Source organism: Doryrhamphus excisus, chromosome 5 (genome assembly GCF_030265055.1).
Source record: "Doryrhamphus excisus isolate RoL2022-K1 chromosome 5, RoL_Dexc_1.0, whole genome shotgun sequence".
Lineage (NCBI taxonomy): Eukaryota > Metazoa > Chordata > Actinopteri > Syngnathiformes > Syngnathidae > Doryrhamphus > Doryrhamphus excisus.
This window is the reverse complement of record NC_080470.1, coordinates 7,821,505-7,882,452: the sequence shown is the minus strand read 5'-3', so window position 1 is coordinate 7,882,452 and position 60,948 is coordinate 7,821,505. Positions and strand designations below refer to the sequence as shown.

Here is a 60,948-nt window from a genome sequence, read left to right as displayed (position 1 = left end):
GAGAGGCGGGGTACACCCTGGACTGGTCGCCAGCCAATAACAGGGCACATATAGACAAACAACCATTCACACTCACATTCATATCTATGGACAATTTGGAGTCGCCAATTAACCGAGCATGTTTTTGAAATGTGGGGGGAAACCAGAGTACCCGGAGAAAACACACACATGCATGGGGAGAACATGCAAACTCCACACAGAGATGGCCGAGGGTGAAATTGTGGACGAGACTCCTTTTCAAGACTCCTTTTCCTGCCCAAAAAATGTCAACAACTTTCCTGTGTGTACAGATCCTTAGACTTTGAAAACTCTGAATCATTTACATAGAAAATGTGGGTAGAATTCTTGCATTGTATGGATTTTTTTTGCCAGGGGTCACAACAGCAAATTGATCACAAGAATGGTTTTTGCTTAGTTGTTACACCAGATGCCCTTTCTGGTGCAACCATGCCCTCTGCCATACAAGGCAGATGCTTGTATGATTCCACCACAGTGAGATATTGCAATTGCATGATTTTTTATTTCTTTAATAACTATACTGGCTGATGTTTGGGTTCTTAACATTTACCACTTTGTGCTAGTGGATACTTTGCTTTTCATTGATTATAATGAGATGTGATTAGCAGCATGTTTTGGCTGCTTTCCCAGCTTGTGTTTACAACATAGTTCAACAAAATTCGGGTCAACACATATATTGTATAGCTAAGTTGATTTGTGTTGACATTTGTGGCTACTGTCCCAGGAATGTTCCTATTTGAATGAATGTTCGTGGTTACATAAGATTACCAAACTATAACAGTAACTGCAGCCTTACAATATCATGAAGGACATCCGGTGTTTGCTATATTTTACCTTCTCTTATTTGTAATAATTCAATACTTATACTATGCTGAAGGAAACAAAGAAAGAAGACTAAAAGGGCATCTGATGTCGACATTTTCCAAGCCACCCCTTACTCCCCAGGCTGCTGTGATTGAATTTCTGTCAGTGTACACCGCTGTGGGTGGAGACACCATCTTGTTATGTTAAACTGAAGAGTTCTGCTGTTAGGTACCACACTGTGCTACTTCTTCATCTTCAAAAATATTGGGATCCTTAACATTTCACAATGTGCAAAGGATTGGCAACACTTCCTGCAACATGCCTGAAAAGGTAAGATTAAGCAACAGCTAATTCAGGCTAATAAAAAGCTTAAATCGAAATTCAATTTGAAGACATTAATAATTTGTTTCTTCTTTGCATTATATTAACTTTAATGTAGAAAAGGGAAAATATGCTGTTTTGCTTTGTTTCACAATTTCAAACAAAATACAAATGTTTTATGTGTGAATCGATTCTTTTCCTTTCTGCAGTGCCAAAGACATCAAGCACAAATTAAGCATTTTGCTTCAGAAACAAGATTCTCAAGAAGCAGCTCAAAAGCAGAACACTCAAAAGAATGAAGTAACTGCAAAAAGGTCAGAAGAACTTTCTTTTTTTTTGGTTGTGTTTCAAGTGTCGGACTATGATATTGATGCTTGTACAGTAGGTGGGCATGTTGAGGGAAATCTAATAATGGACGTCCGATCTTTCCAGTGAGGGCAACATACAGACATTAAAGACTGTGTGAACTGCTGTGATACTGTAGTTTTCAGACAACCCCTTCAGTACCGGTCATTTTAGACAATTGTAACCAGGAGTGCTCACACGTTTTCAGGCTGCAAGCTACTTTTAAAATGACCATTAGACACTTCATGTATTACGTCCAGTTAGTATTTGCTGTCAAACAATGCCAATATACAAGAACTGAAAATGTTTATCAAAAAGACAATGCAGCCGAAGTCAAGGCAACATATTAAAAACCTTTCAGAAATGGGCACATTTTCCAATTAATCACGAAATAACATAAGTTTAATAATAATAATAAAAATAATAAGTTTAAGAAAGGCAAGTATATAAAACATGCATTTCTGTAGTGGAGTTCAGGACATGAGGCAGTCAGAAAATCAGGACAAAAACCAGAATAACCTTTAGTTAGTTTATCCATAATCTCAATAATAAAGATGAAAGGTGATGATAATAAAGACGTGTGTGTGTGTGTGTGTATCTTAAAACATCTGTTTACCACTTAATCTTTGCGGGGGGATCAGGAGGGGAGCTTAATGTCATCTGACATCTACAAAGTGATTTACGCGATTGAACCAAACCATAATTGCAATCGACCCGTAGCTCACGATCTATATAATGATCACCCCTGATATTTTTTTTTTCAAAGCACACAGAATATTGTGTTCCAATTAGGAAAGTACTTGTTACATCAACTCATCATATGTATGAAAGACACCTGTCAGATCAGATTAGTTGATATTCAAACCTCTCTATCACCGTAGGCAAGACAAAAGAGATGTCAAACAACCCCAAGGACAAGATTGTAGACCTGTAAAAGACTGCAAAGGGCTACAAGAGGCTGGGTGAGAATAAGACTAATTATATTAGTATATAAGTAAGTATATTATGAGTTATAAGTAAGTATATTACTAAGAATAAGTATATTTTAAAATATACCTGTACATACAAGATAACAGTCAATTGCTGTTGCTCTGGGAAAAATAGTCACGGTATCAAATACTTACTTTCCACACTATCGCCATTTTGGATTTTTCAAACTTCTTTTTCTGCATTTCAGGGTGCCCACTGCTGCTGAGGTGGAAGAATGGAAGGAATCGTTCGTCCATGTGATGGACAGTGAAAGTGAGTGTGTGTTACACATAGAAAAAAATATGTACTGTAATTTCTCAATATGAAAGAATATAAAAATCCTGAAAATTACCTTTAACAATAACTGTCAAACTGATTAAAACGCCAACTCTGTGTTATTGGTGACAAAGTATATATTACTATCAACATTCAAGTTTTTCTTGTTATATTGCTTCTATTGGTTGCCAATAAATAACTTTAAATTTTAACTCAAATCTAATGTTGCAATGTTGCGGGCCAATGTGACAGGACTATGCATTATGACATCATATTCATAAATCACATAACATAAAAAAATCGCTCAGCCAAATGATAACAAAAAAGGTCCAATGGATCCAGTGAGGTTACCTGTACAGTGTTTTTTTTTCCCTTGACATGCTGCAAAAACGGCTTGTCGGAATGTCCCCTTAGCTCAATTGGGAACAAACATGGCATTGATCATGTGGAACGTCCGACTGTTTCAGGGGAAGACATTTTGCCAGCATTTTGCTGTGACGCCTGGGGCTTGTTCCTATCGCATTAAACAAATAAAAGATTTAAAAATATATCAGTATATGTCTTGAAAAGCCGTAAGTTATCAGAAAAACTTGCATCCATTACAACATTTATTATATAACATAATTGTTGCTTAAAGTCGTCATTCTGGTTAGACAATGTGGTCCTGCCTTGATCCAAAAACTCTTAACATATAGCCCAAGCTCTACATATATTCTCATGCTCTCCTTATCTGCTACGTGTCTCAGTGCATGACTGGATGGCCCCTCTGGGCTTTGTGACCAATGCTAAACAGCTCGTGTGCGTGTGTGTGTGTGTTGAGGAGCATTGCTCTTTTGGGAACCAGTTGAGATCTGTCTGACCTGCTCTTCCATGACCTCGTCCACTGAACCGGATGTCATGATGTTTTTCAGAAGTCTGACTTGAAGTTTTTTCATAAATGTTTATGTAATAATTTCCTGTGTTACAGTTACAGTGAACCGAGTCTTCAATTTATGTTTCATAATTTTTGAATCATGATGAATCTGATTCAAACTAAATTACAAGTTGAGAGCCATCATTACTGTCGTGGTTCACAAACTTGCTCAAGATGAATTCCTTGGTGATTGCCCCTAGTCCGAGCATTGACTAATGATCTGAATAGGGTGTAGTCCATCTGTCACCCAGCGTCACCTGGGATAGGCACCAGCAGGCTTCATATAGTTGATGGATGAACGAGTGTGACGGGTGTAACATCTGTGAAATGGGGGATCCAGAGTGTTCCTGGTTTCTCTCCTTAAGTCAGCTGGAATGATGAGGTCCTAGTGAGGACAAGCAGTATAGAAAATAGATATAACAATAGATCTTATAATGTACCTCAGAATTTTATCTTTAGAATATGAAATATATACAAATTTCCCCACTGAGGGACGAATAAAGGCATATCTTGACAATGGCCAATTGGAAAAAAAGAGCAGACCAAGAATTGCCCCCTGGTCACACTTTGAACACCTAAATTTCACGCAAACATTTGTTTTTAGTAAAGTGCACTGTACAGTTCCTCACTACATATACAGTTGCAAAATTACTCAAAACTTCATTTTATCACTTTTTTCATGAATTAAATAATTGATAAACTATTGCTGTTTGGTAGTTGACTATGGCTTATTATTTATTATTCAAAAAATATTGAAGGTCAAGTTATACATGGTATTCGGGTCACTAGATGTCAGTAATGTTACATTCACAAGACATAATATTGCATTTGATCATCTTCACATGGTATAGTCAGCCATGGCATGTCCGACATGACATAATGAAAAAGGTTCTGCTCCCATTTTGTGTGGAAGTGGTAAGTTTTTGGCTTCTTACTTTGTCCTTCTTCCCATCTCCTTCTCTTGTTAAATTATTTCCAGAATTGGACATTCATCTACTTGTTTTTTTTAGAAAGAATGTACATGTATTTTGAAATCTGATGATCTGTAACCGTGATTGACATTTAAATGGGATATGTTTTATTTCTTTGTTAGTTGGTCAAGCAGTGTTTACCCACTTCTTGAGGTCAGAGTTCAGCCAAGAAAACATGGACTTCTGGGTTGCTTGTGAGGACTTCAAGAACACCTCAACTTGCAAGCTGGTGAAGAAAGCAAAGTTAATCTACCAGCAATATGTTGCTGTAGACGCTCCAAATGAGGTGTTTTACAATTACAAAACATAATTTGTGATTTAAACCAATACAGATATCATTCAGTCTTCAATCATTTCGTCTTGTTGTGTCTCATCAAGGTAAACCTAGATGCTGTGACCAGACAGGAAACAAGGCTGATGGTTGAGACTGGATCTCTGTCTTGTTTTGACGAGGCTCAGAAGAGGATATACCTTTTGATGGAGAAAGACTCCTACAGACGCTTCCTAAAATCCAAACTGATTCAGGATTTGTCTCAAGGCCCCGATTCTGCAACACGGAAGAACCTAAATAGTGACTGCCACTCCACTGATATCAGGAAAGGATGAGCTGGTGGTGCCTAGACAGGAACACACATGTAAGAACATTTCAGAAACTTTCGAAAAGGATGATACAAAGACATGCATTTCATGTTCATGTTAAAACAATCCGATGGCTTTCAAGGTGACTTTTCAACCTAAAATTAACTTACACTGAAATACGCCACAGCTTTACAGTTACACAGGTAGAAGCAGAGCTTACTGTACTTCACAGCAGTTACTGATAGTTTGTTTACTTTCTATGTTCATGTACAGGTTAGGATAAAAATAATAGTGTTATAGTGAAGTTAATAGTGTAAAATTGGCAGTGTGTTGCCCAGTGTGGTGCCTGTGTGACAATTTGTTTACTTTCCATTTTTATGACGCAGTTCTGGTATTGTGCTCTTATTTTCATGCACCTGCTGCTAATTGTTATTTTGTTCAGTTGGCGTTTGTCTTGCTTTGTCAGAGCATTTCAGTTGTATGCCATGTGTGTGTTTGTTACTGCTCTTTGCAGCCATAAGCTTTGTCCTGTGCTGCTGGTTCTAAAAAATAAAACAAATTTACCTGCACTTGGGTCCTGCTTTCTGTGTCATGGGGTTGCTGCCACTGAATTACATCAAGCCTAGATGTGACAGGCAGTAAATACAATAGTAAGTACAGGAGTAAAATATGAAAATAAAACTAGATGATGTGATGCCAGCAGACATTGCATGTGGAGGCTGAAATGCTGAAGTGAAACGTGAAGGCTTTGAAATAAAAATTTAAAAGACAAAATGGGTAGTTTGTGCTCAAATCAAGAATCGAATCAACCATTTGTGGTTGTGGATCCGAGCACTCCGATGTAATGTTTTTTTTCATAACAGTACAACTTAAAGTGGTTTGATATCTTGGGACTTGATCTTAGGATATCATTACTGTACTTAAATATGAATACTGCATCAAAACATTCTGCTTGGGAATGATATTTGTGGTGATGGGCATTTCCTTTTGCGTGTAGAAGATGTCGCTGTCCAGTGCTGAAATTTCTAGATGAGCAGGAACAGGCAATTCTTGACTCAGATTTTCTGGCCTCTTGACCTTCACATGGACATAAGAGCTCCTCAAAGCAGAAGATGATCTCAAGCTGAAACCAATGTGGGTTGATGATCCAAAAACACCAGTAAAGAGGACATGAAGGTAGTTGGTGTGAGAGAGACAGATGCAGAAGACAGGGTTGGATGGAAGCAATTGATTTGTAATGAAAGGCAATAACTGCAACTTACCTGAAAGAAGAAGCACTGCTGTCAAGAACCCAAGACGCACGTTAATAATAAATACACACGCTAGAACAAGGCAGATGGCGTCAAGACAGTTGAACACAGGGTTACATGGGTCAAATGAGGGAGGCCTGCTATCTACCCGAGCACCAAAAGATGGCCCAAGTGGCAATTGATGGCAGCCTGCACAAGCCACGGTGAGGCTGAAAGTAAAATGGAAATCTCATGAGTGCTAAACGTGCATAGTGAAGTGGCATGAACAAGCTAAGAAGCATGTAGAACTCACCCACAAAAGCACAATTGTAATTACACCAGGTGACTGCTGCACATACAGCCACCCCAAACGCCATCACAAACCAACCAGAGAGGAGAGGAACTAACGCACAGGGGCAATAAAAAGCTTTAGTTTAAATGCCCTCACCTAATCAGCAAATGGTGAGCAAACAGGTGCACTCCAACAGGCAGGCAGGGCAGACACTGATTATTGCACATTGTGCATCTTATTTTGCCTGAAGCCATATTAGAAATGCTTGATCAGCCTCAGACTCCCAGACTAAGCAGAGCTTCATTCAACATTAACCTGCTTATCAGTGAATGTTCTCTCCTGCCTCCCTCACATCAAGCAGCTGTAAGGCCTGCTAATGCAATCCTGACAGGATCTGGCCATTTAATGTGATCATCCATGCGAGGAAGCACGTAGACACAGGCACATAGAGGACCACCTGTCTGCTGCACACGTGCGGCATCACAGGAAACACAACACTTTTACATTGCTGGGGCTGCTTGACTTACATCATTTTTATCCCTCATTACTCCATAACCCAAATTTCGTACTGCAGGACTAAAAAAAAAGACAATCCCGAATGATCCCGCATTGTTAGCTGCTTTGTGCTAGCAGTATTTCCACTATCTAGAATGCAGAAAAAAGGGATTGTTTTTTTTTCCAGGTCTCAGGATTATGGCTAATGGGCAAAAATCTTAAAAAAGTGAGAGAAAAGAAGAGTTTGCTTATCCCGTGAGCAGTATAAATATTAGTAAAAGACATTTAAAAAAATGCTAATTTCCCCACTGAGGGACAAATAAAGGTATATCTTATCTTATCTCTTAAAAATAAAGTAACTATATAAAAATGAAGAAAATATTGAAAATATAAATACATTAAGGTAAATATGATGTTTAAGATCAGTGAAAAAATAATGAATATGGGAATACAGAATACAGATTAAGCAATACCATATTATTTTATTATTATATTTTCAGCAACACCACATTGTTGAGGACAGCAGCTGTAAGTGAAAACAATTATTTCACATGTTGATAATCTAATAATGCTTTAAAATATTAAACTCTTACACTCTGGGTCCCAACAGTCAAAGCAACCAAAAGAAATACCAAACCCCAAGGATAAAGTCAAGCTGCTCCCAGGAGCTGGGATCAAGATAAAGATCAAATGATAACTCTTACCTGTGAGTGTGTATCCCAGCACTTTTCTGGAAGTCAGAATGTGAAGGAGTGAAATCTTCTTGTGTAGGGCAACTGCTTTTCGCCTTCTCAAGATTGTATTTTTATTGTACCACTGCTTCGGTGAATCACACTGCTAAATAAATCAACAATAATGAATCTGTAATTGGAAACCACTATGCGAGTCTTGATTAAGACAAATGGGTACCTGGAGGAGCATGGCCCTGTTCTTTCCAGGATCATTCACAGGACTCCCTTCATTAGATATCATAATTGGCCAACAAATTACCATTGTTGATGCATAGTATCCATGGCTTACAGTGTTCCAAGTTTTGCCATTTCATTTTTATGTATGCACTCCTATAAATTAATTACTTGTTTTTGGTAGGTAGGCGCAAGACTTGCTGTGTTTATGAAATGAAAGCATTATTTTATTAAATTTTCATGTCCTGCCCTCTGAGAAGCGAGTTTGAGACTAAATCTGACATGTAAAATACGTCAAACTCAATATTCACAAATGTCACTAAACCTCTTTGGGGCCTAAAGGCCACTGAGCCTTTCCAGCTATTTCTAGGAAATAGCAACGGATGTGAGCTTGAAAGCCTCTGACTGTGTTTGTGTTGGCAGACTCTCCCTCTGCCACATCTGTTTCCGTTCTGTTTTTCAGACATTTTCACATTCCAAACAAATGTATTTATCATAAGGCCAAATTTGTAAGAAAGAAAAAGTATTGTGATATGCTAACATAATCTTACTTTTCTTTACCTTTATTAACATGGGACCACAAAAAGCCATTATTTTATTGGACCATAATAATCTCCCATAGGGGATAGATTGTTTTCCAATTAGTTTTTTCCATTGGTTACTGAGTCTCAGCTGGGTCACCACATCATGTAAAGTTAGCAGTGATACCATATTAGGACAAAAGCCTTCAACAACCTGTTTTTAATTACTGTGGTTCAAAGACGTCATCAACATTGTGTCCTATGAAAGCTATGTGGGAAGACGAGGGGATATTCTATTGTTAAACTCTGATGCACTTCACCAGGCTAAGATGCTGTGTGAAAGTTTAACAACATGTTTTTGTTTTGTTCCGGGCATGCCCAGCCAGGACAAGGCCCTTGGGCAGACTTAGGACATGCTGGAGGGAGAGCTGGCCTGGGAACGCCTCGGGGTCCTCCCCGAGGTAGCTGGGGACTGAGAAGTCTGGACTTCCCTCCTGAGACTGCTGCCCCCGCGACCCAGACCCGGATAAGCGGAAGACAATGGAATGGAATTGACACGCTACACTGAGTGAGGGACAGGAAATCCAACAGCCCACAGTTATGCGTCTCTGTCAAAAAATACAGTGCAGCCCAGCTTCTTGACATTGAGGGGCTGATGAATGCGGCCATGTAAGTAGGAATTTTGGATAAGAACTGAAGATGGGTCGTGGATGGATCTTCCAGCTTGACAATGACCAAAACACACAGACAATGCAACAAAGGGGTGGCTCAAGAAAGAAGCACATCCCGGACTGGCCTGGGGAGTTTCCCGACCTTAATGCCATAGAAAATCTGTGGAATGATCTGAGATTTTACGATACTATCAAGAAACCTTTAGGATTTGGAGAGCATTTGTAAAAAAGTGTGGATCACAATTCTCAGAGTTGTGTGTAACCCTGGTAACCAGTTAAAACATAAGACAAGTAAACAAATCCAAAAAATCATTAGAGGAGTATGTAGTGGATATACTGTATTTTTATGTGGTCAAGACAAGACATACATGCAAGATTGTGTTGCATATTCAGCACTGTTCAATCTCTTTATTTATGGCAACAGACTGGCCAATCTATGCCACAATGCGCTCTGCACAAATGACTAAGTGCTGAATATGTAGATGATAATATTATTAATATTGGTATGACATATATGCTTTCATAAAATAAAACAAAACAAAGTACATAGCATCACACTTTATGAAGTCGCATTGCATGCAAACATGAAATCCACCATTGTTCCCATCAATACTCACTTGCATGTGTACTTAAAATATATATGTTGTATGTTGAATATATGAGTATGTTGCTGAATTACTCAGTAATGTTAAATGCATTGGATATATCAGTGAAATTATGATTAATTACCAGTTAATGATACTTGCAGAACAGAAACACCCTATTTTTCATGTGCCAGGTTTTCTAATAGCTTTGTATAGACCTTTTGCTCCACATGTTCTATTCTGTGAGTCACTCCTACGTGATCTCCCATCTTAGCAACTTGCAGTTCAGCGGCCGAGGAGAATGACCACTGAGCCAACTCGTCATCATTGCTCTCACAGAATGGCTCTCAGCAGAGCCTAAATAGAAAGTTGGTGAGAGTCTTTAAATTGGTGTGTGTTGTGAGAGATGAGAAACCAGAAAGTGAGCATTATATTTTTCACTGTTCATATGATACATTGTAATTTGCAGGGACACATTTTATTTTTTTTTAACATGTCAATACCACAATAACAAACAACATGATTATTTTTGTTTACTCCAGGAGTGTCCAAAATGTATTATGAAACGAGAATTTTTTTTTGCAGTAACATGGATAATAATATAATCTATAATATAATAATATGCTTTGAAACCAGTAACACGCAGCTAACAAGCAGCCGTGCATCGTCTTATGCTAGGAGTCCACTGTGCCAGTTGGTGCCAGTTTGCGGCAATGCAATTTGCTGTGGTGCCTTGTGTCACCAACAAGGTGCCTAGTGGCTCAAACTGCCTCCCAACTGGCTCGTTGTCCACTAAGTGGAACCAAATGTCGCAAACAACCCGCCTATTGGAATCCAGTGGATGGAATGGTGCGTGCCAAGTTGCGCCAATGATGCTAGGAGTCCACTGGGTCGGCGCTAGTTGGTGCCAGTTGGTGCCAGTTGGTGCCAGAGATTATGTGATTGGCGCGTAGTGGCTAGCTGTGGCGCCAAATTAACGGCAACATGGCACCATGCCGGGCGAACATTAATTTGGTGCCACAGCGAGCCACTACGGGCCAATCACATAATCTTTGGCGCGAACTGGCGCGAACTGGCGCGAACTGGCACCAACTGGCGCCGGCCCAGTGGACTCCGAGCATTAGAATAACTCCATAGTTTTGTTTTAACCTGTTTCCTAAATTAGAAATGGCCCCGAATCCTTTGATTTTTCAGGATGCAACCCTCAGTGGAACAAATTTGGACGCCCCTGGTTTACACTCATATATATTAACATTGCTCAAGAGGGATAATTAAGTTTTCAGACTTTTAAGGACAAAAGTATTGGGACCCCCACCCTTGCAGCAAGAACTGCTATTGTCGTTCTTCCCTGTTTTGTGGTTTTGAAAAATTCTTCTACAATCTCACCCAAAAATGCTTTTTTGGATATGGCCTTTGTACACTGGGACATATCATGCAGGAGTAAAATTAAAAAGTAAAATCAAAATGAATTAGTATTTTTTTTTCTATGCAGCCTTTTGTGGGGAAAAAAAAGGTTTGGGCTTACTGTAAAGTGTCATATTGGCTTATTGATTGTCCCAAGACTTTTGTCCAAATAGTGTATTTTGTTTGTAAATCACTGATACAATGCATGCAAAATATAAACGTTTATATATGTTTTCTGAAGCAAGTAAATGAATTTAAGTCTCTTGGCATGTAATTTGCTTATCTTTCCTTTTTCATTTTTCTATACTCTATAACTTTGATAAAGGAAGTGAAAGGATCCTTCCTCCTTTGGAGTAAAAGCAGATTTAGTCAGCCGACCCGTTTAACTTTTCAACATGGAAGTTTACAGACATCAGCTTTGTCCAAATTAATTATTTGCCAAAGTCGTTTTGTACTACAGGGAACAAAATTTGGTGATGTTTCAAATACATTCTGAGCAGCTCAAAAGATTGGGATTCATGTTTGTTTTGAGTGGAGAGGTGGATGTCTTATTTCCAATACAGACACTCCGCTACTTACAAACATACCACTGTGTTAAAATGTTTCTGCGTTCAGTGTAGCATGACGTTGTGTTTAGTGTGATAAAATTAGCCCATCCATCATGGCTAATGGCAGGATTAAGGTGGATTATAATGGTGGCGGTGTTAAAATGCCAACAACCTTCTGGAACGTAACTAGTTTGTAAGTACGGGAGCGTCTGTAAAGTATTTTCCTTATAATTAGTTCCGTTAATGTTTAAGTAAGTTGTATTTATATGACATGTGATTTATTTTAAATTACAGTGGGACCTCGGTTAGCGTGTGTTTTTCAATTCATGTTGCAAATTGACACATTGTTCTGCATACATTTTTTAGTTAGCCTACAATATGGCTCATGTCTTGTTGTTATTAATACACTGCGTCACGGCAAAATATACTCATTAGCAGCCTATTAGCATGCAAACAAAACGGAAACTGGAACTGAAAGTCATCGCTCAGTTGCCCATCTATGATATCATCAGCGTCTGATTCTGGAATTCTTTGCAAACTAACAGTTAAGTGGACTACCATTATTAGTACATTTGGGTTTGACCTTCTGGAACGGATTAATGACGCTAACCGTGGTTCCACTGTATTAATGAATCCCATTTTTCCAAAAACCTCACCTCCTAACCGAGCTGCTCAGTCTCCTGCTCACGTTTAGTTGACCAGGAGTTCCTGGTACTGCTCAGATCTCAGGAAGCGACCAAAGGAGTCCTTTTCCATCAGTGAGTAGATCCTCTTTTGGGCGAGGTCAAAGGTTTGAGGTGAGAGATCCACCAAATTCCTTAAAGTCACATCCTTGGTGGAGTGGTCAATGTTTACCTAAGGCAACAGAACATATTATATGTCGTCACCTGTTTGTCACCTATTTAGATTTTAGAGTCAGAGATGAATCCGAAGGAAGTCATGTCAGTTACCTGTGATAAGTAACTGATTCTGAACAAAAGATGGAGGTATTCTAGCACATATTTAGTCAGTGAAACGTACACACATAAATGCATATTTCAAAACTCAAAAATCTTTGAAATCACTAATCAACTGATCACATGCTCTGTTTCCTTGACATTCCTTGAAAAATCCAAGATCCTGACCTCTTTGGGTCCCTCAAACTGGATGTAGTCTTCATAGATCATTTTGGCCTTGGTCGCCATTTTCAGCGGGTCCTTGGTCTTCTTGAAATCCTCACAGGCCATCCAGAACTCAATATTCTCATCACTGAACTCAGACTGCAGGAAGCTACGGAAAGCTGCAAGACCATCTAATGGAAAGATGGAAATAAACATTAATATATTCGTACGAGAGATTTACTTCATGTACTAGAATCATTTTCTGTTTTCATGATTTCATCTGGCCCTGACAGTGTGTGCTGAGAAAAAAATATGTCCTTTGGACAAATGTAATTGAGGTATTGCTGTAGCAAAATAAGCCTAAAGCTCTTGGGCTTTTATCTGCCATCTAAATGGGTGGCCTGGGTTAAAATAGCTTTGATTTGCAATCAGGCTGAAGTACAGGGACACACACAGATAAGTATACACACACATTCACTGATGATAAGCAACACAAAAATGTTTTGAGTATGCAATTTATTGCAAACAAGCATTAAACTGGCTGTTCATCAGATGATCAAAAATTTGATATCATAGCTCCAAAATAACCCCTAAAATAGAAATACAATTTTCAAAAAAGAACTCCAGACAGTAGATGCTTGCCGTGATTGGAGTAACATTCCCACTAGTCTCCTGGAAACATTGGCATCAAGCATGCCCAAACAAGTTTTTGAGGTGATTAACAAGAACCGCAAAGCTACTCCTTACTGAGTCCTTCTTTGAAAAACGTGTTCCTATTTTAGGAGGGTTTGGGTTTTTTAATGGTATAGTTCCAACAGTTGTATTCTTTCAAATAACCATTCCAGTTACAGTCTGGTAGACAGACACCAGCCTGCAAGAACGCATTGTTTTTTTTTTGGTTGGGAATGGTTAGTGTTCCATCATGGATGCTTTAAACAGTGATTCTCAACTTGTGGGCCCACTGCCATTTTTAGTGGGTCTCTGCCAAAAACAATCGGTACTATTCGCTTGCTATGTCACCACGACTAGCGTGCCATGTTTATGGGCGACTGGGTTGAGCTTGGGGGTGGATTGTTGTACTATACATAAATAAATAAAATATTTGAGAAATTTACATTGAAAATGTTACAAAATTTGTGTCGCCTCTTGTCATAGAAGGCTGATATTGGGTCCCACAGCCCAACAAGTTGAGAACCACTTCTTTCAAATAATGATTGTGTTATTATTTTGGTATAATGCATATAGTAGTAGTAGAGTCACTACAAAAAATTTCACATTTACAATGTCTGTGATATAACTTGTATTAACATATTTTGTGTGTATGTGTTGTCAATAACTTGAAAAGAGACTAAATGGGACTGAAATATCAAATAAAGTAGACCTACAATTGTTGTTCAGGACTTGGTCAAGACTCTCACGCCACTCAGCAGCTTCCTCACGTGAAGGCCTGCATACAGAATACTTCATGTTAACCAAACTGCTAACAATCACCTGCACACTGAATCTTTGCTTATCTCAAAGTAACAAATACAAATGAAGCGTTGATTGTGGGCCGAAGAAACTAAGCTCTTATGTTGTGCCATGCATTTGTATAAGTGTTGTGTACATGGACAGACCAAATAACCCTTTTAGATATATAAATATGGAAATTCCACGCTCAAATTTTAAAATTGAAGAAGCCTTTTGGATGAAAGAAGAGATGTCTTAAATGTCCATCCCCAAAGTCTCATTGAACTGCAAGAGTGGCCACGAATGAGTCGTTTTGCTGTTTGTCAAGCAACCAACCTATTTATTTATTTTTTAAAATTTGCTCATGATGCAAATATTAACAGTAGGTTAAAAAATATATCAGTGTTGGCTTCTCAAAAAATATGGTTGATGTTTTCTAACATGACAATTCAGTACAGTGGCGATCGATTACAACAATAAACATAATCAAACACAGAGATCCTGTTGTTGCTGCTGCAAATCCCATCTTCAGAGCCTTGCTAAATCAGACCATTCAACCATTTAATCTGCCTGGAAACCAGCTGCTACCAGTTGATTACATCTGGTCCTGTACTGTACAGTTTCAGTCACTTGGTCAGGAGTTTACATACACTTATCATGGGAATTAATTTTCCATCAATTGTCAATTTTACTTCAATGATTTGTTTTTTTGCTTAACGCTTATATCATATGACAACATGTTATTTTGTGAAGGTAGTGCAGTTTATTTTTGTGGTCTTAATTTGTTGATTGCCTGTTTCTGCTGTTTCTTCCTGTTTTGTCTTTGCGTTGCAGGCAACATGCGTTGCAGCTGGGTTTGGGGCAGGCGGGGCAGGTGGATGCAATCAGTAATTAGTGGCATTCATAAGCCCTGCATCCGCACCGTGACGCTTCTTCACTTCTGTGCCTTGTTTTCCCCTCAATTTGCATGTTGTTGATTATTATTCACAATTATTCCAGTTTTTCTTTCAAACTTTTCTTTTGTAACTTGATATTTAGCATAATAAGCATACAAGGGTAAATGAACAGAAATACAAATGTAAGGCATTCAGAAGACTCATTCAAAGATGCTGTGAATGATGTGTATTATTCTAAACTGGTCACTAAGTGTCAGTAATATTACTTTGATGTTAAGTGAGACACACAAGCACCCGACTTGATCGCCAGAACTCCAGTCTTTGTTGTTATTTCGTGTTTGACTTATCTCAACAGGCACAATATTCCCTCATAAAAATCCCAAACATTAAAACAATGTTAACAACTAATGTTGCAGCCGTAAGTCAAGCTAAAACTCAACTCAACCCTGATGTCTTTTCCTGTCTGCTCCCCACTCCTCTCCGCGAGGGAATGCATTTATAGCAACACACACAAGCTGAGGTCTTATTTACGGCATACTTACTCTTATTATTTCTACTATATTGGGTAACAGGAGCGACTATAGGGGTTTTAGTTCATGTCTAAAATATATAAAATATTAAAAAGGCTCTCTAAAGGTTTTCTATGCTCTAAGCACCAAAATATTTGAGCTAGTAACACTCTATTCCAGTAGTTTATGAGGAACGAACCTACCCAGCCCGAACCATAACTCAGTAAGTCGTGTATTTTGTGTACCTTATTGTTAAAGTGAGACAATATTTGATTTATGAATAAGGAATCCTACATTGTGGGACTTCACTTATCACTGTTGGGTTTGAAACTAGTGAACCACAATAAATGAGGGATTGTGGTGTCATCAGTCTATCTTGGAAAAAGAACTGTTGGACTCAATCATTAAGGTATTAAGACAGAAGTATGTCTTGAATTTTATATTGATGAAAATTGTTTTGTGTGATAGCTCAAATTCAACAATGAAAAGGCACTCAAACAGTATTTTTTTAAAAGTCTATTAATGTATCCTGAAAAGGTTGTATGGCATATCAAATAAGACGCATTTAGGAAATGCAACATTCAACATTATTTGTTTTCTAGAGCATATTCTTCCAATCAGTGTATACGACAAGGCTTTAAATGAAACACAGGGAAACATATTGGAGAAAATACTAAAATCATCAACAAAAAAGCCTAATTTCTGCTAATGCTAAGAATTTTTACTTTTTTATTGTGACTATTTGTTATTCATACTAAGTGAATCAAAGCCATGTTAAGCATAACAATTCAGTGCAGATCGCCTTATTTCCAGCAGCATCTAAGGTACTATTGCTGTAAGGTGGAAAGGTTTTTCAAATGTTTTTTCCATCATGTTGTTGCAAGCTATTTTCCCACAAATTATACAATTACATACAATTCCCTCCCCGTCTTCCAGGAGAGACTTACTTCTGCAACTTCTCCGGCTTCTTCTCACTCTTCTCCGGATAGGGAATGATGAGATCAATGGCATTTTCCGGCTTTTGCAGTAAAACTCCCAATTTTGACTTGATCTCTTTTGCCCTGCAAGACACAAAGCAGAGCGGGGAGAGAATAGCTTGTGTGACTCCTTTCACTCTTTCTACAACCCTAAAAACATGACATATATCATGCACTTCTTGTACATGATTACTTTTACATTGGGATTTGGAAATCTATGACATACCAGGGGATAAACAAGGAATTGGAAAAATCTTTTTCTACATAGAAGTTAACTATAAAATCTATTTCTAACTTGAATAGTTTAAAAATTGTCCCTGTCAACAATCTTAGCAATACTATACAGTATAGTGGTTTAATCAATGCAATCTGATGAAAGCATTTTCAGAGATCAATAACTAAAATGAATGTGTACTAATCAAAAATCTTGATTATACTAACTATATTTTATGTTTTTAATGAAACGCAAAGCCAGACAAATAAACAAGATTATATAAAGATTAGGGCTCACCTTACAAGGCAGGTTTGGGGCAGGGCAGCTAAACCTTTACACATTTTGCAGAAACCTCAGACGCAGTGCTTAAAAAAGCTGTTTTAATATTTACTATTTAAGTCCAAAGAGAGTCTGCGAGAGTTCCTCTTGCTTTCTGACCCTGGTTTTCAACACAGGGGGGGTTTTATGCAGACATGCTCTGGGCTGCTGGCCAAAAGTTAAGCCAATCAGACTGGAATGTGTGCAGCACAGGCGGCCGGAGAGTCTGGTTGAAGGAGAGCAAGTGTTTTACATGTGAACTTCTTTTTATGTAGCTTGAGAGTGTGAGGGAGACTTTATTGCAGCATCCCCATCCTTAATTCACAGGAGCAAGCCATCCAAACTCCTTATCAAAGATGTAATCATCAAAACAATATTGCATGTGTTTCTGTAAACTGTCTACTTGCATGTAAACCATGTCTGTTATGTTTTGTAAGACCATTACTCATCACCCACACACTCAGCATCAAAAAGTCTTTGGTAAATATTTGTCTCCACCGCATGATGTATGACAACTTGAACAACTGTGGCTTTTTAACTAAGATGTTGTTCTAATTGTAGATTGGAGGGATTCAGATTAAGTTACCAAAGCACATATGCAGTATTCAAAATACGTAAGAAATTGTGGTTACATAACTCAATATTAAAAACTATCGTGTTGCTGGGAAAATTTCCTGCTTCTCAGCATGCTTTGCTGTACTGCTTTGTAAAAAGTTGAAAATATGACGTGTTAAATGTTATGTAATGTATGTAACTCTAATCACTATTAGTGCACAACAATAACTTACCATATCTCACACAATGAAGAATTTCATGCTCTTTCGCCTTCCTTCTTTGTGCTCTGCGCTCTGAGATGTTCAAGTGCACCCTTAAATTGTCCCCACTTTGGGAACTTAGACATTACATAACAAAGTAGAAATTAAATTCACCTTGCTTGTGTATAACCCCCCCCCCCACCCTTTCTGCTCACTTAAGACTAATGTGTGGCTTTAACAAAAAAAGACAAAAAAAGCCAAAAGCTCATTCACTTCAAAGAGCCGGCTCTCCGAGTCGTTCGTGACTGACACCTCCCTAACTTACAGCAGACAACAGGCTGAGAACTGACCTTTCCCCAGCTGTCACCCGGGTAACCTCTTCACCAGAGGAAAAAGTATTGTCTGATATTGACCAATACAAAGTATAACCATGCATATGTCTAACTGCAGGATGGCCCATATGTTTCCATACATAGGAAAATGTATAATGTACAAGTTTATGTTTCAGATCAGATCCTGAGATCTCTCTATTGATTTATATTTTTGGGGGCAGTTGAAGACCGTGGTGTATCAGGTAAAGACACCAAACATCTCAAAGAATGTATCACCAACACCATTACAAGCCCATTACAAGAGTATAGGAAGACTAAGAAAATGGCAGTTTAAACAGAAGGGTTTGAGAACGGTCTGTAGAGTTCCTGATACAGTATGTAGTAACAGCAACAGCGAATGCTCGGTCCCCCAACATTTGGCACCTGGTTCTAGTTATGGGGGTCAGGAGAGAGACAGCGGTGGGGGGGAGGTGACGTCAGAGAGATAAGAGGGGGGTTTAAGGTTATTGAGGGCTTTGTAGATGACGAGGAGGAGTTTGTACTGTAGCCTGTGGAGCTGTTGAAGATAAGTAGAGCTTTGGTTTCTGGAAGGGGAAGGCTATTGTGGTAGTCAAGTCTGGGTGTTAAAGTGTGAAAGTATTTCTGTGGGGAAGTGCAAAGACAATATTAGACGATATTATGGAGATGAAAGAACAAAGTCTTTGAGATGATATTGATTGAAAGAGGGTGGACTACATTCTGATACCAAGGTTGTGTCTCTTTTAAGATAAAAATGTCTGATAGGTGTTGAACAAGGTTTTATTAAAAATATATTTCATTATTATACATAGTTTAGTGGTGTATGTTGGATCTGCACCAAACTTGAGAAAACAGTTGAAAACGACATTGTAAATATCTTTTCACTGATATAACTACAATTTCCTATGTGATACTCTATGCTGATACTAGAAATAGGAGGAAGAAACTGAAGCTGTTTTACGGGCACAGTTTAATGCTAACACATTCAAGAGATTCGGTGGGATGCTTTTGTATGAAATGCCCCTTTTAATTACTACAAATTTCAGAAATCACACAAAACGTCTATGATGCCTTCTTATCAAGATGGCTTCAGTGAACTGAAGGTGACTGAACACAAGGTCGGGTGACTAAGAAGTGTCCAGTTTCTCAGCGCTTGTAGCACACTAATGTAAGAGGAAATTAAATGCCTCTTCCCACAGCACCATAAATTGTTTTCATTAAAATGTTTATTTGCACAGGCTTTTCAGATGAAACTGTTTTCTAACACAGGGGAAGAGAAGCTCTACAACTCCTGTTTTGGACATAAATATGGCAGATTCGTGACAAAAATAATTGCAAATAATGAAGTATTCGTTTGCATTCTTGCCTTAGAGAAATAAATGACATTCCATTATTCCAAGGGAACATTTTCCATCAGAGGTCAGTATGAAATACAAGTGTTTCCTGGCTACTGCTTGATGGAAAAGGTATTATTCTTCCTCAAGCTCTTGCTGTGGGGCTGTCTTGTTTACACAACTCTGCTGTATTGTGCGGACATTGGGTGTGGTGCCTTTGTAATGACAGGTCAGGATGTTAGTCCCCCTATTAAAGAAAGGGGACCAGAGGGTGTGTTCCAACTACATTGAACCTCTTTTCATATGATTCGGTTTTTGCATAAAGGTTTTGACCAACTTTTCCTTTCTTTCACATAGACATAGACTTTCTTTATTGTCATTGCACAATAACACAGCAGTGAAATTGCCAACGAAATGTCGTTGCCTGGCTCCCGTGTAATAATAAATAATAAATAATAATGTGGAGAATAAATAGATTACATCAAATATGAACAATGTGCTACTTCCAGTATTGCTTGTTTATTCAACTGCCTTGGATCACACATCCAACTCCTTCTTCTTTCTCTTTGGGCTTTTCATCTCCTCAGTCAATCTCCTCCATCCAACCCCGTCTTCTGCATCTGTCTCTCTCCCACCAACTGCCCCCATGTCCTCCTTCACTATATCCATAAACCTCCTCTTTGGTCTTCCTCTACGCCTCCTCCCTGGCGGCTCTAAACAAAGCATCCTTCTACCAATATATTCACTATCTCTCCTCTGGACATGTCCCAACCATCTCAATCTGGTCACTCTGACTTTATTTTCAAAGCCTCTAACATGTAATGTCTCTCTGATGTACTCGTTCCTGATCCTATCCATCCTGGTCACTCCCAATGAGAACCTCAGCATCCTCATCTCTTCTATCTTCAGTTCTGCTTCCTGTCTTTTCCTTTGTGGCACTATCTCTAGACCAGGGGTGGGCAAACTTTTTGACTCGTGGGCCACGTTGAGTTAACAAAATTGTCCCGGGGACAACATATATTTAATAGAACATACGTATATTTACTACACAAACATACACTATGTTTAACGCTTATAATTTGCCTTGACTGCACGGCGAACGGGTGGTTCAATTCCACCCTCGGCCATCTCTGTGTGGAGTTTGCATGTTCTCCCCGTGCATGTGTGGGTTTTCTCCGGGTACTCCGGTTTCCTCCCACATTCCAAAAACATGCTAGGTTAATTGGCGACTCCAAATTGTCCGTAGGTATGAATGTGAGTGTGAATGGTTGTTTGTCTATATGTGCCCTGTGATTGGCTGGCAACCAGTCCAGGGTGTAAACCGCCTCTCGCCCGAAGACAGCTGGGATAGGCTCCAGCACCCCCGTGAGGATAAGCAGTAGAAAATGAATAAAGCAATGAATTAATTTGCCTTGATTATTTGTCTAATTCTGTAAATGTGTCATATGATCTGCTGTATGTTCTCATGTCCCTTTTTTCATGAGCACTTTAAACATCAGACCAAACTACGAAATTGAATTTTATAGTTTTGTTGTTTTTTTTTTTCTGAATAAGACTTGCAAGTCATGTTGCCAGCTTGTATGATCCATGTTGAAATACTGGCGGGCCGGATTCAAATGCTTGGTGGGCCGCTTGTGGCCCCCGGTCCGTAGTTTGCCCACCCCTGCTCTAGACCAAACAACGTGGCCGGTCTCACACATCACACATCCAACTCCAAATCTTGCGATATTTAGTTTAATACACAATACAAGAGTATCCTGTCAAGCTCATTCTAAGAATGTTACACAAACTAGTCCCCTACTAGTGAATCATTCCACCGACTACAGTGCCAGTATACTGCATGAGTTTCACCGTGTTCATAGCTTGTCTTTGTTACAAAACGTGCCTGTGCGCAACAGGTTCAACGATTCAAATCCATAATGATTTCATAATACTTTTCAATAACTCTCATGAAAATAAAATTGAGGCACGTGAGAAGACAGATATGTGATTACAGAGGAACTTTTAGAGTTACAAGTGATTTCATATTCCCCTAGGGATTGTCCCCTCCTCCTAACATATAAACATTCACTCAGTGAGTAAAACTATGACAAAATGGTGTATTTATTTGATATACTATTGCATTATGTATTTTTCTCTATTGTATTTATTATTTATTCAATGTACTTAATGTTGTATTTCCTTACGTCCTTCGTATTGGCCTGGATTACTGTCATTTTCCAGACTTTACTCTACTTAACTTTCAAAATTTTAATGTACTTATTTTGTTCCTCCAATGAGATCTTGTTGTTGCTTAATCTTACTCTTTGACATGAACATGCATTCAATACCGTACATTTACCATCTCCATTTGATTGCTCTCTTCCATTCATTGTGCCCATCAGCTCCCAAATGGCGCCACTGATTTAATTTCGTTCATGTCCATCATGTCCATCTCCCTGTTTCTTGCATCCGGTCTTGTTGCTAGGCGGTCACCCTTAAGTTACATTGACTTGGTAGTGAATAGTGGAAGTCACTACTCATTTAAATTCATCAGTACCAAAATGAAGGTGTCGGAAAGCAATCCTGTTCTTGTAGTCCAATAAAGCTCCAAAATAGCCTAAAACCTTGGTTGCTAATGCAGACCTAAGCAGATGGGAGCATGCATTAAGAACAGGAAGTGTGGGGGGGGTACACAAAATACATCTTTCTTAAATACAATTTTCAATCATAACTTGCCATTTTTTCCATGAACCTAACTACACATTGTGTTATGCTCTCCAAGCCTGATGTGATGTATATGTCAGAGATAGGTTAATATTTTTTTTTTATATTAATCCATTTAAGGACAGTTAAATTGTAATATTTGAGGCTAAGGTAGTAAAATAAAAAAATAAAAAATCATGGCTTTGGGAACTTTGTTCACCTTGTTAAAGCATTTTATGACCCAGTAAATAAATTCAGTTTATATGTTTGAGAAAAACTGTCTGTGGAGTTAAAATGTGTCTCGATTCGAACGCACAATAATTTCACAATACTTTGAAATAACCTCTTTGAAAATAACCCTGTGCAGTGTGATCCTAAACACACAGAGGATGTGGCCTCAGAGGAACTTTTTCGAGTTACAAGTTGTTTCAATATCCCCCATACACGAGGGACTGTTTAGAAATTTCCCATGCTTGGATTGTCATATTCTTCTCTGTTCCCTTCCAGACTGTTTGTGCTCAAAGAACTTCCCCTCAGAGGTTCAATACCCCCCCACAAAAAAAACCCTGATTATCTGCTCACTCCAGACTCTGTTTGCTGGAGGAATTAATGGGGAGGAAGATCTTGGCTGGATGCTTTTTGGGATGGACTTGCATCACCATCTAGAGGAGGCTGAAAGAGATGCATCCAAAGGGAGGCAAGAAGCACCTCTAGAAATGGATGGAATATGTTCACATGCCATCACTTTAAAAAGTGATGAGTTCATGGAGAAAAAAATACAGATGTGGTCAAGGGAATTTGTAAATATACCAGGTATACAGTATATCATATACCAGACTGCACAGGATTAAAAAAACAGTGCTGAAACTGAAGGATCTTGAAAAAACTGCAACTAAACAGAATTAAGCCATGGTCAGCTCGTTTTTCATTTACTCAAAGCACAACAAATGGTCTCTACAGACGAAGCAGGTCAATCTTGGTAGGTCTAAAAATTCATTAAAAAAATCACATCAGTACTGGAGCACAACCCTTGTGCTAGGAGACACAGATATCCAAATGAGACTGGACATGAGAAAGACAGAGAAATTGGAGTGTTCTAAAACTTTTGACTGGAGGTTTAGTTTCATCTTTCATCAGGTCCATAATAATAAATATAGTTTAATGTTCCTCTCACTTATGTCTTTCACACATGTTCATCAGGAAATACTAAACTAACACTGCACAATCACCAAGGGTCTGGTAGCACAGCAGAACATGGTGGAGGCATCAGCTCCACAAAGCCTTCACCAGACCAGAGACTCTACTTTGGTCTCCATTCTGTCAAAAAGTACCAAGGCTGCCGATGTGGAGATTAGCCAATTCTTTTTTGCACCTGCATGAACAATAAAATACACTAGATGTCAGTGTAGCACAACAGCAAAGAACATATTGAGTCTGTGCATAGAAATAAGATAAACACATGAATTACAAAAATTCAACACACCCTTCATTTGTTTTTTTTTAATGCCAAACAGTGTTATAATTGTATTTGCATTTGTCTGTATGTATTTCGCATATATTAAAATGACCTCGGAATTGGTGTCGTGCTTAATTGATATTGTTGCAATACGAAAATGGAGACAAATAGGATGTTGTTCATCATTCTGTGTGAATCAAACAAACCAATATATACAGTATATGCTGTATGTATTTTATCTATCTATCTTATCTAGGTCAGTCAGGGAATGGGTTTTGTCCCAACTTCCATTGGAAGTCTTGCAGACCAGTGCTTACAAGTGAGTGCCGAGTGTAATATATTTTATTGTTTGTCGTATTATTAGCTAAAGTTAAGTTAATTGGCGACTCCAAATTGTCCATAGGTATGAATCACTTCAGAACTAAAATCAAGGACATCAGATCCTGCCTGTTACCCCAGAAAGTTTTTTCTGTTACCACACCTGGACTGTTGTCCTTGCCTGAGGAGAGACTGGAGAGTTTTGCCCTGGTTGATGCAAGGACACTTGGTCGAGTTTTCTCCCAAGTAAGCCCAACAACCTGCCTTTTAGATCCAATTCCCACATCACTTTTAAAATCACTTTATGGATTCTTTGAGGAGCAGTTTTTAAACATCTTGAATTGCTCTCTTCAGACGGGTGTCTTCCCCACCGCCTTCAAAGCGGCGGTGGTGAAGCCCCTTCTGAAGAGCAATTTAGATCCCAACAATCTTAATAATTACCGACCCGTATCCAACTTGCCGTTTTTAAGTAAAATTTTAGAAAAACTGTTTTTTTTTACCAACTTAATGACTTTTTAAACAGAAATAGCATTTTAGAGAAACATCAGTCTGGCTTTAGGAGGAACCACAGTACCGAGACAGCACTTGTAAAGATTTTAAACGACATCAGGTGGAATTTGGATAACAAGAACCTCACAGTCTTGGTTCTACTGGATCTAAGCTCTGCTTTTGATACAGTGGACCATCACATTTTATTAAATAGACTTAGATACCTGGTCGGCCTCTCTGGTACTGTTCTTAACTGGTTTTGTTCTTATCTCACAGGCCGATGTTTTTATGTAAGTATGGATACATGTTCCTCAGGAACCCATGAAATTGAATGTGGGGTTCCTCAAGGCTCAATCTTAGGTCCACTCCTTTTTAATCTGTACATGCTTCCCCTTGGGGACGTGATCAGGAGGCACGGCATCAGCTTCCATAGTTATGCTGATGATACACAGCTATACATCGCCTTGTCTCCTGATGACTCAGGGCCACTTGATGCCCTTTTTAACTGCATTGTAGACATTAAGTCATGGATGGCAGAGAATTTCCTGCAGCTCAACCAGGACAAAACTGAGGTTTTAGTCATAGGTCCTGAAGGCCAGAGAGAGAAACTTTTACCAAAATTACAGGATATTAAACTAGCCGACTCTGTCAAAAATTTGGGCGTGATTTTTGACTCTGAGCTAAATTTTATCCCACATATTAAAAATATAACAAAAATAGGTTTTTATCACCTTAAGAACATAGCCAGAGTCCGCCCGTTTCTCTCTCAGGCCAGCACGGAGGTGCTAATGCATGCTTTTATATCCTGTCGTTTAGATTACTGTAATGCCCTGCTCTCTGGTCTTCCCAAAAAAAGTATTTTAAATCTCCAATTATTACAGAACTCAGCCGCACGTGTGCTGACGAGGACCAGAGGGCGGGAGCACATTACACCGGTTTTAAAGTCGCTGCATTGGCTCCCCGTCCGCTTCAGGATCGATTTTAAGATTCTCTTACTGGTTTTTAAATGTCTTAACGGCTTTGCCCCTTCTTATTTATCTGATCTGCTTTTACCATATCAACCCCCGCGGTCCCTGCGGTCCTCCGGCACTGGCCTTTTAGCGAAACCAAAACCTAGAACAAAAACCCACGGTGAGGCAGCATTTAGCCACTATGGCCCCCACCTGTGGAACAGCCTGCCGGAGAGCCTCAGGTCTGTGGAGACTGTTGATATTTTTAAAAGAAGATTAAAGACGCACCTTTTTAATCAGGCTTTTAACTAATATTGTTAAGCTTTTATTATGTTTTCATCCTTTTAGTCCTATTTTATGTTCTTATTCTTCACCTTTTAACTTCAGTGTTTTGTTTTTATCTTGTTAGTCCTATTTTATGCTCTTAATCTTCAGTTTTTAACTCCAGTGTTATGTTTTATCTTTTAGTCCTATTTTATGGTCTTAGTTTTTAGCTCCAACTCCAGTGTTTCCTCAGGGGGGTCCTCCACACTGGGGGCTGTTTGGGTATGCTGAGGGGGTGCCATCCTTGGGTCCCTTCGACACGGCCGGCTGGGGGGTTCCTCCCTTTAATGTGGGGGTCCGCCCGTCTAACGGAGTCGGAGGGCCCGGGTGCTGGTCCTCCGATGGCACGGCCTGCAGCTTCTCCCAGTGTGGACGGCCCCAAAGGTGGCGTTTCCTTGTTCCTCAGTACCATGCCATGTCTCCCTAATGTGGGTGATTGTGTGCTTGCGTGTGTGTGTGTGTGGGTGGATGGGTGTGTGTGTGTGTGTGGGTCTAGTATGGAGGGTGGGAAGGAGGGGCTTTCTTCTTTCTTCATTGTTTTCCTTTTTAATTGTGGTAATTGTTTTAATTCTGGAAAGCACTTTGTGTCGCATCTCCTTGCAGGAAAAGTGCTCTACAAATAAAGTTGATTTGATTTGATTTGAATGTGAGTGTGAATGGTTGTTTGTCTGTATATGTGCCCTGTGATTGGCTGGCGACCTTGCCCGAAGACAGCTGGGATAGGCTCTAGCACCCCTGCGACCCACGTGAGGATAAGCGGTAGAAAATGAATAAATGAATGATTCTGAACTGCTCCAAATGTTGTTGTAGTGTAGAGGTTTGGAGTTGTTTAGAGCAGTGGTCCTCAGTTATGGTTCTCGGTTATTTTCTGTCATGCAGCCTCAGAAGACAAATGTTTTCATACCACTTAGAGTTGTTATACTACTGAGAAAGTATTTGTCTATTTATCTGACTGGAACCAGGAAAATGAAACAAAATCGAGAGCAGTGAAGCAAACACACACATTCAAGAGTCAAATTGCATGTTGAGTACGGTAAATTTGTACATGTTGGCAGGTCTGTACTAAAATTGAAAGCACTGGTACTCCATGCATCTCACCTCACCCCCCGACAGCTCGCCGCTTCCCTCTGGGGGTGGGGCTGGCCCCACTATTTGTGAAGCACTGCTAGTGCACTATAATACAATATAATGGAGGGTAAAGGGTTAACTGTTTTTCTGACTTTAGAGTTTGGAGTTATTCATCCCCAATTCTGTAATGCAAAGGATTGTTATATTGCGTTTTGTATACTATTGATCGTTTGTATAATTGTTAACGCTTAAGTCCTCATTGGTGGCCCAGGTACATGCACCACCCCACTGGGTGAAAATGACACAAAACAATCATTCTAAAACAAATGTGCTTGCTTTCTTACTTAGACATATGCTTATATAAAAATTGTGAGTACAGGGCTTTCCCTCGCCACTGTTCAAGGCTTGAACAAGGCATATGATTTTCCTGGGCAAGTTGGAATGCTGCCCACTGCTCCAATATGCTTCTCAAAGTGCATGCTTCTTGTAATTCACAAAAGCACATGACACATCTTGCGTACACATGCAAATATTATATAACAATACAAGTGATAGTTTACTGTTATAAAGTTACTAATGACTGAATTCATTCTAAAAAGACTGCTTGGTACATAAAGAGAATGACTAAGCAAGTAATGAATGGTGCACACTGTGGCACTCTCATCATGACAACCATGTCAGAAGGTCACAATAGAGGGAAGTGGCATTATAAGCTTTTCATTATGCAGCAGGTCTGAGGACCAGCTGTTCCCTGCCTTCCACTGCCTCCGCACTATACTGATAACATTTGAATACGCAAAATAGACATTCAGCTCCAGGATTTACTGATATAGTTACTATATGATACAGTATATATAAATCATTTTAAGGAGAAAAAAATCGGATATCCAACATTATCTCAATCATATACTAGAGGTGGTAAAGATTTTTCTAATACCTCTTTGAAATTGAACGATTGATGGAAAGAGTGATGGTTTTCCACTGTTGCATTGTTTTTTCTACATTTTATTGCCTAATGTTGATGGCAAGTGCAAACAGTTGGGAAGATAATCATGTTTTATAGCTCTCTCTGTTACGTTCATACAGCCACTTCTCTTGTTGTCCTTCCTGTTTGCTGAAGTATTTCCTATTCTCATGGTTTCCAAGGTGAATAACAGCCAAACAAAACACAGGTTGAAGGATGTCATGGAAATAGAGCATTGAAAAGGATTATCACTTTTCCTGTTATGGACCGGTCAATGGTCTACAGTAATACTACAGTATATTACACATACTTCTTGCAGTTCAATCACTCATGTATACTTTAGACCGTGCAGGTCTAAGGGATCAAATACTTTCATTTTCTTTTAAAAATGATAACTGAATTTTCCACATAATTTTTTAATGTATTAATTTAATTTGGTATAAAAATACAACACTCACATAAATAATACTGTATATTGCACATAATTATAGTATTTTTTGAAAAAATAAACAGTATAAAATACAAGCAATTCAATACAAAATCATAGCATACCCAGTACATATATTTCACAAACAATGTTGAACTTTGCACAGACATGACAAACACGAGTATTTGCCTAAAGGCAAATTTTAAAGTGCTTTTCTCATTTATAATAAGTTCTGTGGGATCGTCTCAGCCTTTTTACTCTTGATTGAATTTACAGTCAAACCACTTTTGAGACGAGCTTTTCATTAACATTCCAGTTTGAGGAAATCTTTCTTCCAGGTTCAAAAGCAAATGTGCTGCGGTCGTGAATGTCTTTCAGCTCTGTCCCCTGATGGGGTCTACAATGAGCGTTCAAACCTTCTTCTCCTGCTGAGGAAGTTTTATAGCTGTGGTGTTAGGCTTGGCCTGACTGACGAGATCCCGGTAGGCAGATGAGCGCAGAAAACGCGGGTAGCAGTCTTTAGCCATGAGCATGTAGATCTTGTGCTGCGCTTGGTCAAAGCAGGAGGGTGATGGGGACAGCATGTTCGCTTTAGTGACGTCACGAGTTTCATGGTCAATGTTAATCTAAGAAACAGAAACAGAGCCAGATTAGTCCGTATCCGTAATAAACTCATCAAAATGAATATTAGGATGTTCATATTCTTTACCTCCCGTGGAGCATCGGTTCCTATGAATTCATTATAGATTTTCTGAGCTTTAGCAGGTAGCTTGGCAAGAGACTTGGTACTTCTGTAGTCTTCACATGCAAAGTAGAATGCAATGTTCTCTTCGCTGAATTCTGATAATAAGAAGGAAGTGAAGGCGCACAGTCCATCTGGGGTAAGAAAGGAAATTTAATTAGTAGTAGCACAACATGGCTGCTACAGTCATTTGCAACTGTGTCTATATTACTGTGTAATTGCTGCAACAATACACATGTATAAAGATATACTTACATTTGCTGGAAAGGAGTTCCTCAAATGACTCTTTCCACCTCAGGCATTCCTCTAGGGTTACCCTAAAATAAATGGTGCATGATTAGAGTTGATCAAACTTAAACAAGGCACAGATATTTGTTGTGGTGATGCCATAGAACAACCTTAATGACTTTGCTTACTTGTTTTTTCCTACTTTACAGCAGATTAGACTCCCATCAGGTTTATGCAATATTTTTCTCAGCCTTGCCTTCAGCTCTTTGGCCCTGTGAAAAGAATATCAACAAAATAAGTCAAATTTTCATATGTACACATTGGTAACCACAGCATTAATTTGTCTACTATGCACAAAAACAAAACTGAAATCTTCTTCAACCTGCTCAATGATAATAAAGCAAATTGCTCATGGGTATACGCAGAAGAAAAGCAAACAGCAGCATTCCGGTAGATTTCCTGAATCTTCATGTACCTTTCCAAGCAGCAGGTAGGCAGTGATACTAGTCCTTTACACATCGTAGCAGACTGTGGCTGGTCCTGGACCTTGTCTCTCTTGTGTTGGGTGGTGGTTAAATATCCTCAGTCAGATCCACAATGTGTGTGTGTGAATCCAGCCGGAGTGGAGGTTTTATAGTCTTTGCCCCTGCCTCCAATGTGTCATCACACCTCACAGCGAATCAGGGTAAAAGGATGGGTGAGACTACTGGTGGAGTCAGCCAAAGGGAAAGGACATGAAAGGAGGAAGCTGGGAAATTTCTATCAAATGATAATCAGTCAGAGCTGACAAATATTTGTCCAATGTGTCCCCGAAAACACCCTCCCTTACAAAACAAGTAGCTTTAAGAGACTGAATAAATTGTTATGTATTCAGTGTTTGAGTACACTCAATATGAGAGTGGTGTTTTATACATAATATACATATACTCAAACAAATCAGTGTTTGTGCTACGTTTACATTTTTCATGTCATTCAAAACTGTAAATGAGTCAAGTTGTTTTCTGCATTCAACCCACAGCCCGAAGAGTCTTAAGGAGAACATCAGAGTGGTTCAAGCCGGGCTCAAACCAGGACATGAGTGCTAACCACTGCCACTATGCCGCTATTTATAAAGAATAAATCATAGTTTCGAGCTTGTTTCATGTACAACATCAAGACACGTTATTGTCTAGTGGATTCCCTACTCTGACAGTCTTTCTTTGAGATGGTGCATTTCAGGACAGGCTATGCGATTAAAACACACAATGAAGCTCAGCCTTATTATGGGTTAAAAATACTTTTCATTCTCAGCAAAGCACTTCATTGGCCATGGCAGCCCGGAAGCTGCAATCATTCATTCAGCTGCTTCTGTCAACCTTTCAACTTGTATTGTATATTTCCTACCTACCTACCTACCCCCCTTTCTAGTGTTAAGTTGCTGATTGATTGAATGATGATTGTATCATTTTTTTTTTTTTACAAACTATAGAGCTCACTTCCATTGTGCAGCATCAAGAAATACCACAACCAATACACCAAACATATAATCTATGAACCAAAGTTACTACCTTCCAAATTACCGTATGTAGCCTTGGATTTATGGGTTACATAAAGATACAGCAAATGGAATGTCAAGCAATTCAATAGATACAATACCCTCTTTTGATGACACACTTTCTTTCTCACTTTGTTATTGAATTCTTGTGGTTTGGGTTTCGTCATGTCAGAAAAAGTAAAAGTATGTTGCTTAGGAATTCATTTCAAATGATGCTAATAATTTAATTCCAGGTTAAAGTCATGAAAATACAGTAAGTGATACATCTGTAAATTATCTGCCTACGATTGTATTAATTGGTAGTGACAGATTGGTATCCTGGCGTTTACATGACATGTAACTCAATGACAAAAAAAGATCAGCTGACAAAACAGGGCAATTTTATCAAGAACTAACTGAACAGATACCAAGAAAATATGAAAGAGAATACTGATATAGGATCCCTCCCCTGAAAGAAAACATTGAAGGCAGCTATGTAACAATTCTTTAACATGACCAGTTTTGTGGGGTATAATAGTGGTTCTGTTCTCGGTCTCCTTGTTGGGGATGAATTAGCGCTGTTGTTTCTCATGCAGGAACACAAGCAACTGTCTTGGTTTATGAACACAGTTATTGATCTTGTTCTTGCATAAGGCTGTAGACGCCTACAAATGGCCATGTGCCATTTAAACATAACTTAGGTTAATTATGGTGAGTTACTGTCTTCTCATACTGACACAATAATGTACATTATTTAAGGATAATAAATTAAAATGTTCTGCATGAATTAGTTTCCGTTTTTTGGGCTGTCCTAAAGGAAGTTGTTGATATTTAGTATCTATCAATAGACAGATGCCATTGTTATCTGTTGTCTGTAGATGTACAGGATTAAGTAATACTACAGTACTACAAAGTGGCACTTTAACATGTAGATGAACCAATGGTGATGGGTGCATTTTGTACCTGGGCCTTCAGTGGGTACTTAAAAAACCTAATCAACCTTTTAATACCACCACCATATCACAATCCTAATATTAATAGTTTAACTGACATCAGCCAGCACTCCTAACTCTGAAGGCCCTTGGCAGATTACATGGACATTACAACACATAAAGGTGAATTCTGGTGATTAGCCAATGCAACAATGGATATGGGTTGACTCTGTAGTTCTTTGCTAACTAACACAGTTATGCCATAAGTCACAAAAAAAGTTTCTATATTTCATAAGTTTATATATAAGTTTCTATATATGCAAGACATATTTTGTGAGCATAAATTTCAAATGTGTATAACTGACTTCTTGAAGGCAAACGTAACCTTAAAAGTCCCTTTCTTTCATCATTTATATGTACTGTATTTATATGAATTGTTTGTTTCTTTCAGCTTTTTCTTAACTATAATAAAAAATATAATAGTAAAATCTAGAATACTAGAAAAAAGATTCAGTTTGAGTACAGATTAATAATGCTAGCCAAGGTTCCTCTGTACTTTCCCTCAATCACAAAGACACTATTTTAAATGAGATACAATTTAAAGGTGTGAAGGAAGGTTTAGTCTTATCTGTGCTACAAAAGACCATAAATTACACTTCCTGAAATAGAATAATAGAATTTAGCCAGTGCTCAGTGTACCAAGACCAAGTATCACAAATTCGGTTGAGCCAACAAAAGTGGAGTGGATGGCCCCTGCTAGGACACAAAACTGCAAAACTGTATTACATAACATGCCCAGCACCAATGTGTGAGTGAAGATTTAATAGAAGCATTTGTTGCCAGGAAATTGAAGAAAGGCCGCCTGAGGGAAACCAGCCACCTCCACATGCACTCATTCTGTGATACCAGCACACCTTCTGTTCCAGTGGCAACAGGAGAAGGCGCAACTGGAAGCAAGACTAACAAAGAGGTTGACAATACCAATAGTGACAAACGACAAGTTGTATCATTTTTTAAAATTTTTTATTAAAATAAACATTTTGAAAAAAGAGGTTTGCTGAGTACCTTTGCATCATGTGGACAATCAGGCTCAATCAATGGCCTTTGCGTCATTTGTGTCCAGCCACCTCAGATGGTTGTCATGGCAACAGCAAGTAATCACAAAGTGAATGACACAGTGGATGACAGTATGTTCCGAGACCACCTGTAAATGTAGAAAAACCAAGAGTAAGTGAGACGACAATACAATTGTTTATTTTTGACACACTGCTCATTGCCGTGGACGTTCAATTTTGGAACATATTAGATTCAGCTCCCTGCTGCACGGTGTACAAGTGGTTAGCATGCTGGCCATCATATCAGGATATCAGGGAGACCTGAGTTCAAATCTTCATTGAGCATCTTTGTGTGGAGTTTGCTTGTTCTCACCATGTGACTCCAAATTGTCCATAGTTATGAATGTGAGTGTGAATGGTTGTTTGTCTATATGTGCCCTGTGATTGGCTGGCGACCAGTCCAGGCTGTACCCCACCTCTCGCCTGAAATCAGCTGTGCTATGATCCAGCGATCCGATTCCCCATGCGATCCAAGTGAGGAAAAGCAACAAGCACTCGCGCTACAACTGCACTTCTGTGTGGGGATAGGTTCCCAAAATACGTAGCCCGCAATAAGTGAAGTCCGTGAAGTACCCAACTGTATATGTGTGCAATTATTATACATATGTTTTATGACTGTAAAAACACTCACAATACACTTCATACACTTCTTTTCTCAGACAGGCATGACATTGAATTGTAACACTCTCAAGCCGTGTAGCGTCTAAATTCCTTTAGCATGTCCAGAAAGCCTAAACTTTTTGTACAATGGTTTTGCATCCTCCTTTGTATCCTCCTTTGATGTTTTGTCGATATTGTGGGTTTTATCGGGGAGAAAATTGCAACCCTACAAAGACTGCAAGCCAGCAAAATGAAAGGCGAAAGGTTGTTGTAAACAGAGTGGGTAAGAAGGACAAAGTAAGAAGCCATAAATTTACCACTTCCACACAGAATGCGAGGCGAACTAAAACACTGTAATGTCTAACTAATGTACTACATCCTACATTTGACTAGTTTTTCAATAATTAATGCGGCAAGATCGCTGCCGTATTGTATGCTACCTGGCAAATGTACGCAAACCAAACCATCCATTTTCAACTTAAAACAAAACATATGCTAACCAGGGTGTACGCTCACCCAAGTTAAACTGAAATAGGTCACATCTCACTTTCAGCTTGCCTCAGGCAGTGCTTTGGGAAGGTTTGATGTTTGAGACCATTTGGGGCCATCTGCATGCTTGGGCCTTACTTTACCTCAAACCATGGTTATCATTAGCTCTTAACCCAAAACAACCTGAAATTGCGTTCTCCTGTCATTTAATGATGCACATGGACAGAAAATCCCATCTGATACGCAGCATGCCCCTTCATCATTGCCCTCCACAGAGATGAAATACAGATGGGATGAGATTCATCTTTCCTTGAAGTGTGTTTTCATGTGGATCTTTTCACAGCAAATTATGGATTGCGTTAATTTTAGAGTGGCTGGCTTTTACCGGAGGCTCAGAGACTCTAGAAGAAAAGAAGAGCACAGGAAATTGTATGAACATATATTTTTTAATGAATGAAACTCTTACTAAACATCTTTTCATTTGATTGGAAGGTTTTCATAAAAATAGAAAGTAGGTCAAGAAGAGCATATTGGTGCTATGCACAACTGGGAGCAGCATGGATATCCGATGCACTTGGAGTACACGTGAAACAAATGGGATACAAGAATAAAAAGAGTGATTTCACTGTGTTCAGTATATAGTATAGTGTTCAGTCATTAGCCATACCAGTATTTATAAGGATATTTAACAAAAATAAATAATATTCACAATTTTAGAAGCAAATGACAAAGAGTAAGCTGGTCAGGTAATCGCGATTTCAGTTCAGAGGGGCAAACAAATATCGTGTTTACCTTTCGCATAATCTAAAACTTCTGTTTTCCTTCCATAAAAGCCACAAACCATGAAATTGGAATTATGTTTGACTCAATGCTCAAACTGCCAACAGCTGCTGTTGCTTTTGAAAGAACAAGGTACAAAAATACCCCGTGCAGAGAGCAGTTATTCCTGAGGGAGTTGTGCGTCAAGCTTTCTCGTAGGTTTTGTGAGTAGCTACGTCACAGAATTTAAAAAGCAGCATTGCGGTACAATTTCAGCTGGGGTTAATGTCGAATCATAAACAATTCAGATGTGACTGCAAGGTAAGGTGCTTAAAAATACATTTTTCCACAGGCATATACAGTACGAGGCTTAAATAGAATCAATTGAAGTCATAGTAACGTTGCATTTTACCATGATGATGCTGATTGCCCGCTGTGTGATAATTTATGATGATGACTAACACTATTGTGATCTGCAAGACAATTAAAAGGAACACTTTTGTTGTAATTTTGCCCATCACCCAAAATCCTAAGTCAGCTAGGAATGCACGTAATGGGACAAAGTATTCCGCCTGTAAAGTCTTCTGAAAACGCCCCATTTGTCTACTGTGTATTAGCCAACCTACAGTGACATTGCTATTATTACACTATATTGACAGTTACTATGGTACACATAATGTCATTGTATGGTCATATCACCTCGTACTTCGGTACAAGGTACATTATTTTTAAAAAAACAACAAAAAACAAAACAAAAACTGTATTATGGAAAACAGGAAGTGAACAAATGTAACAGTTACTGAGTGTAAAAGTACCAGATGGAGGGGTAGGATTTAATAAGCTTTGCTTCTTCCTACTCCTTTTGGACATGTGGAACTGTGAACTGATTATGTGATGCACTCAATTGTAATCTGATGCATGTACAAATGAAAAAAAAAACATTACCATTACCATTGTTATTAACATTTTTACACCAAAAAACTATGTTACTGCCATAGTCACGCCTCACCACACCACACCGGCAATGCATCAGCACCACACTCACAATGCCTCAGGCCACTACAGAAAGGTAAGGCAACATATTGGAGGTGCCACCACTGCTGCTGTGTGTTTGTTTTTACCTTTGGAGAAGTTACTGTGAGGTGTAGCATTTGTCTCTATGTTTCTCAACTCATGAAGAAAGTTCCATTAATGCGTCAAATTACCCAAATGTGACAATACTGGAAGGCCTACTTGTTATCATGAATGTACCTGTTACTACATGGACCCAACGTATATGTAAAACCATAAAACGTTGGAGGTTTTTGGAGGTACCACTCAACTGCATATTTTGACCTGTTTTTATATCTTTAGAATGCACAGAGAAAGATGTGTGTTCATGTCTCACATAAGGATAGCAGTTTTCCTTTTAAGAACACCCCTAGTAGCTTCTATAACGGCACACTATTTTTATTTTGTGTAAATATGTAGTATGCTGCCAGGCTACAGATATATGTGTAGTTAAATGAAGAGAAATAATGTGGGTAAACTTTTGGCAGCACCAGTGTCAAATCATGATAAAAACAGCAGATACAACATCCGTGTCAAAGGTCAATGCTACAGGAAAATTCAATGATGTTTCCTGAAATTACACTGGTCTGTTTGTTTTTTTTTTTTGAAGGCCCGTCTGTGTGACTCAGTAAAGAGTGGAAGAGTACAGCTCAATGACCATTTGCCCGTAAATCAGGGGTGTCCAGACTTTTTCCTCCAAGGGCCACACACACTAAAAGATGAATGAATACTATTTTGTAAAGCAAAATAAATGCTTTTTGGTTTCATGCTTTGTTTCTCATAATACAATTACCGTATTTTCCGAACTATAAATTCCATTTTTTTTCATAGGTTGGCTGTTCCTGCGACTTATACTCCAGAGCGACTTATACATGAAAAAACTGTTTATGCTACATAAACACTGGACACCTTTTCTGTTCATGTTTATTTTTTGTGTGGCTGAATAACCACCACCTATTCAGCCTGTTCTCTATTCTTTTATTGTTAGAACCTGTCTTCCAAGGGGACGTGATGTCTGTTTTGGTCAAGTAGTTTGTAAAATAAATTACCCGCAAAAAATGCGACTTATACTCCAGTGCGCCTTTTTGGCCTTGTGTGACTTATACTCCGTAGTGACTTATAGTCCAGAAAATACGGTATATTCACGTAAAATTGTGCCCTTTTTCCTGATTAAAATATTATTACTTTTTCTCTTCTTATTTTGACCTGCTCATAAAATTACTGCTGATTTCATTCAGCTAGCATTCATGCAGTAACATAAGAAGAGACCAGAGACTACACTTCCATGCACTAAAGTAGTCCAATTACCAAAATACTATTTTCACACATAAGCATGAAGACCCTGTTTACATGCAGCAACTCTAATGTCATCTGTACAGGAACTTTCATTTTTGTCTTGGAGCACACAAATATCCAAGAACACCCAAACAACAATAATAAACAGGAATAAAAGAAATTGACATAAACATGCAAAAACATTGGGCCTTCTCACAGAAGGCAGAAAACCTTTTTAAAAACAAAGTTCTCCACAGGTTACAAGAAGATCAACAAGAAATTGGTCCATTGCAGTATTCTGAAAGCGGAAGACCTCTCACAATGGAGCTTTGTAGTGTAGGGAATGATTCTGAGAAATGTGAGGCATTGGCCTAGAATATAGTGTAGGGTACTGTAGTTCTCAGAAAGAGTACTTTCATTGGAGCATTTTTTTTCTACTGATGTCAAGCTTGTTTCTCCTCAATGTAGGGTTGCTTTATCTTTACATATGAAAACAGAGGGAAGCAAGGAATTCAGTGGAATTCATATGTGACAACAATGCTCAGAACCACAGTGTCTGTTACCGTTATTGTGAATTATTTTACTTTTTTAAAGTTATCTATCATCTATTATATATTTATTAGAATCTTTCTAACCATATATTTTGATAGCAGAGAGAATGACCTCACATAAAGGCCAAACAATATAAGTTAGATAAATCATGCAATCACAAAATATACTGTATTCTGTCACCCAACATGCTGAGGTTAAGCAATTATGTATATGTGTCCATGGCTCACATTCTGTACAAGCTTACTTTTTGAATTCATAAAGAGAGTAAACATACTTTACATGGAACTGGTGCAGACAAGCATTCACCTCTTCAGTATTAATAATCTGAGGTCTAAATATTGTATTTACATGTGCGATTTTCATGTCCGTTTAACTTGTCTTTCAGTAGAATCAAACAGATCTCCGTTGGCCATGGGCGTGTGTCCTGTTGACAATATCCTGGTACATCTTTGATCTGAGGAATCGTGGGTAGGAGTCTTTCTCCATCAGACAATATATTTTTGCTTGAGCCTCATTTAAACTGCTGGGCGAGGGGTCCTCCAGGCTCCGTTTAGTCTTCTCCCTGGTGCGGTAGTCAATGTTAACCTGGCAGAATATAAACAGTAAGAGTACATTATACTGGTTGACTTCAACATCTTTGATGTGGAAGACATGTTTCCACATGCTAACTGTAATGTGGCTCAGTATTCTATGCCAATATGATCAAATGTCGGTATGATCTGGGAATTTCCTTGTGAGATCAAGGATAGTCTCTTGTAGCAGATCTCCTCCTGGATCTGGATCAAGGTAACAGTCATCTCATCAACATCTGTGGTGATCAGTGGTGTGTGCAACAATTGAGGATGTCACAGAAAGAGTTTTCCATTTTTTTCTATGTACAGTTGTCCCTCGTCACATCACACTTAGAATTTTGTGTTTTCCCTTTTTTGGAAAAAATACTCTCAAGAGCAATCACACAAAAGTCATGCTGTTTCATGTTGAAAACGGTCTATCATTAGTCAAAACATGCATATTTAAGCAAATGTTAGATATTTATTTGCCCCAAATAAGCTTTAGTTAAACTCCAAAAACTATATAAACTTGATAAGCCCCGCTTATCTCATATTTCCGCAAAGTAGACCTCAATATTAATAAATTGGAAGATTTTTGTAGTTAAAGCATAGAAAACCTGTTTATAATATAAACAACAGTTAACATTATTAGAGTCCTGTAGACGTTAAATAACACCCCTATAGTCATCTTTATACTGGTATAAAGTGACACAAGTACACAAATAACACAAGTAGAACCTGCAATACTCTCCAGCATAGACCCGCAACTTTAATGAGAATAAGCGGCAAAAAAAAATAACTATGATGGACTATGAGTGTTTCAAAAAATGCTCACACACTAATGTACATGCAAAACAATACTAGCATTTTTAATTTGCATTTTGGGTACTTTTTGTTGGCCATTTGGGTTGATTACCTTTTTGTTAGTTTGTATTGTGTGATTAAGGAGATAAATGTCAAGCTCAAGCAAATTGATGTCATATGCAGCAGTGCTTGGCAGCATATCCTGGGCTTGATTAGAGTGTCAATAATGGACAACTGGGTGCTCAATGCTTGTTTTTTGGCATTCGCGGGTGGTCTCGGATCAAGACATCCTCCAAAAGCATTGTATACCAGTTTTCCTCTTTTTTTTGTAACAAAATATCACTAAACCACACTGACCTCTCTTGGTGCCTGAACATCAATGAATTCTTTGAAGATCTTATTTGCTTTTGATAGAAGTTTGCTGGAGTTCTTGATTTTTTTGTAGTCCTCGCAGGCCATCCAAAACTCAATGTTCTCATCACTAAACTCCGTTTTGAGAAATGTCCGAAAAGCAGCCAGGCCATCTGGACATTACAAGAGAAAGGAAGTAACAACAGAAGAAAGATGGAAAAAAATGTGGATTAAAGTTGCAGACTAACAAATGTAGCAATAATTTTGAAAGACATTTATGTAATGTTCGATTCCTCATAAAAGGATTTGTTTGTCATCACTGAAGTACCGAGCATATGGCCATACAATCACAAGAAAAACGTGCAAACTCCACACAGTGCGGTCTGAGCCAGATTCGATCTCAGAATCTCATGGCTGTGAGGCAGATTTCTATCATACTGCACATGTGATAATAACTTTCATATTATTGTTGATATTTGTCCGGTACATAGACTGTGGTTCCTAGAAATGTAATATAGTTGTTGTTTTTTTTTGGCACAGATAAATGAACACAGGAATATTTTATTTAATCCTTGGTCTGTCTTCATCAGTGAAGATAGATGATCAATTACTGTAATGTGCAACCACAGAGGCAGGGCATGTTTTTCTACAAGCACTGTGTCATGGTGGCATGTTATTTCATCCTTCTTGTCCCTGCTGTTTACCCAATAATGTTGGGCAGAAGGGACACGATGGTCTATCTGTGAATATGCAACAATACTGGTCACAACATGATGTTTTGTTTAGTCTGTTGACAGAGTAGTTTTAAATCACAACAATAATAGATGTCGTAAAATGTCCAATCCACAAATTTAGTTGATAATGAATAGATATTTCAGTATTGTTTTTTTTTTCCATAATTTTTTATATTTAAGCAAATTGTACTTGTAATATATTACTTATTTTCAAGCAAAAAGATGGCTGAATGACGTAAAATACAAATACAAGGTAGAAAAATCATAATCATAATTGTGAATGTAGTATTGGACACTAGGAGTCAAGACACCAATGTATGGGACAAAAAAAACTAGTTCACTTTAAAAAATAATAAATGTATATATAAATAGTTCAACGTAAAAGCCAGTGCATAAAGGTGCAACAGAACAAAATGTAGCAGTATTGTCTGCAAATAATACTACCTTTAGGTAGTATTTACAGATGTCATTTACATAAGGGTGAACAGTTTTGGTTCTAGTATTGACACTTGGGGTACACCGCACAATATCCAAAATATATACGCACCGAGTTAAAAGTCAAAACTGAGTCAAAACTGAAACCATTGAACCATTAGACATGTGCATTCAAAAGAAGGTCACATGAAGTTCATCGCTTGTAGTCCATTTTAGCATCCTAGCATATCTACTGTACGTGATTTGGTTTTAGCCCTTTTGCAAAATTACAAATATGCAAATAGAAAATTATTGGATATTTTTTTATAAAGACACTCCTGGCCCAAGCCATACATTTGATGTGGTTACTTTATATTCTTTCAGCAACTGCTAAAAGAGATGGCACTCAAAGATGGATGCTAGAAGAGCCTTCTTCTGTCTCTTACATCAGATCGCAACATATTGTGTGCCAAAGGAGTGACAGCCAATGAGGAGATGTTAGAGGTTTGTGTGTGTTTGTGTGTCTCAGCTTACTTTGTAAAACTCCAATATCAACAAAACACCCACATTTGACTTTTTCAGGCTATGCTGTCTGCCACACCTGTGCTCCCCCAAAAATATTGAAAAAGCTTCACCCAGGGAATTTGTTCCCAGTGGGATGACGACTGTGAGCAGCTGCTCCAGGCAGCTGTTTTGCAGCTTGCAGACAGAGAGGAGTGGTTGTCATTCTGGACAAGGTAATGGATACATTTGAACAGCATTTTTTATCATTAATGTTTGTCAAAAAGTTCAAAAGAAACTAAAACTGAATAATTTTTTCTTATGATAAATTATGTCAATCTACAAATTTGTTTGGCAAAGAATAATTGAGAATAATTTGTTTGGCAAAAACAAAGCAAAATACACATTTAGATCTGCACACCTTACTTCAACATTATTGTAAATTTTAGCAGCGGGTACAATCATCCTTACACACACTGGCACTGGCCTTTATACCAGTCCCCTGACAAATGGCAACCTTTATATTACAATATTATTGTAACAGATGATACCTTTTTACTTTAATAAAGAAAAAGAGAAACGCTATTGAATTCAAGAAAGAACTCAGAGCAAAGTTCTGGCTCTTGCAACTTTTTAATGCAGAGATTCATCTAGCACTTAGTCCACTTAGTCATCAGTGTATGGTGGAGTGCTTGAAAGGAGAGATGAAGGAGACAGATGCAGAGTAGTTCATTGTTCTAGATGTGTTCTATGAACAAATAAACCACCCCCACACACATTATTAAGATGATTATAGAATTCCCTGGTCGGGATCTATCCGTAGTGTCCAAACTCTAAAAGAAGCACTATATATTCTTCACAGGGAAATGAGTCAACAATGATGCTTTGTCTGGGCACTCGACAAGCTTGTTTAATGCACTGTATGACAACTGAGACTGTGTACGAAAACCGAGACATATTTGTAGCATTAATTTTTGACAAAAACTGAGATTCCACTGTATATATAGGATGCTGCATGTGGTTATCATTCACACCAACATGTCCTATTTCTTACTCAGTACCTTCACAAGTTCACAAGCCCTAGTAGAGCATCTCCATTTTAAGGTCTCGCTCTGCGAGCCACATGCCGTCTCTCCAGTAATTAATTGGTTTGAACATTCAGAAGGAGGTTATGATTTATCCCATTAACTCCGGTGTGTCCAAACCTTTAGTACCGTAGAGATAAATTGACGGACACATGGGGATCACTTTGTTACATGTTGTGCATTAAAGACCTATCATATATATGAATAATACAGAATATTACTAAAATATGCCAAGGCCCAATAAAATATATATATTACAAATTTCCCCACTGAGGGACGAATAAAGGCATATCTTAATATGAGCTGTAGGCCGATTATGGCCCCCCCTGGCCACACCTTTGGACATCAATTTATCTCTGCAATAACTGACAGTCAACAGGGCCGTATCATTTTACTGTTTCAGAGCGACACTTAGGGTATACTAAAGCGTGGCGTGAACGCTAAGAACACATTTTATCTTCTGGACCCCGATGGCACTTTAAGACACGTACAGGACTGTTTCAAAGAGTTATTTATCAGGTGAGACCAGTGCACACATTTAATTGGGTCCTTCAAGTTTTTATAACCACCTCTTCTTCGTTTATGTCAACTGGATTGGGACGGCCAGCTGGAAGAAGCTGTGTATGTGAGTTAGTGACAACCGACTCGTTGTGGTGACCCAAATGGGTTGTGGTCAAATGGCAAGTCCTGCTCATGCCCCTCCAAAGATGTTTTGCTTGGTGTCGGCCATGTTTTTCATACAATCTTGGTCAAATTTGACATGCTTGTGTGTCCCCTAAAGGTGTATAACAAATGATGTGGTGCTATGGTGGGTGTTTTGTAGACTGAGCTATGTGAGAAATGTCAAGTCAATCCAATTTATGCAGTTTAATAACTAAGTCACTAGAAAACAGTCTGGCAACAGGACAGGCGATGTTGACAAATACTGCAAGCAAAGGTTCGGTTGAGCTCATATGACCCTGTTTTCAGCGGAAATGATTGTCAGAAATATTATGTCTTGATTATTGTACGGCCAAACAGTGCTCCCAAAAGACTAGCTTGTGTCCTCTTGTATCATTTCATTTGCCCAAACAAAGCATCCACGCGTCGGTTACTTAGTCTCTGTGAAGAATGGATAGTGGTTGTTTGAGAGTTAGACAGAGTGCAGCCAGGGAATCCTTTAATCAATTTTGTTATTATTGTGTGTGGGTGATTTATTTGTTTATAGGACACACACAGAATGATGAACAACTCAGTATTTGTCTCTTTTCTTCCTTTTATAAAACACTGTGCTCCTTGCACTGATGAGTGCATTGCATATTTCTGAGTGTTCAGACAGTTTCTGTTTTTTTTTTAGTCTGACTTCAAAGTAATTTACTATGGGGCCAAAAAAAGTTGCAGTGCCAAAACTTTAATAAAGGAGGTGAGAAACATTTTTGAATTCAAGAAAGAACTTGGAACAATGTACCAAATTAGAATCATTCAAACACAACATTTTGCACATTCCACCTGTTGAGTTGTTTTTGCCTTTTGTGTCATCTTCCCTGAAACCTCCTGGACACACCAGTTCTATGCGTCACCGTTCAGGCACGCGCTTCCTTGACAGTCGGGCAGTCCTGACGCAACCTCTGGTTGAATGCAGCAGCGCTTCTCGAGCCATGCGGGGTGATGAGGAGGGGCAAGGCATCATTCTAAATTACCTCATAGCAGGCTGGTGAAATGTCTTCTGTACCTTTTTACACATTTTCCATGTATTTGCATAAAACATCTAATCCATCTGTCCCTGGGGGGGTCCTGCTCAGTGTCACAGGTGGCAGAAAAAAGGAATGCTTCATTTGCCCACCAGAAGTTAAATTCCTGTTGAGTGTGAATGTAATTTCTGGAATTTCTGAACATGCTACATTAAGAGTTTCAAAGTTTTTGTGTGCATCCAGACAACATATACACATTATAAAGATGAATGCACCTCATTGCAGTCCCTTGACAATGAGGAAGTGCTCTTCAAAGGAAGTCTAGAGACATGTTTGTGAGTTGGAGATACATATATTGTGTTGGAACTGTACTGCAGTTAATGTATACCAGGTCAGAATGACGTTATTAAAGAGTATCTTTAAAAGGTACATAAAATGGGAATGGTAGAGTAGAATTGATTTCACTGACTGCAAGGGAGGCAATAGAAGTGACTGAGTGACTGTTAACTTTGGGTGCATATGAATCGTCCAGACAAACCAATGCCCCCACCAAAGAGGGAAAAAAAGACAAATAAATACATGCACTTACGTTTATGAGAAAGAATTTGGTCAAATGAATCAGACCAGTGAAGAACCTCCTCTGTTGACAATCTGATGGAAAGAAGGAAAGAAAAAATATTATGATGTCAGAAATATGTCTTGGTTATGATTCCAAAACCAGAACGACATAGGAACCTGAGGTCAAATGCTCATTATGTTTTGGAATGTAACAAATATTTTCAGGGAAAATGTGCCCCCTAAAGTCATAAGAACGTCGGAATTTGGTCTGCTGTTGTACACATCATCCTCAGTAACACAAGACTTCAACTCGGCAAGCGTTAAAGAATTAACTTTGTACGCATGTTCTGCTTTTTCTTTGACGTCTGTGGCACTGATTCCAAAAGACGCCCACACAGCAGCTTCTCAGAGATTACGTCATATGCAGCAGTTCCCTATCCCTCCATCGATTGCCTCCAGTGCCTTCCATTCACACTCACTTCCACGCCTATAGGCAATATAGACTCGGTAATTAATCTAGCCTGCATATTTTTGGAACGTTGGAGAATGCCAAAGTATCCGAAGAGAACCTACAAACTCCACACAGAGATGTTTCAACAGATATATGAACTCATGATAATGCAGCGGTGGCTCAAGTTAATTTCCCAATGAAAACCAGGACATTTTCATCACTTTCTGGAAAAAAAAAACAGGACGGCCAGGACAGGATGTAACAACAGGGTGTGTCCTGGTAAAATTGGACATTTGGTCATCCTATGTTAAATTGTTATGCAGCACAGCATTAATGTAAATATACTTAGAGATACAGTGATTGCCTACGTAAGAAATGTTCATACCATTTAATCTCTAATAGTGTTAAAATAGTGATAAAGCACACAAATTAATATTTAATTCAAGTTGAAACATGAGGTGGTTATACGTTGGTGATGTAATTAATATTCTTCATATTAAACTCAACTTCTGCCTTAATATAAACTGCTGCCTCATTAGCGTTTTTAGTAGCACTACACTGTATTCATTTCATTTCAAAGGGACCCTTTAATGGGTTTGAACTTCCAGCACCTCGTCTCTGCAGTGTGATGTTTATTATATCCACCGGATGCATCAGGGCCAGGGCGTATTGGATGCTGGGAATCCATAGTCTCTCTTGTTAATTCAAGGAGCAAGTATACATTAGTTCACAATGATTATCCCTTTTGTGTGGAAAAGACGTGTATGGGTAGGTAAAACAACTTTATGATATGGGTCATAAGAAATATGACAGATAATGTTGTTAAGCCTTATTTAACCATGATATATGTTTATGTGATGATATTTATCTTTGGACACAAGAGAGTGCAAAACTCTAAAAGATTTGAATGATTTGACTCACTTTATTTTGCTTAGACAATTGGATGTCATAAAAGGGAATCATCATTATTTAGTTGATATATTGTTACATTGCCTTATATTGTTGTTTATACATTGTTTAATTGTTTTAGGGCATAGTGACATTTTAATTGCAACAACAATAAGGACGTTGTTACAAGTGCACTGCATGTGTTGGACTCACTTCAAACATCTGGCAGTGGCTCCCTGGGCTGGAGGCAGAAACTCGGAGAAATCACTGTAGGAGTCAGACTTGTGGGATAAACATCCTAGTCTGGTCTTCATGGCAGCAATCCTGCAAAACAAATATAACAGGAATGTCTACATTTGAAAAATAAGCTCAGCAGTCATAGCTCAACGTTTTTTTAAGTCCCTAATCTGCCTGATTCCTGTCTTTTGTGTCTGAAGAATAAATGACATTTATTGCTGTGCACTGTCATTCTTCTTCGTCATAGTTGAATACCAATGAACAATCTTTTGCAATGGTTGATTGCTTATTTTTCATCCATAGACAGTGTTTTGGCTTTCATGTTGTTTTTACCTCTTAATGCAGTCAACACAGGCATAGTTCATACTGAATCTGAAAGTGATTCACTGATAGAATAAGTCACTTCTGCTGACATGGAACAAACAAAAGGTGTTCTCTTTTAAGTTGTGCAACCGACCCAGATATAAATACCTGTTTACCTAATCTTTAATAAAGAGTGCAGGATGGAGCTACATGGGTACAGTTTTGCTGAATTGTGTTGGGCAAGGTGAGCGGATGGACTGCATGCTATTTTAAGGGATTTCCAGCCACTTGTGGAACGTGTGTCAGAGGAAAAAACAACTGAAGTGTTAGCTGATTGTTTCAGCTGCACTTTAGATCTGTGGTCTAGTTTCCCCAGAAATAGTCCTGTTACATATTCGATGTTACACATAAAACTGATGCACTGGACCAGCGCAGATGTGCGTGTAATCTGTGAGTCATAATCTCAGGCGGAGAATTTCATTTACTAATGAATTGTTATTTTCAGCAAGGATTTTCTATATCTGCACATTGGATAAAATGAAACATTATGGTTCCCAGGTCACCTTTCATGTCAGAATCCTGCTTGGGGGGGGGGGCAACTGCACCAAATTCAGGGTGACAGTCAGCTTCCTCTTGCAAAATGAATGCATCGGGATTGTAGTTCTGCAAATAGACATGATCTGTAATTGTCATATTTGGGCTTACTTTCTAGCTTATCTTTAAATAAACAAATTTTTGTGCACTTGAATAGGCATTACTATTTTGCGATATTACTATGACAAAAGCCCTGTAAAATCGACTTTTAAAAAGGAATGTAAAATTGAAAGTGTTTTTGAACTATAATAAGATTGAGAAATACATACTGGAATACTATCTATAGGGGAAAGGACTCTATTTGCTCAATTGGCAGCATATCATCTCATCTATGGAAAAATGCAAAAGGATTTTCTTTTGTCTTTTTCAAAAGCTTTGCTTTCTCTGCTTACCAACCTTTCCTCTGCCTCTCCCTTCTTCCTTGGATATCTCAGCTTGCAGTGTGGTGCAGACACGTGCTGCTGCTGCTGAGCTATTTATATATATTAAAAAAATAAAAAATCCTGACAAATCTGTGTAGTCAGAAGGAAGCAGTGCATGTTCTATTCAGCCATGCAGCAAAGACTGGCTCCTGGAGGATAGGAGCTAAAAACAGCAACAGAAAGCCTCTCTCACACACAGAGACGTGCCTCATGACTTTTAAAGAACAAGCTAAATTGGTGATCCTGCTTTATAGGCTGGTGAATTAACAGACCCAATTGTAGATCATGAGGGGTTGTTTGTCATATTTTTGGTTGCTAACTTGGTTCAATACAGGCTTTTTTGGATGTTTTCATGTTACAGTCAGCATGACAATTCTCCACTTGTATGACTCTTCTTTTATATTTTTGATGTTTTTCACAAGGCATAAACTGTACTGTGTTTGTGTGTTCATCCTGAGAGAGGATACACTATTGCTCGGAGGACCATGGATGTTGTCTCCATGATGGTATATCATAACTATAACTAGCACCATGTTATATATTATATGCATGTCATGCTATTCCTTTTTTTTCCTGTCCTCGCTGTCATCATTTTGCCTAGCCAGTACTCTAAATCATGCCTACCTCAATGTAGCATAAAAAAATAACATTCTGCATCAGGAGTGGTTTTATTCTGCTGTCTTTTTCTGTCAGTTCAGTAAAAAATTACCGGTAACTTCACTTTTATGAATGTTGTGATTATTTCTGAAGAAGTTAATTTCCCGCAAAATGACGTTCTGGTGAGGCACTGACTCATTTGGGGTTATTTTAATGTTAATACAGGTTGCTCATTACGAGATAACACATAAGATAATAATACATTTGTGTTAAAAGTTTTGATATTTTATGCTAAAAGTGTGATTACCTTCTGGTGAGCTAGGTTGTATAATGTATAACTTTCTTGCCAGTCATTCTTTTATTCAGCAAGGTAGAAAATATATTTCATGCATTTGACTTACTGCTCTCGCGCTGCTATGGTTAAAAAAAAAGCTGACTTTTCCTCTTTATTACGGAAGGATGGCAGTGACAAGCATCTTGTATCTCGCACACAACTCTTCAGAATGAGATCAGGTACTGCATCACATCATGTCCGATTAGCAACTAGTCAGACCACGCTACAGGCAGACATTATTTCTTTATTTTGCAGTTTTTTTTGGTAGTTCCTGGGGCGGAGCCTCCTGCCACTTACCTGCTGCACACATGCGACCTATTGCTAAGGAAAGGACAGGAAAAGGCAAAAAAGTGGTTATTAGTTATTTTCTATCAGGTATTCACACTATCATGATGTCCTGACGGCAAAGGCAAATAAAGCTTTCTTTCTATTGGTATGTATTATTTTTATATTTAGTAATTTATTTATTTATTATATATTTTATTTTATATTATTTTTATAAATATTTTATAAAAATAAAATATATATTTTTATAAATATTGTTGGGTGTGAGTAGAAGATCAATTTGACTTACATTTTTGTCTGTGAAAAATTGCGTTGGCCTTCTCAGAGACTCTCAGCTGTAAGCCCAAATCATCCCAAAAAAAAGGTTCTTCCAAAAGTAGAATGCCCCATCAAGTAAATTCAGTTTCTAAATAGAGACGTTTTAGAGTGCAGCACATTGACCCAAAGTTTACGTCCCACTTTTCTAGCCTCGTCTGTGTCATGAAGGGAATACTAAAATATATCCACTCATCTGAAAAGGGTACTTGGAAAATATCCAATGACTCATGTCCTCTCATGTGAATAACGTACAATTTTTCTGCCCGTCTCCCGTTTTGGGGGCATCCTGAGATGACACCTGAGCTCTTAGATAATTTTTATGGTCTGATAGTTTTGAGTTGGACAAAGCCACCAAGGGACACTTGGATGCTACTTTCATCTACTCTCCTCAGAGAGGTAGATCTACTATGTATGGTTGGATGGAAATCACTTCACCCATTTTCTCTCTTGATTTTGCTTTAAGGCTATTTGTTCTTTCCCAAACTTACAGGTTTACACTCTTATTATAGGTTTACGTTTGGTAACAATAAGTTAATGTAATGCGCATTCATTATTTAGACACACTCAAACCACAACGACTGTAGTTTGTATGCTGTTCTACTTCTGACGGTTTCCTGTTTCCTGGTTGACCATTCCATGCCTTCATGTGTCATTATTTAGTTACATTTTTATTTATTTTTTATTTTTTGTCCACAACGCCTGTAGTTTCATCTTTTGTTAGACCTTTTTGACTTCCTCTATTTTGGTTTTGTAGCTCTTTGGTTGTATTGTTAATTAGTAGACTATGGTCTATTATTAGGCAAACCATACTGAAATACAAGTGATATACAGTACTGGTGACAGCGATGACACGCAATTGGGACACTATCTTAACACTGCATGAAGTCAGCCATAGCCTGTCTTACATTATAGTGGCAAAAAAGTTTTCCTCCCATTTCATGTGGAAATGGTACATATATTTGAGGTTAACTGGTTAGCTCGCTTGCTGGCTAGAAGATGTCTCGAGTCCCTGCAGCACAAGAGTAAGTGTAAACAGTGAATCATATGAGTGTAAAGGTGTTATTTTGTGTCTAGATTGAATCCTATATCACGGAAATTGACTGTATTGGACTTGTCACTAAGGTGACCAAACATCCTGTATTCCCACGACATGACCTGCTTTCACATCTTGTCCTGCTTTTTTTTAGTTTTTAAAGTGATGAACATGTTCTGGTTTCAATTGGGCCATTCAATTGAGCGGCAATACGGCATCTGCATTTTGACCCAGCGTTAAATTGCATTGACAATTATAATCAGTAAAGGTGAGGCATGTATTTAAAGTATAAGGCATGTGTAAATAAACTTCGAGTATCTCAAATTTGCATAACTGACTGTGCCTGTTTATTGCAATGGGAATAAAGTACTGTTTATCCAAGTCTAGTCGGGTGGAGTTTTATTTTCTAGGATAAGCGGCATCAAAAATAGATGGGTGGATGACAAATGACCACCACATAGCATAAAGACAATGGCCATACTGGTAGAGTAGAGATCTACTTGGTAAATAACATACTGTTCACTATAATGTAATAACAGTCATATCATATAATTTATGTCCAAGTAGCTTTAATAGTGATGATATAAGTTTAAGATGCCTGGAATATCTTGAACTAAAAAAATGCATTATTGGATAATTTATTTTCCATATTACAGGACTCTAAATCATGCATCAAATTAATTTCAGTCAAATAGTACAAAAATAGTTTCACACAACTTAAGGCAAAAAAAAAGAGAATTGGTTCCGTCAGCCTTACTGTAAAGAGCAGTAGACCAAAAACCAAAATGTGCACAACTTCTAATTGTTAGATTGCTAATGTTAGATTGTTGAATTAGATTGTTCACGTATTTGGATAGGGATAAACTTCCAAAATCAGCAGGGGAATCAAATAATTCAGTTCATATTCAGGTATACAGAAAACAAAAATTAGCAGGATCGTGGGGAAATTGGCATTTACTCTTGTAAAAAGTTGTTAGTCTCCAGAAATAGTCCCATTGTTTCTGTGATATTAACCATGCACACAGATGTCAAACTCATGGTCATGCTGATTTAAAAGCAAATTTCCATTCAATGCAGTACATAATAATCAACCTGTAATCCATTAACACCAAAGACTCACATAATAGTTGAGCTCCATGTTCAGTAAGAATTACATAACACCGTCAGCCAGTAAATGAACATGACTACTTTACCTTGAATCTGTTGAGTCTGTGCAAGAGCTGTTGAGATGCACGTCTCCCCTTTTTATCACCGGCTATCCCAAACGTTCTAGTACGATGCAGCCTTCAATCCAGCAAAACAGTGTACTGCTCCGAAGTGAGAATATTGTGTATGCGTAATTGCAGCGAGTGTGAGACACAAGCAGCATGCTCATTGGGGTGAAATGTGGAAGAGATGGGACAGAGATGCTAGAGACAAAGTGGGTGGAATCAGAGACAAGTGCGTGGGAGAGTTAGCTTTATTTGCATGGAAGTATCTCCAAGGACATCTCAAGCACACCATTAAAATGGTGAAATGGCTTTTCAACACTTTGGGATTGACAAGATGGAAAATGAATGCTAAATACAGCCAAGATGGTTAATTTGCTGTCACATTTGATCTTAATGTTGGCTTCGTGAACATATGAGCTGCAAAACATTGCACAGCTTATAAACTTAATAAATTACCTTAGGCATAACTAAATTCAGTATTGCAGAGTCCACATGTAGGCCTACTCTGAAGTAATTTAAACACTAAACTCTATAAGCCTTTTGAGTGGTCCCCAAATTTGTAATGGTAATGGTTTTATTTCATTTGAACATGCATCAGATTACAATTGAGTGCATCCCATAATCAGTTCACAGTTCCACATGTCCAAAAGGAGTAGGCAGAAGCAAAGCTTATTAAATCCTACCCCTCCATCTGGTACTTTTACAATCAGTAACTATTACATTTGTTCACTTCCTGCTTTCCATAATGCAGTTTAAGTTTTTTTTGTTTTTTTTTAATAATGTACCTCGTACCAAAGTACGAGGTGATATGACCATACAATGACATAATGGGTACCATAGTAAGTGTCAATATAGTGATATATATAGCACATCATGACTGGTTGAGTCTTCATCCTTGTATTTAGCAAACATCAACTGCTTGTATTGTTTCTTGAATTGGCTCATCGTTGTGCATTGTTTGAGGTCCTTAATCAATCCATTCCATAGTTTGATTCCACATACTGAAATGCTATGGTTTTTTAACGTAGTCCTAGCATATAAGTGTTTCAAATTTAGTTCTTCCCTGTGTAAAATTAAAACAAAATGTAGCCAACTTTAACATAAAGTGTTTGTCCAAGCACCTGTGCTGATTTATCATCACTGGTCATTCAATTAGGCATTCTTTCATTTTCTGAATAATTTCCCTTGTATTTTTTAACTCAAATAATAGACGCTCTCATATATTTATGGACGATTCTTTCATATATTCTCCATCTGTGAATGGCTTCCATCTCCTTACCATCTCATGTACAGCTGTGACTTTCCATACACGCTTGGTGACTCTTTTTCTGTTTTTATGGTATTTGGAGGCGTAAATGTGTAAAGCATGTGTTGTTCTGCGGTTGCTACCTGCTCCGGACACTCCCATATCCCCAAAACATGCATGTTTGGTTAATTTGAGAGCACATTATCCATAAGTGTCAGCATGGATGGTTGCTGTTGAAGTCAGCAGCTCACCTGTGAACCTAATGAGGATAAGCCGTATAAAAAAAATGGATGCAAGGATGGAACTGAAGACAATAAAACCAACAAGCAATTGATATAATACTCATTATTGACTGAAAATCTTCAGTTTCAGCTGTCTGGGTGGGTGAATAGATGGATGAAAATGAGCTACCAAGAAATACAACCATGCCAGTCTCAAACTGGTGTGATGTCTGGGCCACTTAACAACACATAATGCCGTAACATCACTTGCACCAATACTTACTGGTATCAAAAGCACACTGAAAATGACGACTGTTTGGTGGAACAGCAGACAGAGCAAAATGAAATACCTACTATAAATATGACTAAGAGTGAGATGGTGGTCATCTGGCATGAGACAGCTATTTCTTGCCAATGTGCAGTGAGGCGTTACATAGCACTCATTCTCAGATGTGCACAGCGTTCCTTCTGTTGCTCTACGTTCCATGTTTTTTCATCTCACTCTCTCATTTATGTACACATATGTGAGAATGGTGCAGTACATTCTGCACACGGATCATTAAGTTAGTGTCGGGTTTAAAGTATGCATGTGCTATATCTGTATAAAATACATTCACATAAATGTTTAATTATTTTTTTATTAAGCTCACTCATATATGAGTCATCTTCTAATTTCATCCATGACACCACCATCACATTGACGGAGCACAGTAGTGTTACCTATTATCCTTGGCGTCGATCGTACAAATTAGTCTGAACTGGGGTCAATGTCAAACGTTGCAGTCAAGCAAAACTTTTTCGTGCATTGACTGTGTAACATCCAACTAAAGCGACATTTTACCACTGGAAAAATATTGAGTGTACTTATACATTTCTGGCTAAACTTGCCACACAGTAACATTTACAATACAGTTTTGTGAAATACCTTAACGGTAAATTACTGGATACAGTAAATACCTACTTGTACACTACACTTACAGTATACACTGCAGTGATTTCTTGAAGTTGATGTCTTTGTCTGTCTCTGTGCTCTGGAAAATCTTAAGAATATACATTCATTCATTCATTTTCCACCGCTTATCCTCACAAGGGTCGCGGGGGGTGCTGGAGCCTATCCCAGCTGTCTTCGGGCGAGAGGCGGGGTACACCCTGGACTGGTCGCCAGCCAATCACAGGGCACATATAGACAAACAACCATTCACACTCACATTCATACCTATGGACAATTTGGAGTTGCCAATTAACCTAGCATGTTTTTAGAATGTGGGAGGAAACCGGAGTACCCGGAGAAAACCCACGCATGCACGGGGAGAACATGCAAACTCCACACAGAGATGGCCGAGGGTGGGATTTGATCCTGGTCTCCAAGCTGTGAGGTCTGCACACTAACCACTCGACCGCCATGCAGCCCAAGAATATACAGTATAAAAAAAAAAGAATATACAGTAGCCCAGTGTGACCATCTCTCCCTAGACGGACTGTGTAGGTGGCAGCCACAGAGGAGCTTAGCGGTGCCTCATTCACATACACGGTGCAATTGGGAAGTAGCCTTGGTCGGACTGCCTCCACTTTAATCTTATAGGTTTGGTTTATATCAAAAGTTACTAGGTAAACCTGTGCAGACACTCAAAAACACAATTGGGGTAGCATGACTGCTATTTTTCTTGAAATTTATTTTTGTCCATGCTTGATGCCACACAAGGGCGGCCATATATTCTGCATGTTTGGCTAAAATATTAGTAAGTAATGGCTAAAATATTACACCACTCTCAATATGTTGCAGCATGTACCTTGCAATCTTGAACTTTTTCATAAAATACACTGTTTTTAACAAGACAGCGGGCACGACCGTGCATCAGTCACTGACTGTGTTTTTTTTTTTTTTTCATCTGCTTGCTTGCTGGTGATATAAAGTCAGTTGGAAAACTGTTTGTAGTACTGAACGCAATGTTTTGAATGTGGGAGGAAGCCGAAGTACCTGGAGAAAACCCACATACGCATGGTGAGAACATACACTCTACACAGAGATGCCGAAACGGAGAATCGAATCCAGGTTGTCCCGATCTCCTGACTGTGTGGCCAACATGCTAACCAGTCTCAAGAATGTTTTACAATTAGTAGAAAAAGGAGTAAATAGAGAACAATTGTAAGGCTCAGTGCGCTGAAGAGAAATCGACCCATCAGCTGAACCTTCTCTCTCTCGGGTGGTGTCATCCTTCTTCTTTTATGGTGTCCTATCAGTTCAATAAGTTGGGCTTGAAACAGGAATGATGTCAAATGCTGACGTTGACACGATATGGGAGGGTGACTTGTAACTAAGCTACTGTATGTGTATGTATGCAAAGATATGAATGGGGCCGATTGTGTTAGGATCCTGGGAGAATAACATGCAGAGGCATAAGCAAACTAAGCCCCCAAGAGCATTCATTCATTCATTTTATACCGCTTTTTCCTCACGAGGGTCGCGGGGGTGCTGGAGCCTATCCCAGCTGTCTTCGGGCGAGAGGCGGGGTACACCCTGGACTGGTCGCCAGCCAATCACAGGGCACATATAGACAAACAACCATTCACACTCACATTCATACCTATGGACAATTTGAGGTCGCCAATTAACCTAGCATGTTTTTGGAATGTGGGAGGAAACCGGAATACCTGGAGAAAACCCACGCATGCACGGGGAGAACATACAAACTCCACACAGAGATGGCCGAGGGTGGGATTGAATCCTGGTCTCCTAGCTGTGAGGTCTGCGCGCTAACCACTAGACCGCCGTGCCGCCCCCCCAAGAGCAATTAACTTAAAAATGAAAAAAGTGGGAAAAGTGTCAGTGACCACTGAGGTATATTAGCATGCTAAATAAACACACCCTTCCTTGCACACACATACCCCTGCTAAAATGAATATATTGATTTTTATCACTATATTTCCGCAGGCTAACTGTTGTATAACTATTTTATTGTAGCATAGGATACAAGGTCAACTGGTTAGCTTTAAAGTGTCACACACAATCACTTAAGCAATTGACCATGCATGAGGGTCCGAGGAGGTATTTACAAGCAGAAAAGTATCAATGGAGCCAGGACAGGCCAGCCAAGGATGCATTACCATGGTGAACCAGGCCAAATGGATGTGTGAAAGTTGGCCGTAACACACGTCACACATCACACTTCACGTCATGTCACACATGTCAACACACGTTTCTAAAATAATACATGTGCAGTCTATAACTTAACTGTTATTTATTATACGATATTTGGGATCCATAACAATAAAACAATAAACCATATTTATAACAATAATAAATAATTTTGACGTACTGACAAATGACTTCACAGAATGACTTACAACCAACCAGCATCCAAGCTGTAAAACGCAGTTAATGCCCAAGAGTAGTAATGGCTCTTTTTGTTTTAGCAGATACTGTTCTCTAGTGGCCATTAGTACATATTACACTTCTACAATTTATGTCTCCCATTGTGTTGAAGAAAGACACTATTCATTCAATCACTGTACTCACTCACTGATGGGTGGACATATTTAACTATAACTACATATAATAATAATATACTGTAGTTCGTGGCAATTGAAATCAAATATTCTTCAGATAATTCTACAAACCTCTAGTGCAAAAGGTCCTTACAACAAGTATAAATGACCTATTATTTGTGAAATGAGCCATAATACATATTGTTATTCTCTTGGGATTCTTTTTGACCATATGTGGCAGTTTAAAAACACATCTTATATTGATAACGCATCAACAGTGACATGCGGTGATGGCTATGAGGCACTGTCCCCGCTGGGTAGGTCACGTTGCACGGATGGAGCCCTCTTGTCTCCCGAGGATCATGCTTTATGGAGAACTCCCAATACAAACAAGAGCCAGAGGAGTGCCAGAGGTCCATTTCAAAGACTAGCTCAAAACGACCCTGGCTCAAACTAACAGCCAGACATCCTCAAGAACAAATTGCCAAGAACAGAACAGCCTGGAGGACTGCGATCCGTAATGAAACCGGCTCCTTTGAGCAGAGCCGACAAGAAAATGAGGAAGAACACATTAAAAGAATATGAAATACTGCCCACCGACTTTCCACTAGAGCCATATCTGGCATTAACATCAGCCAATAGCATGAATAGACACTGACCAAACCAATGGGACATGATCTGGAGCCATGAAGATGCTAATACAGGCTGCTCATTAAGAAGAAAAAATACTTATTGGTCCCATTCATGTATTATTATCCTTTCCAAGTTCTGATACTTTGTTGTAATAGTTTGATCAGCTTTTGTTGAGCTTGGGAGTATAATCCTCCATCTTGACAGTCAAATGAATTCATTCAGTAGAGTACTAATATAGGGCCAAATTGTCCATAGGTATGAATGTGAGTGTGAATGGTTGTTTGTCTATATGTGCCCTGTGATTGGCTGGCGACCAGTCCAGGGTGTACCCCGCCTCTCGCCCGCGACCCGCGTGAGGAAAAGCGGCAGAAAATGAATGAATGAGTACTAAAATATATTTCATGTATTTTTTAATACGAGCGGTCCAAAACAGAAAACAAAAATGCTGCCTGTTCCTCAGGATGGAAGGATGTCAGTGACAAGCATCCTCCATGCAGGCCCCCTTGCCTCCAGGATGGGGAGAGTAATGCAAGCACCTCACATTTATGTGGATCTTCCAATTAGGAATAATAATTATGTCACATTTACATTAAAGAATGTATAATACATGTATCCGCAACATTACATTATTGGTGAGATGCTGACAAACAACTGGTAACAGCTTATTTTAGGTTTCTGCCCTGTATTTGACCAGGAAATGTGCAAATTCAGCAATATTTTTATTTACAGTAAGAAAAAAATGATTGGAATAATCCAGAAAACACATTTATAATACTGTATAGTTTAATCGGGAAATATTTATTTTATCTTTATTATTGATTTTCTTTAATTAATTCTCTAATTTTCCTTTTTCTCCCCTGACAGCACTTCTGATAACATTTTAGTCTGATAAAAAACATACAAAATATCATCTAAAGCTAATCTGCCTGGAGTAAACTTGAATTTTTTGATTTTGGTTTGACGCTTACCTCCATCACAGTCACTGTTGTGTCCTTGGGCAAAGACACTTTACCCACCTTGTCTTAAGTGCAGCCCACTGGTGTGTAAATGTGTGTGGTTGGTGGGGGTCTAATAGGCTGTTGGCACAAATTGGCAGCCATGCTGCCATCACTCTGCCCCAGGGATCTACAAAGGTAGAAACCACCACCATTGTGTGACTGTGGAGTGAATGAATAATGGGCTCCCTTTGTGAAGTGCTTTAGGTGTCTAGAACGGCACCATATAAATCCAATCAACGATTCTATATATTACATATGAAATCATAACGTGCATTTCAAATTCAAATACTGCACATCTAGCTTGTCTCATAAAATGATGAGTTAAACTTGATTAATGAGCGACATGGGCAATAACTAGTGACTGTGCTGACGACGGGGGGGTTGGGACAGATAAGATTGGACCAGCTATTGCAGTGCATTCTGGGAATTGCCATCAAAATAAGAATGCATTGTACATTGTAAATGCTTGTGGCACATGTCAGTGTATATACTGTAGTTATATTTCAGTTTTCAAATCGATAATCTACTGTGTAAAAAATCTCAACCATAGTCACTATATTGATAAATTATTATATTACTTACTTATTTAAATGTGCTTTTCCCCACAAAACCATCCAAAGTTAAGAGAATAAGAAGTTGGAATGGATTAACTCATCTGATATTCAGACATTGATTTGATTCAAAATGTAAACAAATTAAAAGAATACCTTTCCCAAAACAACTTTAACCTTTTCTGACAGATATCAGCAATCTATTGATGTACTCATTTCAGCCACAAGATGGCACAGTGTAACAGTATTAAGTCATTGTGCCTTGGTCCCTGTGTTCAATGTCAAAGTAAAAATGTCCTTGTAGATGACAAACCACATATTCATGTGTTGTGGTGATAGAGCTGGCAAATGGCTTTACTCAATCAGCATATGGCACATACATACTTTTGTATGTTGGTAAACTTCATTACTGAGAATGTTTGTTCATGTGCAGTGGTGTGAAAAAGTGTTTTTTTTTTTTTTGTCATACAGATCACCAAACAAAATTACTTTTAAAATGCATCTTTTTATTATTAAAGGGAAAAAAAATTACATCCTAAATGGCCCAGTATGAAAAAGTGATTGCCCCCTAAACCTAATGACTTGTTGGGCCACCCTGAGCAGCCACAATTGCTATCAACAGTTAACTTGCAATGAGTGTCCTACAGCGCTGTGGAGGAATTTTGGCTCACTCATCTTTGCAGAATTGTTGTAATTTAGCCACATTGTAGGATTTTTGTGCATGAAGTGCCTTTTCAAGGTCATACCAAAAGGATTCAGGTCAGGAGTTTGGCTCGGCCACTCCAAGGTCTTCCTTTTGTTGAGTTTTTTTTTCTGCTATAAAGGTGGACCTGCTGGTGTGATTTGGATCATTGTCCTGTTGCAGAACCCAAGTTCGTGTCACCAACAGAGGTCACCAGCTTGAGGTCACCAACAGATGGCCGGACATTCTCCTTCAGGATTTTGTGGTAGACAGCAGAATTCATGGTTCCATTTATCACAGCAAGGCTTCCAGGTCCTGAAGCAGCAAAAGACCTGGTATGGTATAGCAATACAAATTTCCCCACTGAGGGACGAATAAAGGCATATCTTAATCTTAATCTTAATGATGTTTTTCTGAAATGCTGCGTTGTTTTTATGCCAGATGTAATGGGACACACGTCTTCCATAAAGTTCAACCTTCTCAGATCACTGAGTATTTTCCCAAAGAAAGTCAGATGTTTTCTGCCAAAATTGAGACTACCATTAATATTTTTTTTTTTCTGCAGTGGTTTTCATCTCTGCCATGCAGGCTGTTTTTTCCCAGTGTCACTCACCTTAACTAAGTTGCAGGGTTCAAAACTTATATCCCTCTCACAAAGACAGGAAGTCCCACACATGGCAGACATGCTTGTTCCGAATGTTGCAGTGGGGGCGGGGCTGAATGGCAGAAGGGATCGGCACTATAAAGCAATTATCGGATGATGTCCATACTGTGCTTTTTCACTGATATAATCAGAGAAAATAAGCTATTTAATACAGTTTACTTTGTTGGGAAGCAGAATCGATGGTGGGCAGGAAACAGTGATCTTTGATCAAGCAATGTTTGCAAAACTGCCATAGAGTGAGGGAGTGATGTAGCAAGTGATGACTCTACCTTCATTACAAAAAAATAATCAAGGATTTTTTTTGTTTTGAGAAACACACCTATGTCATTCATACAGAGGGAGAAGATGGAAGAATATGTTAAGTTAAAAGAGTGGGAAGATTGAAGAGGCGAGAGAAAAAGTCCAGGCAACAAAACGATGGTATGTCCTTAAATATAACGCAACATCATACAATCCAATACAATCCACTTTATATTTTAACCATACACAACACACATGTTCCAAAAATCGAGTAGAATGATTATGTAATCTAAAGATGACTTACCTTCCTTCTTCTACCTTTCATTTTGGAGTGTTTGTGTTCTTTTTGAATGAAATAAATGTTTTAAATAAAAAAAAATGACAATAATAAATTATCTTGTTCTTACTCACATACTTTATTTAATTATGTTGGCGTATACATATTCATATTTTTACTCTCGTTTGTCACCAGGTTTTCTCAGGGGTATTTTGTAAGGCTGAAATCGAAAAAAAATATATCACTCAAACCTTGTGGGAAATACCACGCTCAGGCCCCAAAGCGGGGCTGCGTGTTCAGTGCAACTGTTTACAAGCGAAAGGCACACAGCTGGATATGGTTTACATAAAATAATTGCCTTTGGTTTCAGGGGAATACAGAAATGTATTGGTACTATAATCAATAAAAGTGCACAGGCTGGATGGCAGCAGCTGCTCTGCCCAACTGGAGATGAGTATAAGCAATTAAATAGGCTAACTAAAGTTGTTCCTATATCTACGGTGCTCAAGGGACTGTGAAATATGGGGAATATAAAAGAAAACAGTATTTGCTCAGTCAATTTATTCAATTATGTCTTTTCTAGAATGTGTATGAAATGATGTGTTTTCAAGATATATTTCATGATATTTCCCCTGGGTCTTGCAACTCTGAACTGTTTAAAGTAGGTGAGGTATATGAATTATTTAGTTTTTTTTTCCTTAATAGGGATTTTATTTCCATCATTAGTCAAACAGTTACTTAATGTACATTTTATACATTGTTGTCTGGGTGTAGTTGTGAATAAACTTGCTCTCAATGGTATTTCATTGTCCTGCAATGATTGAAATAAAGGTTGTTGCCAGGTATTTTCTTTGTGTCACTGAGCTCTTCTCCACTTTTAACCTTATTATTTTTCCCAGTATGCTTTTCTCTGGTCTTATACATTG

At 38.5% G+C, this 60,948-nt stretch overlaps 4 protein-coding genes across 7 annotated transcripts; 1 reads left to right on the top strand and 3 right to left on the bottom strand.

The window, feature by feature from the left end:
• Positions 1 to 1,030: 1,030 nt before the first annotated feature.
• On the top strand, positions 1,031 to 9,076 carry LOC131129621 (regulator of G-protein signaling 4-like). Of its 3 annotated transcripts, XM_058073350.1 has the most exons (7): positions 1,031 to 1,152; positions 1,353 to 1,457; positions 2,370 to 2,450; positions 2,666 to 2,730; positions 4,740 to 4,903; positions 4,996 to 5,252; positions 9,021 to 9,076. In XM_058073350.1, exons 1-6 carry the CDS (start codon positions 1,109 to 1,111, stop codon positions 5,221 to 5,223), a joined length of 687 nt encoding a protein of 228 aa, XP_057929333.1. In that variant the 5' UTR covers positions 1,031 to 1,108; the 3' UTR covers positions 5,224 to 5,252; positions 9,021 to 9,076. The 3 variants fall into 3 exon arrangements, with proteins under 3 accessions (XP_057929333.1, XP_057929332.1, XP_057929334.1); XM_058073349.1 differs by lacking the exon at positions 9,021 to 9,076 and having other exon boundaries at positions 4,996 to 5,695; XM_058073351.1 differs by lacking the exons at positions 2,370 to 2,450; positions 9,021 to 9,076 and having other exon boundaries at positions 4,996 to 5,695.
• Positions 9,077 to 9,632: 556 nt separating this feature from the next.
• On the bottom strand, positions 9,633 to 17,455 carry LOC131129963 (regulator of G-protein signaling 5-like). Its single transcript, XM_058073963.1, has 5 exons — positions 17,288 to 17,455; positions 16,747 to 16,860; positions 14,331 to 14,392; positions 12,970 to 13,136; positions 9,633 to 12,700 (listed from the first exon to the last, which is right to left on the bottom strand). Exons 1-5 carry the CDS (start codon positions 17,329 to 17,331, stop codon positions 12,536 to 12,538), a joined length of 552 nt encoding a protein of 183 aa, XP_057929946.1. The 5' UTR covers positions 17,332 to 17,455; the 3' UTR covers positions 9,633 to 12,535.
• Positions 17,456 to 28,074: 10,619 nt separating this feature from the next.
• Positions 28,075 to 29,995, bottom strand: LOC131129438 (regulator of G-protein signaling 5-like). Its single transcript, XM_058073008.1, has 5 exons — positions 29,874 to 29,995; positions 29,587 to 29,670; positions 29,426 to 29,487; positions 29,138 to 29,304; positions 28,075 to 29,054 (listed from the first exon to the last, which is right to left on the bottom strand). The coding sequence occupies exons 1-5, from the start codon at positions 29,915 to 29,917 to the stop codon at positions 28,839 to 28,841; spliced, it is 573 nt and encodes a 190-aa protein (XP_057928991.1). The 5' UTR covers positions 29,918 to 29,995; the 3' UTR covers positions 28,075 to 28,838.
• A 4,491-nt stretch (positions 29,996 to 34,486) lies between these two features.
• LOC131130006 (regulator of G-protein signaling 8-like) lies at positions 34,487 to 51,228 on the bottom strand. Of its 2 annotated transcripts, none has more exons than XM_058074018.1 (5): positions 51,007 to 51,228; positions 45,904 to 46,014; positions 44,383 to 44,444; positions 39,396 to 39,562; positions 34,487 to 38,268 (listed from the first exon to the last, which is right to left on the bottom strand). In XM_058074018.1, exons 2-5 carry the CDS (start codon positions 46,002 to 46,004, stop codon positions 38,074 to 38,076), a joined length of 525 nt encoding a protein of 174 aa, XP_057930001.1. In that variant the 5' UTR covers positions 46,005 to 46,014; positions 51,007 to 51,228; the 3' UTR covers positions 34,487 to 38,073. The 2 variants fall into 2 exon arrangements, with proteins under 2 accessions (XP_057930001.1, XP_057930000.1); XM_058074017.1 differs by lacking the exon at positions 51,007 to 51,228 and adding an exon at positions 48,752 to 49,132.
• Between the last annotated feature and the right edge of the window lie 9,720 nt (positions 51,229 to 60,948).

Excerpts from the sequence above, each read along its gene's own strand:
- LOC131130006 (XM_058074017.1), bottom strand. Across the intron at positions 44,445-45,903 it reads GCCACTGCCAGATGTTTGAA|ATTGTCAACAGAGGAGGTTC; the intron begins GTGAGTCCAACA and ends TCTTTCCATCAG. Across the intron at positions 39,563-44,382 it reads CCAAATTCTTTCTCATAAAC|ATGGCCTGGCTGCTTTTCGG; the intron begins GTAAGTGCATGT and ends TGTAATGTCCAG.
- LOC131129438 (XM_058073008.1), bottom strand. The coding sequence starts at position 29,917 with ATGTGTAAAGGACTAGTATCACTGCCTACCTGCTGCTTGGAAAG. Across the intron at positions 29,488-29,586 it reads TGTAAAGTAGGAAAAAACAA|GGTAACCCTAGAGGAATGCC; the intron begins GTAAGCAAAGTC and ends CATTTATTTTAG. Across the intron at positions 29,055-29,137 it reads GAACCGATGCTCCACGGGAG|ATTAACATTGACCATGAAAC; the intron begins GTAAAGAATATG and ends TCTGTTTCTTAG.
- LOC131129963 (XM_058073963.1), bottom strand. The coding sequence starts at position 17,331 with ATGTGTAAAGGTTTAGCTGCCCTGCCCCAAACCTGCCTTGTAAG. Across the intron at positions 16,861-17,287 it reads CCCCAAACCTGCCTTGTAAG|GGCAAAAGAGATCAAGTCAA; the intron begins GTGAGCCCTAAT and ends TGTGTCTTGCAG. Across the intron at positions 14,393-16,746 it reads AAGCCGGAGAAGTTGCAGAA|GCCTTCACGTGAGGAAGCTG; the intron begins GTAAGTCTCTCC and ends TTCTGTATGCAG.
- LOC131129621 (XM_058073350.1), top strand. The coding sequence starts at position 1,109 with ATGTGCAAAGGATTGGCAACACTTCCTGCAACATGCCTGAAAAG. Across the intron at positions 1,153-1,352 it reads CCTGCAACATGCCTGAAAAG|TGCCAAAGACATCAAGCACA; the intron begins GTAAGATTAAGC and ends TCCTTTCTGCAG. Across the intron at positions 2,451-2,665 it reads AAAGGGCTACAAGAGGCTGG|GGTGCCCACTGCTGCTGAGG; the intron begins GTGAGAATAAGA and ends TCTGCATTTCAG.